Here is a 70,875-nt window from a genome sequence, read left to right as displayed (position 1 = left end):
ACCTTGCCCCACACACCCACACTCTTTCTACACCTCCTCCTCCCCTTCCTCCACTCACACACCCTTCCCAAGCTCTACTCTCCCCTGACCCACGCACACACTCACCTATCAACCTCCCACCTGATTCCCACTTCCTCACCTTGCCACACACACACACAACACGCACCCCTACTCAAACACCTCCTCTGCACCACCACCAACACACCCTTCCTCTCCCCTCCACATACAACCTCCCCCTGCAACACCCAACGCACCCACCACAACACCTAACACACTCTCCCCAGACCTCCCTAAACAAAACCTGCCACCACCCACCTGCGAGCTGCTGCCTGCGCTTGTCCACTCCATCGGCTGGGCTGTGCTGCCTGACGACACCCCAGCGCTCTTCGCCGCCTGCACAACACAACCACCCATTTCCACACAAAGCCATACACAAAGCCCATCCAACACACACTGCCTCTTCCCTCCCATCTCCTGCCACACCACAACGCCAACAAACACATTCCCACGCCTGCCCACAACAAACCCTCTCCTCCTCTCCTCCACTCCACACAACCAAAGGCACACAAGCCTGCACACACTACCTCCTTCCAAGCTCACTCTTCCAAGACCACCTCCCAGCGCCCCCTCTTTCCTCACCCTCACACACCCTGCACCAGCCACCCTTCCCCGTGTCCTGCCCAACACACAGGCCTCCTACCCCCTCCACCACGCCTGCCCACGGAGACCCCACCTCACTCCACCCACCTCTCACCCCTTTGCCCTTCATGCCTCCTACACTACCTAGCCTACACACACCTCCTCACCTCTCCTCTCCCTCCTCCTCCTCCTCCAACAACTAGGACGCAACCACCTTCCCGCATCCTCACCTGCCCTCCACCACCTCCGCACACAGACACTCCCCTTCCCACTCACCCTCCACACCCTCCAACACACTCCCCCTACAAACCCTCCGCCCCACACCCCTCACAACCAACCCCACACACCACCACAACACCCAACAACAACCCCCACAGCCACAACAACAAAACACACCCCACTACACACACAGCCCCACTCCACAACAACCCCTCCAGACCTCTCACCCTCCATTCACACCTTGCCCCACACACCCACACTCTTTCTACACCTCCTCCTCCCCTTCCTCCACTCACACACCCTTCCCAAGCTCTACTCTCCCCTGACCCACGCACACACTCACCTATCAACCTCCCACCTGATTCCCACTTCCTCACCTTGCCACACACACACACAACACGCACCCCTATTCCAACACCTCCTCTGCACCACCACCAACACACCCTTCCTCTCCCCTCCACATACAACCTCCCCCTGCAACACCCAACGCACCCACCACAACACCTAACACACTCTCCCCAGACCTCCCTAAACCAAACCTTGCCACCACCCACCTGCGAGCTGCTGCCTGCGCTTGTCCACTCCATGGGCTGGGCTGTGCTGCCTGACGACACCCCAGCGCTCTTCGCCGCCTGCACAACACAACCACCCATTTCCACACAAAGCCACACACAAAGCCCCTCCAACACACACTGCCTCTTCCCTCCCATCTCCTGCCACACCACAACGCCAACAAACACATTCCCACGCCTGCCCACAACAAACCCTCTCCTCCTCTCCTCCACTCCACACAACCAAAGGCACACAAGCCTGCACACACTACCTCCTTCCAAGCTCGCTCTTCCAAGACCACCTCCCAGCGCCCCCTCTTTCCTCACCCTCACACACCCTGCACCAGCCACCCTTCCCCGTGTCCTGCCCAACACACAGGCCTCCTCCCACCTCCACCACGCCTGCCCACGGGGACCCCGCCTCACTCCACCCACCTCTCACCCCTTTGCCCTTCATGCCTCCTACACTACCTAGCCTACACACACCTCCTCACCTCTCCTCTCCCTCCTCCTCCTCCTCCAACAACTAGGACGCAACCACCTTCCCGCATCCTCACCTGCCCTCCACCACCTCCGCACACAGACACTCCCCTTCCCACTCACCCTCCACACCCTCCAACACACTCCCCCCACAAACCCTCCGCCCCACACCCCTCACAACCAACCCCACACACCACCACAACACCCAACAACAACCCCCACAGCCACAACAACAAAACACACCCCACTACACACACAGCCCCACTCCACAACAACCCCTCCAGCCCTCTCACCCTCCATTCACACCTTGCCCCACACACCCACACTCTTTCTACACCTCCTCCTCCCCTTCCTCCACTCACACACCCTTCCCAAGCTCTACTCTCCCCTGACCCACGCACACACTCACCTATCAACCTCCCACCTGCTTCCCACCTCCTCACCTTGCCACACACACACACAACACGCACCCCTACTCAAACACCTCCTCTGCACCACCACCAACACACCCTTCCTCTCCCCTCCACATACAACCTCCCCCTGCAACACCCAACGCACCCACCCCAACACCTAACACACTCTCCCCAGACCTCCCTAAACAAAACCTTGCCACCACCCACCTGCGAGCTGCTGCCTGCGCTTGTCCACTCCATCGGCTGGGCTGTGCTGCCTGATGACACCCCAGCGCTCTTCGCCGCCTGCACAACACAACCACCCATTTCCACACAAAGCCACACACAAAGCCCCTCCAACACACACTGCCTCTTCCCTCCCATCTCCTGCCACACCACAACGCCAACAAACACATTCCCACGCCTGCCCGCAACAAACCCTCTCCTCCTCTCCTCCACTCCACACAACCAAAGGCACACAAGCCTGCACACACTACCTCCTTCCAAGCTCGCTCTTCCAAGACCACCTCCCAGCGCCCCCTCTTTCCTCACCCTCACACACCCTGCAACAGCCACCCTTCCCCGTGTCCTGCCCAACACACAGGCCTCCTCCCACCTCCACCACGCCTGCCCACGGAGACCCCACCTCACTCCACCCACCTCTCACCCCTTTGCCCTTCATGCCTCCTACACTACCTAGCCTACACACACCTCCTCACCTCTCTTCTCCCTCCTCCTCCTCCTCCAACAACCAGGACGCACCCACCTTCCCCCATCCTCACCTGCCCTCCACCACCTCCGCACACAGACACTCCCCTTCCCACTCACCCTCCACACCCTCCAACACACTCCCCCCACAAACCCTCCGCCCCACACCCCTCACAACCCACCCCACACACCACCACAACAACACCCAACAACCCCCACAGCCACAACAACAAAACACACCCCACTACACACACAGCCCCACTCCACAACAACCCCTCCAGACCTCTCACCCTCCATTCACACCTTGCCCCACACACCCACACTCTTTCTACACCTCCTCCTCCCCTTCCTCCACTCACACACCCTTCCCAAGCTCTACTCTCCCCTGACCCACGCACACACTCACCTATCAACCTCCCACCTGATTCCCACTTCCTCACCTTGCCACACACACACACAACACGCACCCCTACTCAAACACCTCCTCTGCACCACCACCAACACACCCTTCCTCTCCCCTCCACATACAACCTCCCCCTGCAACACCCAACGCACCCACCCCAACACCTAACACACTCTCCCCAGACCTCATAAACAAAACCTGCCGCCACCCACCTGCGAGCTGCTGCCTGCGCTTGTCCACTCCATCGGCTGGGCTGTGCTGCCTGATGACACCCCAGCGCTCTTCGCCGCCTGCACAACACAACCACCCATTTCCACACAAAGCCACACACAAAGCCCCTCCAACACACACTGCCTCTTCCCTCCCATCTCCTGCCACACCACAACGCCAACAAACACATTCCCACGCCTGCCCGCAACAAACCCTCTCCTCCTCTCCTCCACTCCACACAACCAAAGGCACACAAGCCTGCACACACTACCTCCTTCCAAGCTCGCTCTTCCAAGACCACCTCCCAGCGCCCCCTCTTTCCTCACCCTCACACACCCTGCACCAGCCACCCTTCCCCGTGTCCTGCCCAACACACAGGCCTCCTACCCCCTCCACCACGCCTGCCCACGGGGACCCCGCCTCACTCCACCCACCTCTCACCCCTTTGCCCTTCATGCCTCCTACACTACCTAGCCTACACACACCTCCTCACCTCTCCTCTCCCTCCTCCTCCTCCTCCAACAACTAGGACGCAACCACCTTCCCACATCCTCACCTGCCCTCCACCACCTCCGCACACAGACACTCCCCTTCCCACTTACCCTCCACACCCTCCAACACACTCCCCCCACAAACCCTCCGCCCCACACCCCTCACAACCAACCCCACACACCACCACAACACCCAACAACAACCCCCACAGCCACAACAACAAAACACACCCCACTACACACACAGCCCCACTCCACAACAACCCCTCCAGACCTCTCACCCTCCATTCACACCTTGCCCCACACACCCACACTCTTTCTACACCTCCTCCTCCCCTTCCTCCACTCACACACCCTTCCCAAGCTCTACTCTCCCCTGACCCATGCACACACTCACCTATCAACCTCCCACCTGATTCCCACTTCCTCACCTTGCCACACACACACACAACACGCACCCCTATTCCAACACCTCCTCTGCACCACCACCAACACACCCTTCCTCTCCCCTCCACATACAACCTCCCCCTGCAACACCCAACGCACCCACCACAACACCTAACACACTCTCCCCAGACCTCCCTAAACCAAACCTTGCCACCACCCACCTGCGAGCTGCTGCCTGCGCTTGTCCACTCCATGGGCTGGGCTGTGCTGCCTGACGACACCCCAGCGCTCTTCGCCGCCTGCACAACACAACCACCCATTTCCACACAAAGCCACACACAAAGCCCCTCCAACACACACTGCCTCTTCCCTCCCATCTCCTGCCACACCACAACGCCAACAAACACATTCCCACGCCTGCCCACAACAAACCCTCTCCTCCTCTCCTCCACTCCACACAACCAAAGGCACACAAGCCTGCACACACTACCTCCTTCCAAGCTCGCTCTTCCAAGACCACCTCCCAGCGCCCCCTCTTTCCTCACCCTCACACACCCTGCACCAGCCACCCTTCCCCGTGTCCTGCCCAACACACAGGCCTCCTCCCACCTCCACCACGCCTGCCCACGGGGACCCCGCCTCACTCCATCCACCTCTCACCCCTTTGCCCTTCATGCCTCCTACACTACCTAGCCTACACACACCTCCTCACCTCTCTTCTCCCTCCTCCTCCTCCTCCAACAACCAGGACGCACCCACCTTCCCCCATCCTCACCTGCCCTCCACCACCTCCGCACACAGACACTCCCCTTCCCACTCACCCTCCACACCCTCCAACACACTCCCCCCACAAACCCTCCGCCCCACACCCCTCACAACCCACCCCACACACCACCACAACAACACCCAACAACCCCCACAGCCACAACAACAAAACACACCCCACTACACACACAGCCCCACTCCACAACAACCCCTCCAGACCTCTCACCCTCCATTCACACCTTGCCCCACACACCCACACTCTTTCTACACCTCCTCCTCCCCTTCCTCCACTCACACACCCTTCCCAAGCTCTACTCTCCCCTGACCCACGCACACACTCACCTATCAACCTCCCACCTGATTCCCACTTCCTCACCTTGCCACACACACACACAACACGCACCCCTACTCAAACACCTCCTCTGCACCACCACCAACACACCCTTCCTCTCCCCTCCACATACAACCTCCCCCTGCAACACCCAACGCACCCACCACAACACCTAACACACTCTCCCCAGACCTCATAAACAAAACCTGCCACCACCCACCTGCGAGCTGCTGCCTGCGCTTGTCCACTCCATCGGCTGGGCTGTGCTGCCTGATGACACCCCAGCGCTCTTCGCCGCCTGCACAACACAACCACCCATTTCCACACAAAGCCACACACAAAGCCCCTCCAACACACACTGCCTCTTCCCTCCCATCTCCTGCCACACCACAACGCCAACAAACACATTCCCACGCCTGCCCGCAACAAACCCTCTCCTCCTCTCCTCCACTCCACACAACCAAAGGCACACAAGCCTGCACACACTACCTCCTTCCAAGCTCGCTCTTCCAAGACCACCTCCCAGCGCCCCCTCTTTCCTCACCCTCACACACCCTGCACCAGCCACCCTTCCCCGTGTCCTGCCCAACACACAGGCCTCCTACCCCCTCCACCACGCCTGCCCACGGGGACCCCGCCTCACTCCACCCACCTCTCACCCCTTTGCCCTTCATGCCTCCTACACTACCTAGCCTACACACACCTCCTCACCTCTCCTCTCCCTCCTCCTCCTCCTCCAACAACTAGGACGCAACCACCTTCCCACATCCTCACCTGCCCTCCACCACCTCCGCACACAGACACTCCCCTTCCCACTTACCCTCCACACCCTCCAACACACTCCCCCCACAAACCCTCCGCCCCACACCCCTCACAACCAACCCCACACACCACCACAACACCCAACAACAACCCCCACAGCCACAACAACAAAACACACCCCACTACACACACAGCCCCACTCCACAACAACCCCTCCAGACCTCTCACCCTCCATTCACACCTTGCCCCACACACCCACACTCTTTCTACACCTCCTCCTCCCCTTCCTCCACTCACACACCCTTCCCAAGCTCTACTCTCCCCTGACCCACGCACACACTCACCTATCAACCTCCCACCTGATTCCCACTTCCTCACCTTGCCACACACACACACAACACGCACCCCTATTCCAACACCTCCTCTGCACCACCACCAACACACCCTTCCTCTCCCCTCCACATACAACCTCCCCCTGCAACACCCAACGCACCCACCACAACACCTAACACACTCTCCCCAGACCTCCCTAAACCAAACCTTGCCACCACCCACCTGCGAGCTGCTGCCTGCGCTTGTCCACTCCATGGGCTGGGCTGTGCTGCCTGACGACACCCCAGCGCTCTTCGCCGCCTGCACAACACAACCACCCATTTCCACACAAAGCCACACACAAAGCCCCTCCAACACACACTGCCTCTTCCCTCCCATCTCCTGCCACACCACAACGCCAACAAACACATTCCCACGCCTGCCCACAACAAACCCTCTCCTCCTCTCCTCCACTCCACACAACCAAAGGCACACAAGCCTGCACACACTACCTCCTTCCAAGCTCGCTCTTCCAAGACCACCTCCCAGCGCCCCCTCTTTCCTCACCCTCACACACCCTGCACCAGCCACCCTTCCCCGTGTCCTGCCCAACACACAGGCCTCCTCCCACCTCCACCACGCCTGCCCACGGGGACCCCGCCTCACTCCATCCACCTCTCACCCCTTTGCCCTTCATGCCTCCTACACTACCTAGCCTACACACACCTCCTCACCTCTCTTCTCCCTCCTCCTCCTCCTCCAACAACCAGGACGCACCCACCTTCCCCCATCCTCACCTGCCCTCCACCACCTCCGCACACAGACACTCCCCTTCCCACTCACCCTCCACACCCTCCAACACACTCCCCCCACAAACCCTCCGCCCCACACCCCTCACAACCCACCCCACACACCACCACAACAACACCTAACAACCCCCACAGCCACAACAACAAAACACACCCCACTACACACACAGCCCCACTCCACAACAACCCCTCCAGCCCTCTCACCCTCCATTCACACCTTGCCCCACACACCCACACTCTTTCTACACCTCCTCCTCCCCTTCCTCCACTCACACACCCTTCCCAAGCTCTACTCTCCCCTGACCCACACACACACTCACCTATCAACCTCCCATCTGCTTCCCACCTCCTCACCTTGCCACACACACACAACACGCACCCCTACTCAAACACCTCCTCTGCACCACCACCAACACACCCTTCCTCTCCCCTCCACATACAACCTCCCCCTGCAACACCCAACGCACCCACCCCAACACCTAACACACTCTCCCCAGACCTCCCTAAACAAAACCTTGCCACCACCCACCTGCGAGCTGCTGCCTGCGCTTGTCCACTCCATGGGCTGGGCTGTGCTGCCTGATGACACCCCAGCGCTCTTCGCCGCCTGCACAACACAACCACCCATTTCCACACAAAGCCACACACAAAGCCCCTCCAACACACACTGCCTCTTCCCTCCCATCTCCTGCCACACCACAACGCCAACAAACACATTCCCACGCCTGCCCACAACAAACCCTCTCCTCCTCTCCTCCACTCCACACAACCAAAGGCACACAAGCCTGCACACACTACCTCCTTCCAAGCTCGCTCTTCCAAGACCACCTCCCAGCGCCCCCTCTTTCCTCACCCTCACACACCCTGCACCAGCCACCCTTCCCCGTGTCCTGCCCAACACACAGGCCTCCTCCCACCTCCACCACGCCTGCCCACGGGGACCCCGCCTCACTCCACCCACCTCTCACCCCTTTGCCCTTCATGCCTCCTACACTACCTAGCCTACACACACCTCCTCACCTCTCCTCTCCCTCCTCCTCCTCCTCCAACAACTAGGACGCAACCACCTTCCCGCATCCTCACCTGCCCTCCACCACCTCCGCACACAGACACTCCCCTTCCCACTCACCCTCCACACCCTCCAACACACTCCCCCCACAAACCCTCCGCCCCACACCCCTCACAACCAACCCCACACACCACCACAACACCCAACAACAACCCCCACAGCCACAACAACAAAACACACCCCACTACACACACAGCCCCACTCCACAACAACCCCTCCAGCCCTCTCACCCTCCATTCACACCTTGCCCCACACACCCACACTCTTTCTACACCTCCTCCTCCCCTTCCTCCACTCACACACCCTTCCCAAGCTCTACTCTCCCCTGACCCACGCACACACTCACCTATCAACCTCCCACCTGATTCCCACCTCCTCACCTTGCCACACACACACACAACACGCACCCCTACTCAAACACCTCCTCTGCACCACCACCAACACACCCTTCCTCTCCCCTCCACATACAACCTCCCCCTGCAACACCCAACGCACCCACCCCAACACCTAACACACTCTCCCCAGACCTCCCTAAACAAAACCTTGCCACCACCCACCTGCGAGCTGCTGCCTGCGCTTGTCCACTCCATCGGCTGGGCTGTGCTGCCTGATGACACCCCAGCGCTCTTCGCCGCCTGCACAACACAACCACCCATTTCCACACAAAGCCACACACAAAGCCCCTCCAACACACACTGCCTCTTCCCTCCCATCTCCTGCCACACCACAACGCCAACAAACATTCCCACTCTGATCCCGTCATGGACTCATCAACTCTCATCCCATTTTCTCTTACTGCCCACAGATAAGGATGGACACATGACACATAGTCCACCTTTCTCTTCCAAAGTTCACTCCTCCTCAGGACTACACACTTTTATCACATCCCTCTCGATACATCACCTCTCTGCCACCATCCCTTCTCTCTCCTTTGCAATCTACTCCAGCAGGTTGCAAGTCAGAAATTTTAGTAGCCACAGCCCACATCCCTCCTTTTCCCCACAAGCTCATTTTTAGTGCATAGCTGCAAGCTTCAATAGCCCAACAGAAAAGCAGTTATTGATTCTCACTTCTCGCAATGCCACTAGCTATTTCTCGTAGACACCAGCATTTCATCTAGCCCACAGCTTGCCCTCACACAGTGTAATGGCGTCCTCTGAAATACCTGCTCTTGGAATTGGTCTTTATGGGGAAATCTCCTCTGCAGAGTTGGCAGTGAAGGACAATGGAGAGAAGAGAGAGGTCACCAAGTTCCTCTCCCCACATGGTCACTTATGACCTGTGTCCTCAGGCAGTCCTTCCCCCTTCCCTCACTCCCCTCTTCCTTTGGCTGCATTGCAGTAACTTGTGTACTAGGAGCCTGAGCCCCTTCCCCAAAGCTCAGCCCAAGCTCTCTTGAAGGCCTGAGCCTAGCTGGTCTTACATGCTGCCCTGCTCTCCTCACCTTGACTAACTCGCCAGGACTCCCAGGACAGCCTTTCCCTGCTCTAGACTCTCTCCTTGCTTTGGTAGGGAACCAGACAGGGGGTTTACTGGGCCCCTTCATCTTTTCCTCTTGAGTGTAAGAAACAGGCTGCTTGTTCTGCTCATGCTCAGTTTTGCAGCCTGCACACTCCTGGCTCTGGGGGGTTCCTCCTAGGCAGTCCTCTCTAGGGTTTTACTAATTGACTCTTCTTTACAGCGCTCCCTGTCTTGAAATGAGCTAGGTACAGCCAAGCTCTGGTTGCTTCCCACTCTGCTAGTCTCATGTTAAGCCCAGCTGCGCTCACCACCCCAGAGTGACTCTCCCCACTACCTCTCCAACTAGAGCCTGTGCAACCATCCAGACCAAGGCCACCACTGTATTTTCTCACTGCTTCCCCGACCACCTGGTGGAGGAAGTAGCCCTTTACAAGCAGGACACACACCACCTCTGAAGGCATCGGCTCCTGACAGGGCCTCTCGCCTACTAGCCAAGCATCACAGGACGTCAGTGCTGCCTCCGGGCCTCCTCCCCTCCGGCCTGCACAAGCCCTTTGCATTAGGCGGCCCACCTGGGACCTCAGCCAGCCCTGCCAGGCCCTGGTCAGGCTCTCCCCCTCCTCCTCAGCCCAGGACGAAGGCCAGCGCACAAAAGCCTGCCGCCTGCCCTGTCTGCTGGCAAAGGGCAGAGAGGCACGCCTGCCTCTGCTTCACCCAGCACCTACAACTGCGTCACCACTGAGCAATGCGCCCATACGCCCCTGTGGCTCTCCCTTCACCTGCAGGTCAGGCATGGCTAGCAGCCCACAGGCTTTGTCTCCCTTGGCCAGGGCAGTTGCAAGCAGTTCAGGATCTAATGACAAGGTCTTTTTCCTCTGCATCTCCAAGAGCCCCTGCCCTAAGTACCTTCTCCCAAAACTCCCCCACACCAGCTGACCATCTGCAGTGCAGCCTCTCTCCAACACCCCCAGAACATCAGGCAACGGTTCACCTTCAGGATTTTAACCCACAAAAGACTCCAGGCTCTCACCCACACATTCCCCTCCAGGCTGCAGGCTCCCCGGGGGCCGGGACCAGCTCCCCAGCAGCCACAGCCCCTCCCTAGTCCCATCCCCCACGGTCCAGTGCAGACTGCCCAGGCCAGGCCAGCTCCTCCTTCGCCTCCACCACATCCACCCTGGGAGCTGCTCCCCAAGGCCGTGGGGAAAGTGGAAAGGTTCACAGGGAAACGAGCAGCCCAACCTCAGCTCTCCCCACCTCACCTCCATCATCCCCTGCCCCAACAGCCCCCTCTTGCAGGCCTGCCTCCCCTCCCACCCACCCTGCAGGCCTCCCCCACACCAGCCCCAGGCCTACCTGCCCGAGCTGGCCGGCCCTGCTGCGCACCCGGCCCCTTCTCCCCTGGCCAACGCCAGGGAGGCGATGGGCCTCCGCCTTCCCTCCTCCACGCCTGGGCATCCTGAGCAGCGCACACCGATAGCCACCGACCGTGGGGAGAACCGCTCTGGCACAGAGATCCAACGGCCGGAGCCCCGGGTGCATCTGTGTTCCCATGGCGATAACGGTCCCTCGGGATGGAAGCGGAAGGGGGAGCAGAAGGGGGCCGCCCCGGGGGCTGGGGGAGATGGCCCTGCTGGACTCACCCCAGCACTGCCCGCCCCGCCTGCAGGCACCAACCCTGGCGGCAGCCAGCACTTGCTGGGAGGGCGTTCACATCTCCCCCTTGTTTCCCCGCTGCTCTCCCAAACATGTTTTCTTTTGGGTGCAGCAGTTTGGCCCTGAGATTTGCAGGAGGACAGGGGTGCCCCCAGTGCTGCCCTCATGCTCAGACAGCAGGAGGCTGGGCTACAACGGGGCCCATCTTTCCCTTTCCCCACCAAAGCCCCCGGGCTGGGACCTTGCCTGGGCACGTGTTGGCACTCCCCAACCAGCCTGGGTTACTGATACTGTGCACTGGAGCCAGAGCTTTAGGGGCACCGTGCAAGGCAGCTGGACGCTTGGTGCTGCCCGTGCAGGCAGGCCCCTCTGCGCTGCTCCCACGGGGCCTCCTGGGCAGCAGCTCTGCGCTCAAGCCCAGAGGCGGCAAAACAAGGCAGAGCCCCAGCGCTGAGCCTGGCCACAGCTGGTCTCTGCTGGCCCCTCTCCTCAGCCCTGGCCCTCGGCTGTGCAGCAGCACAGTGCTGCCCCTCAGGCTCCTGCAGGGGCTGGGGACCCCCTGCCGCGGGCCAGGCCCCGGCTGCTGGAGCCAGCCCGCGGCCAGAGCTGGTCGGTGCCTCCCGGCCGGCAGGCAAGGCCCTGGGCCAGCGCGGCCACAGCCAAGGCCCGGCCCTGCCGGCCGCAGCGGGAGGGCTGCCGAGCCCCGGGACGGCCACGGGGCCGGGGCAGAGGGCGCGAGAGGACGCTGCCCTGCCCTGGGCGCAGCAGGACGCTGCCGCCGGCTCCGGCACCCCGGTCGTCCCCAGGGCCCCCAGGCCGGCGCCAGGGCCGGCGCCAGCACAGGCCCCGGGGCTGCTCCCCGGCACCCGGCCCGGCCCCCGGGCGCAGGGCACCCAGGAACCCCGGCCCCTGCGGCAGAGCCCAGCCCCTGCCGGCAGCCGCCCGGCCCCGCGGCCCCGCACTGCCCGGGCACTAGGGGCCCCCGGGCTGCCCCCAGGCCCCGCCACGACCCGCCCTCCCGCCACAACATGGCGCCCCAGCGGGGAACTGCCCAGGCCTCACATGGCCCAAGGGTTGCCACAGCAACGCCCCAGTGCTGCCCTCCTGGTGGCTGAGGAGAGCAGGAGGGCGGGGCTGGGTGTGATGGATGGCTCTGCCAGCCAATCCGAGTCCAGCACGGGGGAGGGGAGGGAGCGGTGGGGCCTGGTGTGGGGGAGAGAAGAGGGAGGAGAGAGAGGGAGCGAGGGGGGCGAGAGGGGAAAAGGGTGCAAGAGAGAAGGGGAAGAGGCGAGGGAGAGCAGCAGGAGAGAGGGAGCGGGAGGGAGAGCGGGTGCGAGCGGGTCGGGGGGGCGGCGGGTGCGTGGAAATGCCGGCGGGTGCCCTGGCGCTGGGGCGGGGGCAGCGGGGCTGGCGGCGGGGCTGCTTTGGCCCAGGAGCTGCCGACGGGGCTGGTGGGGCTGTGACCACGGGACAGAGCGGCCTGGGCCAGAGGGGAGCTGGCCACCAGTGCGACGGGCCACCCTGCCCCGGCCCCGTCCGCCGGGGCGGCTCACTGGGGTGTTGGGTGCAAGAAACTTTGCCCCTGTGGCAGCTCTGAGACCCATTGGAAAGCGTTTCCCTGAGCTGCTGCTGCCCCCGCAGCCCCCAGGTGCTGCCCAGAGCTGCATTTGGGAGCTCCTGGGCAAAGGCTGACCAGGTGGCTGGTGTGCTTGCGAGGTGCCCTTCCCCATGTTCTCTTTTGTTTGGAAAATTGCATTTTGGCATGGCTCTGAGAGAGGCTGTCCCCATACGTCACGCCGTGCCCCAGCCATTGTTCTTGCTCCATGCCTCTTGCTTTGCCCTGAGAGCTGGGACCCTGGAAGCAGCCTGCAGGGTGTTTCCAGAACAGCTCTGTAGGTGTAAGCAGTTTTGGTTTTGGTGGGACAGGGGGCCCTGCTGCCTTCAGTTTCATGATCACTGCTCCCACGCAGTCACAGAATCACTGAATCACAGAACTGTGGAGGTTGGAGGGGACCTCTGGAGATCATCTAGTCCAACCCCCCTGCTCAAGCAAGGCCATCTCGAGCCCGTTGCCCAGGATTGTGTCCAGATGGCTTTTGAGTATCTCCAGGGAAGGAGACTGCACAGCCTCTCTGGGCAACCTGTGCCAGTGCTCCGTCACCCTCCCAGTCCAGAAGTTTTTCCTCTTGTGCACATGGAACTTCCTGTGGTTCAGTTTGTGCCCGTTGCCTCTTGTCCTGTCGCTGGGCACCACTAAGAAGAGTCTGGCCCCATCCCCTCGACACCCTCCCTTCAGAGACTTGTACACATTGATGAGATCCCTTCTCAGTCTTCTCTTCTCCAGGCTCCACAGGCCCAACTCTCTCAGCCTTTCTTCAGAGGACAGATGCTCCGGGTGGCCCCTCATCATCTTTGTGGCCCTCCGCTGGACTCTCTCCAGTAGCGCCATGTCTCTCTTGTCCTGGGGAGCCCAGAATTGGACACAGAGCTCCAGGTGAGGCCTCCCCAGGGCTGAGGAGAGGGGGAGCAGCTTGGTCATGGTGAACCCTGTTACCAAGAGGCAAGGACACCATGTGTGCACTTCAGACTAGAGACATGCTGGCATAGATAGCAGGGGGCAGTGCAATGGTGAAATGGGGTTCCCACCCACAGAGCAAACCCTGCAGAGCCCAGGGCCAGCAGGAACCAGAGGTGGGCTGTGCAGGAATGGCAGGAGAGGGCTTTGCTGAGCAAATGACCTCTGCAGCACCTTGGTGCCTGTGACAGACTTGAAGTGGTCTCTGGGAAGGCCAAGGTGTGCCTGAGGAAGTCCCTGGGCCTGGACAGCCTGCAAGCCAGCTGCCCTGTGGATGTCCCTGATGATATCAGGGATGCCCTGCACAGTCCCTGATGATATCATCTGGGGCTGAGAAGAGGTTCAGGGGAAGGAAAGCTGGAAGATTTATTTACGAGTGCAGGGACATGAGTGGAGAGCTTGGTGTGCTGTGCTTCGCATTGATGAAGCACACTTGGCTGTAGATGGGGTGGACTTGGCCTAAAGGCAGAGGTGGGATTAAGTTGTTTGGGCCCAGGTAGGAAATCTGAGATGCCCTGGGCACTTCCCCAGCAGCCACTCCAAAAGGGCATGGTTTTTCTGTAGGTCCCACGCTGTATCTGCTCGAAACGTGTGGTTGTGCTGGACACCCTAGACATTCAACATGGCCCCTTCCAGCCTCTTTTCAGGTCATTAAGGCAAGAGTCTGCACTGAATTCCATTAGCTGTTTGCACTGTAGGGATCTGCATGTGCCTCAGCTTCATAGTAAGTGGCGAGAGCTCTCGTAGTAGTAGGCATTGAGGGTCATTTCAGATGAGCACCTGGCCCCCACTTGATGCTCTAGAAGGATGTGGTCTCACAGTTGCTCCATCAGAGCAAGCAGGCACTGGCACATGCCTTGGACCACCTCTGTCTCTTCTCACGTCACTAGGTGCTTGTGTGCGGGTGACTGAGACCCACTGCAGGTCCTGCCATGCAGCTTTGTCCGTGTCCCTGAGGTGCCCAAGTCCCTCTCTCTAACTTCTGGGGCTCTGGGCAATGCAGTGTCAGGGCTTGGAATGAGCCAAGCTGGGCTGCAAGCTGCTCTCCAGAAGGCCACAGGTCTCCCATTGCATCTCTGCATCATCTAGGAACGTCATGGAGAAGCCACCTAGGTATTAAGGCCATGAAAATGCTGCTGGGCAGCAGGTTGTGGGCAGCTGAAATGAGCCCGATGTCTTCCTGGCTAGAAGGGGAACGTTGAGACCCACCTCAGATGCTCGGAGAAAGGCTGGTGAGTGTGTTGATCTGCACTTTGGAAGGGGATTCCTCTGCTCTCAGCAGTGTCATTCCTCTTTAGGGCAACTTGGGTGCAATTGTCCTCCACCTCAGAGGTGTGAGCACAGGGCAGCTGGGAACAAGACAGATGGACAGGCCAGCTCTCCTCACCCTACACTAAAGCCAGAGTGAATCCTTTTGCCTCTCAGGAATCCCAGCTGTTCGCTCTGAGTGCAGGAGCAATGCTGAGGATGTCTATCTCCTCCTGGCAAACTCAGCTGGCACAAACTGGAGCTCAAGCCTTGCAGCTCAATGGCAGTCCTTCCGAGATGCGTGTGTTATAAAGGACCCCAGGCATTCACCACTGAGTCAGAGTCAGACTCTCATACGATCGTTTGTTTCAGCTCGAGCTGGGTGCCTCCAAAGAGGGACCCAGAACAAAGACATTCTGGGCTAATTATACTCCTTCCAGTCTTATTTCCCTGCCTGCCAGTGACAGTCTCTTCCAGTCTTCTTTCCTGAGTTGCTGGTCTCTTTCCTTGTGAATGGTTCGTGCCTACATCCCAGGACGGTTGCTGTGTTCCTGCTTCACAGTGCCGTATCTTATCTGGAGGTTAACCGTGACCTCTGTCCATTGTGTGCTGTATGTTGGAGGGCTGATTCTGGCTGGTTCTGCAGTTGTTGTGCCAACAGTAGCCCACAGGTTTGGTTAAAGTTCAAGCTTAGGCCTGCAGGCTTCGCTACTCCAAGCACTGAGGCTAACTTTAATCAAGGTTATGCCAAGGGAAAGAACAGGAGTTTTCTTACAAATCCCCCATTTGTTTTTCTGGCTGTTTCTTAGTAATGTATCCCTTTTTCAAGACGAGCAGCCAGCCTCCATAATTGTATCTTGTTATGGAAACAGTGTGACCCTAGGTTTCTGAGGAGCAGAGTCTCATGCAGGGAGAACAGGAAAAATAATGATTTATTTAAATGACTGTACAGCATAGTAACAGCTTGAGCTGGCTGCCTCTGGAGAAGGATGCCGAACAAAGAAATTCTGGGGTAATTAGACCCCTTACAGTTTTATTTTCCCACCTGCCAGTGAAGGTCTCCTCCAATCTTCTTTACTGAGATGGTGGTCTCTCCCCTTCTCATTGGTGTCTCTCTCCTTCTGACAGCTCCTGGCCTACAGCCCAGGCTGGATGCCATGTCCTTGTTTCTCCCAGGCCCTTATCTTCTCCAAGGTCAACCCCAACCCACGTGCATCTCATCTTGTCTCCTGCAGTTTACTTTGTAGCCTCATTAGCTAGTTTTGTATCTTTGTCAGCTAGTTGTAACTGGTTTTGCAGTTACAACATTGGCAATGTCACAGCCTTAGCAGTGATTCTGGAGTTCCTGGACAGTTCAGCCTTGAGGCCTGCAGGCTTCATCCTCAGGAGAGTTCAAATGGCTGTCCTGAGCGACATCTATTTATACTACGTCCATGATTTGTACCATTAGCCAAATCAGGTGTCATCTAGCCACAGTGTGTCATATTGGAAGTCACGTACCTTTTAAATTTTAGGAGGAAGTTTCTCGTTTGCTCCCCAGCGAGGACTTCTCACCCGGGCTTTTTGCTAGTGACTTTACCACTAGTCGTTTGTACGTGCCGAGGTCATGGTCGATCACTTGGGAAAGCGGAGGGTGAAGGTCCTGCCACCTTCCCCCCCACCTCCCCCCCAACTAGAGTCAAACCATCCACCTCACAAAGTGGCCGTACAGCTGCCTCTTGCCTTCGTGGTATAAATAGACCTCAGTGTCTACTGATCAGCATATATTAATTCAGTATGTAACAGCAGGGCTTGTGTCTTTCGCAATAACTACCACACACAGAGGTGTAAGAGGATTATGAGCAGTAAAGAGAACAATGTTGATGCTAGCAATATCACTACCGGGTGAAGCATAAGGTTAAAAATTCCTGTTGCTGTTAGTGACCATTCAGAAAGAGTTCCTCACTAATGATGTTCTTTTGATTTTTCTTTTGTACTGGTTTAGTGTAGAATTGGACTGCAGCTGCTGTAGAGATGTAATAGGAGCTGAGTAATTCCAGTTGCATCCCAGGATTCCAGGAAAGTTACGGATACAAATCTTTGGGTGATTGCTTGCATCTACAGCAATAGTATTTATGATTATAAAATGACAAAGGGTTCTCATACAAACACATCAGACAAGGCAATCGAGTTAAATTACAAATCAATGTTTCAGAAAACCAAACAGAGAGAAGCAAAAGCTTTATCATTATGCCACAAATCACAAGTCACTTGAAAAGGCGCCAAGGTGTTGCTGGGTTGTTAAGAAAGCCTTTCTGCACTGATTTGGTTTGGAGACTCAAGAACTGAGATGCAGCTGTGCTTTTGCAGCCAGGCACTAATTCATTAAGCGCAAAGTATAGGCATTCCTCTTTTTCGATTGTAATCCCGTTCCCAATAGTGCATTAAGACAAACAAGAAGTTATGTTAGCATTTTTAGTTATTGAAGGCAGAACCCTGAAGGAGATAAGCCAGCCTTAACTAGCATAATCCTTCTGTTAAGCAAACATGAAGATGGTACTGCTCTTTTGGAAGTTTGTCTGCACCTCTTGAAAAAGCAGGTATCTCCCTAAGAGACAGCATCTCGAAGATGTACACAATATGCTAAACATTTCTCTCTCCTCAGAGTTTTTGGATTCCCCTGTCTCTAGTCATTGTGAATACTGTCCACCCTCCCGAGCTGATCCGCTTCCCTGGGGGCTCCTTACTCCTGGGGACCTTCTTGGACAGAGGGGACCTTCTCTCTGCCTACGTCCTACATTTCCACAGAAATAACATTCCGGTCCCTCACTGTCTCCCCATCTTCTCCTGTCTCCTTCTTGTCCTTGCCCTTGGCATTGTCCTAGCCTTCCTCGGCCTCCTCTGTCTCTTCTTCTACCCCTTCCTCTAATTTGCAAGTTCCGTCCTGAAGCTGCTGCTAAGAGATTAGCCTCTTCTTGTTTTTCCTTTTTCCGTTCCTTTGCTTGCTTCACTTTCTGTTTCTCCTCTCTCCCGTCATAGACCAAGACTGCTACACTTGAAATCCTTTGTGAAGTTTGCCTTGCCACCCTGGCATGTGCTCCTTCAACTATTTCGGGCTCTCCGGAGTGGCCTGATGGACAAATACACTAATGGCTAGTGCATCATTCCAGTTCTGGAAAGTCATTCCCCCATAGTTCAACAAGGCTTGCCCTAGTCGTCCCCAAAAATCCCTGGCCTCTTTGTCCAAGCTCTGTCTACGCTCCTGCACTTTAGTCCAATCCACTCCTAATTTCCTACATGCTCTAATAGCTTCTACCAAGTTCCGGAGTCCTGTCTGGCAAGTGACTCTGTCCCCTGCGTTACTGTAATCCCAATTTGGATCGTTTGCTGGCTAACGATTTCTGTTTCCCCCAGTCTGTTGTACAAACTTTGCCTCTTTATTAACTATTTTATCTCGCTCGTTTGGTCAGAACAACTCTCTCAAGAGTACTTGGGTGTCCCGCCAGTTTGGATTATACCCAGTGCATATATATTAGAAAACAGCTGAGCGCTCCTTTCCGCATCCTCCCTCAACCTGGCCATTTTGCTTGCCCACAATGCTCAATCACTCGGACTCCAGGGCTGGCTAGTGAATACATGCAGTACCACGTGAGGGGGGTTAGCTCCCCCCGCAGCACTCGGTTGTAATGCTGCTGCAGTAGGTAAAACATTAGAAACCATAGGATGGAGTCCTGCCACGGGAGGAGGGGAAGTCTGAGTAAGGCAAGGAGAGGGACAGATAGACAGATCTTCAGGAGGCACCACCGGAGGAGTGTAAGGCGGAGCAGTAGCTCCTGGGGAGTTATTTGGGACACCTATATCTGCTGCAGCAAGAGTAGTTTTACACAGGGTGCCATTTGTCCTCCTTGGATATCGCCGGTCCCGTGCTCAGTTATTCCACACATACCAATAATCCATTCAGTGAGGATTTTCATCTTCCAATATACGTCATAGCATAGCTAATTTCGTAGAGTCGAAGGCTCCTTCTTTGGGTTAACCCCCACATTAATTGTCAGATGGACAATCATCCTGACATCAAGTGACAGCTAGCTTTTTGCATAACTTTACTGTACTGCCTTTTGTCTTCTTTTTTCCTTTTCCTTTTCTAATTTTGGACGTTTGGAGCCAAGAGGGTCCAATGGTGATTGGCTACACTCCCATCTGGGGTGCCAAAGTGCTGTGGAAACACTTTGACCCTAGGTGTCCGAGGAGCAGAGCCTCACGCACATCTAGCAGCAAAATTTGATTTATGTAACTGATGCTGCAGCATAGTAACTGCTGGAGCTGGGTGCCTCCAGGGAGGGACCCTGAACAAAGAAATCCTGGCGTAATTAGACCCCTTACAGTTTTATTTCCCACCTGCCAGGGAAGGTCTCCCCCAATCCTCTTTACTGAGTCTTCTTTACTCTCCTTCTGGTTGGTGTCGCTCTCGTTCTGCTTGGTCTTGGCCTTCAGCCCAGGCTCGTTGCCATGTCCTTGTTCCCCACAGTCCCTTATCTCCTCAGAGGTCAACCCCAACCCACGTGCATCCCATCTTGTCTCCTGCAGTCTACTTCGTAGCCTCATGAGCTAGGTGTGTATCTTTATTAGCTGCTTTTAATGGGTTTGGCAGTTACATCCTCAGCAATGATTCTGGAGTTCATGGACGGTTCGGCCTTGAGGCCAGCATGCGCAGGGTAGGCAGTGGTGATAGAAACAGAGCTGCATGTCATACCCCAGCTCTCCCCTTCCACCTGAGATGCAAACCCTGAAGACAGCAGGGGCCTGCTCTTGCCCTGGGGTGACTGGAGAGGGCAGGGGAGGCCAAAGCTTTTCTCCCACTTTCCCTTGGCTATTGTAGGCCAGTAGAGCAGTTGACGCTTTGCAGCAAAACCAAAGTGTGTCAGGCTGCTCTATGCTGGCCTGGGATATTGGAACGAGTGGACACCCCGTCCCACCCAGGACAAGCCAGATTCTTGCAGGCAGCAACTTTTGCCCCTTGCCTTTGGCTCCCTAAAAAAAGAACACTCACTCTGGCTGAGGAAACGGGGCTGTATCTTTGCGGGAAGTACAACAAAGCCATGAAGTGGTAGCACAACAGGGGCTGTGCTTGAGGAGTCGAGCTGTCCTGTGGTGGCGGGAGATGCCAGCAATGAGCCAGACCTTCCAGCACACTTGCGTGTGTCCGTGGTGTGCAGCACCATGGCATTGGCACAGCTGCGTCAGCTCTGCTCAAACGGAGTCACCTCCTGGCGGGAGGGTGCCACCTCACCCATGCTCTCTGGAGCCAGGGACACAGTGCTCCGAGGTGGAATCTTGATACTCTCCTTGGCACCCTCAGGTTTATGATGGTCTGTGACACCAGGCAACGGACTAAAGGTTCAGCATCATTTTCCAGGGGCTGGAGGGCTGCGAGAGAAAGGCACCGAGCTGAGAACAGACTCCCACCTTTGCAGAGATCCCAGGAATCCCCCGCCAGGCAGGGCCAGCCCCACTCAGCTCTTCCCATGGGGAGGAGGCAGCAGGTAGGACAAATGGATCAGCTGGCACTTGCCGGTTGGCCAAGCCCCAGATGCCCCCCAAATACCCCCTGCTCTCCCCCACATACGGACACAGAGCCTTCCTCGCCTGGGGCAGGCCAGTGAACTGGAGCTCACTTCCCAGCCTCCTCCCTCCTCCCTGCCAGGGCTGCCTGACACAGCGCTGCTCTCACTCACCAGTGCACATCTCCTGCACCTTCTCCTTTCTCCGCTTCTTCACTTGCTGCCCGATGAGCCCTAGGCAAACACCTCCGCTCACCCCTCATACTCCTCACCAAGCCCCGAGCAGCACAGCTCCCATCTGGCCTTGCCAGCTTGGCCATGAAGCCTCCTCCCCTTGAGCAAGGCTGGCCCCAGCCCCGTCCCCAGGGTCCCCAGGGTGCAGGACCCAGGGACGGTGGGAGGGACTGAAGACCCTCCTGTGTGCCCGTCTGGGTGGGCAGGCATGGCCCTGGGCTTGTGGCTCACCAATGAACCTCACAGCTGCCTCCCGCAAGGATGTGTCCGGGTTCTCCAGGTATGGCAGGCTCAGGCACAGGTGTTGCTCTGCTCTGCTCCTGTCCCTCAGCAGCTGCAGACAGCACAAGGACAGGGGGTTGGCACCGAGCCTCCCCAGAAGGCCAGGCCTGTCCCTCCTCCCTGCTCCGGCCTCCTCTTCCTTCCTGTTCACGCCTCCCAGCTAGAAGCTGGCTGGTAGCCAGGTTCAGAGGGAGCAGAGGGCAGAGCGGGGCCTGTGGGTGCTGAGATCCCCGCCATGCTTCTGCCAAGGCCCAGCCAGGCCAGGGGCCCCTTCAGCACCCCAGCGGGCACTTAGAGCAGAGGGCCCTGCAGCACAGCCCAGCACAGCGGGGGCTCTGGGCTGCAGCAGTGCGTGAGGGGCACAGTTGTGCACCCTGCACACTGGCCATGGTGGCAGGCCTCGTCCCGCCGGGGCCCTGGGGGCTTTGGCCACGTCCTTACCACGTACTCCCCGATCTTCCACGTCTCCGCTCTTCTGGCCAGCTGCTTGAGCTCCTCCCACTTCAGGAACTGTGCAGCACTGACCAGGGCTTCCTGAGAGGCCTGCAGAGCAACAGAGACCAAGAGATGCCACCGCAGCCACAGCAGGACACCCTGGGTCCCCCTCGTCTTGGCAAGGCTCCCAGCCTTTCCCAGCCCCAAATGGCAAGACGCAGCGTGCCACTAGGTCTGGCCCTCCCTGAAGGCAGAGGCAGCTCTGCCTTGTCCTTCGGCACACAGGAAGCTGCACCTCATGCTGCCATGCGTTCCAAGGCACACTTGGCAGCAGCCCTTGCCTTGCTGCTCACCTCCACCCACGGCATGTCAGCATTGCTTCCCCAAAACACTGCTCCCTACCTGGGCCACTCTCTGCACCTTGTCACTCACGTGGAGGAAGAGCGGCACCAGGCTCCTCTGTGCATGCTGCTTCAGGTTCCGTTTGTTCTTCCCCACCACAATCTCCAGCAGGTCTTTGAAGAGGAGCATGGAGAGCTCTCGCACTCTGCTGTCTTCCTGCGGGCAGGGAGGAGAGCAGGGGAGGCCTCAGCAACGACTCCAGGAACGGGGCCCGACAAGAGCGTTTGCCGTTGTAAGGCCTCGTCCTCTCTGGGCACAACTGTCCCCCAGCCCGGCCAGAGGTCGGAGCTGAGGACAAGCCTCTGCTGAGGCAGCCTGGACAATGAGGGTTGTCGGCGGCAGCAGCACGACAAGCTTCCCTGGGCTCTGTCTCCCTCTCCCTCTGGAGGGAGCTTCTTGGATTTCCCGAGGGCTCCATCAGGGCCCCCGCACAGAAAAGGACAGAAAGGGACAGCCCCGGGGCACAGCCTCTCCCTCACTCTCTAGCCTGCTCCTGCTTCTCTGCTCATCACTGCCCCAGGCCACGGCTGAGAGCAGACAGGGGGCTGGTTTGCTCTACTCCCACAGCCCAGGACACCAAGGCCAGCACAGGCCATGGGCTGAGAACCACAGGGCAAAAGGTTTCCTGACACACAGCAGGGCCTGTGCGGGGACGCGCCAACAGGCACATATGCAGAGGGGCACACAGCACCCAGACCACGCATACGGACCCCCGGACACACCAGCAGAGCCCCGGCTCTCCCACCAGCCTTACGTCATCAAAGCGTGGCAGAAGCTTCTCGGCCAGCTGCAGAACAATCAGGTTGGAGCCCTTCTGTTCCAGGTAGCTGAGGATGTTTCTCAGCAGCATCAGGCTTCCCACACACACTTCCCTGCAAGCATGCTGCAGCCACTCCATGCTGTCTGGGAGCAGGCTCTGCATTTTCCTTTTCTGTGGGAAACACACAACTTTCTTTGTGGGAAGCAAGGACAGACCCCCCCCCCCACCCAAAAGTGCTCTGTGTGCTCTTTTCCCATCAGGGCTCAGTGGCCAGGGCCAGGGCTCTGCACACACACAGGCCTTGGGCACAGAGGCTGCAGTGCAGGGCACAGATCTCCAAGGGGGCCCTCAGCAGGCACTGGCCTCTGTAAGGACAAAAGCTGCTGCCTCAAGGCCCAGGAGCACCTGGCTGCGTTTGCCCGGCCCTGTGCTCCAGCTCATTGTCCCTCTCCTGGATCTTCCCAGTGGGCATTGGTGCCTTTCTCCTTGTGCAGCACGGCCAAGGGCCTGGCATGACACTTGGGGCAGATGAATGGGGCAGCGGAGACTTGGGAGCAGCTACCGCACCTCCGGATTGCCAGCAAAGTCCAAGCCACTCTCTGACCCAGTGTCTCCTGTCAAGCCCCAGGCTGCCAGCACGGCTTCACCCGCCTGCCCCCCTCCTCACCATCTTGGGTCTCTTCAACAGAGTCACGAGGCCTCTGAACGCCAGTCTGCACATCTCCAGGCTCTCACTCTGCACATAACTCTGGACGAGTGGCAGGACCTCCTCATCCATGTCAGCAAGGTCAGGGCATTCCAGCAGCTGAAATGCACTCAGCACTGAAAGACTGGCAGAGCCGGCAGGACTGCCTGCAGCATGCAGCTCTCCATCCCACCCACCATCCAGGGCAAGGGCACCAGGCCCTCACAAAGCTCAGCCCAAACACAGCAGGCATTGTGCAGACACCCCTGGGCCCTGCTCCCAGCCCTGCACCTCATGGCACGCTGCACACACCGCTCGCCTCCTCCTCCCGTCCCCTGAACCCTCTGCAGCCTCTTGTTCTCATCCCTTGGAGGAGCAATTGAACACACAGAGAACTGCCACAAAGGAGGCACAAAATACAAGTGCTTACGAGTGGTCGCCCAGCAGAAACGAGCCAAGGCTGGGGCTACTAAAGGGAGCGTATGCATTGCCCCAGCTCCATTCACCAGCATCACCCCACACGCATGTGCACAAGCGAGCTACAGCATTTAGAGGCCCCTCCAGAGAGGCACCGCTTGCCATGAGGCCCACCTCGACAAAGAAAGCCATGACGGGCAGCTGATGAAACTGGTCCTCCCTCCTCAGAAGCCTTGCCAGCTGGTGGAAGATCCAGCAACGCAGGTGACTGGGAGCCCCCCTCATCGCTCTGTCAGAGGCAAGAAGGCAGTGCTGGGCCTCAGGTGAGCAGGCAAACCTCCTCTGGCATCTCTCTGCCCTCTCGAGCCATGTCCCTCCAGCACAGGGCAAGGCAGGCCAAGGCAGTGCTTGGCACGCAGCTCCTGCAGCCAGCGGCATTTCATCATGGAGCACTGCTCTTGCCCTACCACACCTTGCCATTAGAAAGCCAGCGTCAGTCATCATTACGTTCCTTTTGGTGGGAGACCGGAGAAACAGCCTTCCTGCCCAGGCGGCATGGCCTGCCCACACATCCCCGCTCCTGCCCGCTTTGGATTCCTGTGCCCCTGGGCCCTCCCCATGTTCTCCTGTGCCTCTTGCACCTTTCCTGGGGCTCTGCCCTCGGGGGCACTGCAGGCACACCGTCCCCAGTGCTCTCGGTCATGTGAGCCCAGGCCCCACAGGACGGCACTCCAGGCCTTTGGGAGGGGACCACTCCTGCACGCGACCCTCTCCCACAGCTCCTAACACCACCTGCTCCCCCAGCAGCTCTCCAAGCTGGGCAGCATGGCAGCTCCCAGGGCCCTTCTGCTGGGCGAGCCCTTGCCACAAGGGCTGAGGCTGCAGCCCCTTTCTTGGAGAACTGGCGCTCCCCCTCCCCCAACAAGAAGCACAAGGGGTGGCACACCCCACATCCAGGGAAGAGGTGCTGGGCCACAGCAGGCCGGAAAGGGCTCTACCTGGCCAGCACCACCACTCCCTTCTGGGAGGTGTCCGCATGCAGAAATAGGTCCCAGCCACCCTTCCTCTCAACAGCCACGGCTATGGTCTCATAGTGAGCACAGCGCAGCAGACTTTTCATGGCCTGCACGGCGCACCTGCATGCACAGCAAAGCCCAGGTCATACTGGCAGCCTGGCCCTGCCTCCAGGTGCAGCGCAGAGACAGGGCCACCGGGATCGAGCACCTGACGTGGCTGGTGGGACGGGACTCATCCCCTTGGCATTCCCTCAAAAACATATTTGCTTCCTGGTGGCTGAACTCTGCTGTGAAGACCATCTGCAAGAGCAGCGCCAGGAAGAGCTGGGGGAAAAACGCCTTCACCGCCTCTGGGCAGACGGGCTCCCGGACGATCTCACACAGTGCCCTCGTTGCCTGCAGAAAACACCCAGACACACCTCGCACTCCCGAGCAGCCCCTGGCATGCTTCCACAGCCCTCGAGGTGGGAGGCTCGGGCACAGCCTTGGAGCATGGGAAATGCAGATGGAGGCCTCAGCCTGGCTGCCTGACCAGGGCCAGCACCCGCAGGCTCTTTGGCCTCAGCTCCTGGTTGTACACAGTGAGCCTTCCTGCCTCAGCATGACCATCACCTCGGCAGGCTTCGTGTAGCGTGCACGCTCTGCCAGGCTCCCTGTCCCAGGCCGTGCTGCCTGCCCAGGTTTTGCAGGAGCCCTACTCCTGCCCCTCACCTTGCCCCGAACCTTACCCTGGCTTTCCAGCCTGCTGAGCGAGGTCGGCGGATGCAGGGACAGGGTATGCAGGATGGACATTTCCTGGGCATGGCCAGCCTGGCTGTTTGTGTGCAGAGAGGCCAGGCAGCACTTGGCAGCCCTGTGCGCTGGCGCAGTCGGAGGCCTGGCACTGGGCATGTTGTATCCATGGGCCCAGGAGAGGTCCCTGCTTGGGGACACTCCGGCAGGGGAGAGGGCGAGAGGGGGCCTAGAGAGGCAGGCACCAGCCTGGGGGCACGGGAGGCCTCGTCCCCTGACTCATGGCCAGCGGAAGGATGCAGTTGTTGTCCCTGTTGGAGCTGGACTGCTTGTGCAGTGGCCACTCCTCCAGCAAGCTCAGCAGCTCCCGCAGCATGTCCAGCGCAAGCATCGGCTTATCCATCAGCACCTTCCACATGCTCACGGCAGTGCTGCAGGCCAAGAGCGCTCTGTCAGTGGTGCCTCCTTGGCCGCAGCACCGTAGCCTGGGCCAGCCCTGGAGGTCCCCAGCTGTGTGCCAGCCCTGCCCCTGCCCACCCCCTCCTCGCTGAGAGCCCCAAGAGGGTCCTGCCCAGGCAGGCACGACGTGACCAAGCTGAAGCCCCTTGCACCATGGCCCAGGAGAGCCAGGAGCAGGTGCTGTGCTGGGTAGCAGCACCATGGGGCATGTGGCCAGAGGGCCACCAGGGCAAGGCAGGATGCTTGGGAGCAGGCTCACAGTGCACTGGCTCTGCAGGCAACCCTAGCTTGCTGGTGGCCAGCAGGCTGCAGCTGCTGCTGGGACTCTTGGAGCCAAGCCTCTGGCTAGTCCCCGCTCAGCGACAGTGGGAGGCACAGCAGTGAGAGCGGGGCTGCTACCAGGCAGCAACCAGTACTCTAGGTGCCACTCAGAGCTGCTTCCTTCTCCACCACCACCTCCGTACCAACCCCAAGGCCCCCTCAGCCCCACTCATTAGGCATCCCTTTGCTCATCCACGTCTCCTCAGGACCCCATGGCCAACAGTCCCAGCAAGGGAAGTGCTCCTCACCCTCACGATCACGCTGATGTTGCTCGTCCACAAAAGGCAGAGCTCATTGTCGGCTTCCCTCTCCTTCTGGGGCTCCACATACTCTGGATCATCCTGCAACATCGCCCGGCCTGAACAGCAGCAGAAAGACACAGTGGTCAGGAGGAGTCATGGAGAGCTGCAGGTGGCAGACTCATGGCGTCAGAGAGCAACCAGCCTGGCAGAGACAAAGGGCATGCCAGGAATGTATGGGGAGCAAGATTCCCAGGGAGGGTCGGGGCCTATTCCAGGGCAGAGAAGGGCAGTTGCTTCAAAGGGTACTAAAAGCCCCACGGATTTGATTGGACTTTCCAGTGGGAAGCCCGACACAAGCCGTAGCCTCTGAGCAGGGGCTGCTGAGCATTTTCCAGGCCAGTGGTATCCAGGACAGGTACTAACAGCCTGCTCCCCTGCTCCTACATCAGCCGTGCCTCCTGCTCCTTTGCCTCACTGAGCAGAGGGGCCAAGGCAGTGCGATGCCTTCCCCGGCCTTGCCAGCATGGCCGCGTGCAGAAGCACACAGCCCAGCACTGCTTCTCTTACGTCTTCGCTGCACAATGAATCTGAAGAGGCAATGGAGAGCATCCAAGGCCCCACACTTGGTCTCCGCGTCCTCGTACGCACAGCAAAGGATGAGGCAGCCCACCAGCTGTCCCAGCATTGGCATGGGACAGCAGTGCCTTCCCATAGCAGGCAGGGCTCTCATCCACTCCTCCAAAGGGGTGCCACATCGGCGGAAGGCGGGTGGGACAGGTAGAAGGGCTGACGGGAGGCAGTCACCACCAAAGCCCTGAAGCCAAGACTCTGCCCAGGCATGGATCCCAGGGGAGCCAAAGCTCTCGACGGCCCTGCAGGCCTTGCCTGCCAAAGCAGCAGCCCAGCACAGGCAGCACTGCCAGGCTGCGGCTCACATCATGCTCCGTGCGCACTGCTCCCCTGCACAGGGCTGGGGGCACAGCTGGCTCCTGCGACAAAGGGACTGCAGAGAAAAGCCCATGGAGAGAGCGCCAAAGAGCTTTGCTTCAGGGCAGAGCCTTGCTCACTGCCTTAACCTGTGCCCACGCTTCCCTCCGAGGGACCCCTGAGCTGCACGGTGCTCTGGGCTGCTGCAAAGGGGCAAAGTGGGGGCTGCACGGTGCTTGGCTCCTTACCTCCAGCGAGGAAGAGTTGGCCAGCAACTTGCTCAGCCTCCCAATCCTCCCCACGGCCCTCTCACGCACAGCTGCTCTCTCCGTCTTGCTGAAGGGCAGCAGCATCTGCAAGGAGAAAGGCTACTGCTCTGCCCGGGGAGCTGACGTCCACTCCAGCAGAAGCAGCTCTGCTAAGCGCCTGCCTGCAGTGATACAGTGCACCAAGGCTTCCTCGGAGCTACAGCCAAGCCTGGAATGGCCTTCCTGCCCCTACAGGCCCCAGCCTGCAAGGCCCACCTTGCCCTCAGGCAGCCAGCCACACCTAAACCCCCTCCCAGCCTCTGCTCCTGTGCCTGCACATGGCCCCGGGTGCCCTCTTCAGGATGGCAGGGCTTTCAGGCCACACCTTCCCTAGGGGTCTGCAGTGGGCTGCCTGGCCTCCGACCTCTTGGCATGGCAGAAGAACCAAGCTTCCAGGCTCGACTCCCCTTGCAGGACACGCAGCTCCCAGTGGGTCTCTGCCCCATTCCGATCTGGCAAGGAAAGCACAAGGCACGGGGAGGCAGGGGGGCAGCAGCACCAGCTGCCATCTGTGCGGTGCCTAGAGAAGTAGGGTGACAGTCCTCGCACTGCTCTGGTGCAAGGAGAGCTTTGGGGGCAGAGGTGGCCCAGGAGTGTTCATGGAGGAAAGAGCCTGCAGCGTGCTGCCTGTACATGGCACTCGGGTGGGGAATGTCCACTCGAGGGTGTCACTTCCCTCTGCTGAGGAACAGGCCCAATGCAGCCCACTCTTTGCAAATGCCACACCTGCAAGATCTTCTGCAGCTCCAGGAGGCTGGAAGTGGCCGACTTGAGCACCAGCACCTCCAACATGCTATCCATGGCATCGAGGGTCCATGGCAAGGAGGACAGGGGGTTGTGGCATTCCTTCCCCACTGCCTCTGACCCACAGCAGACTCAGTTGGACCCCTGCTGCCCAGGGACGACACCCGCTGCCCTGCACGGGCCAAGCAGAGGCCTCAGGGCAGGAGACCTGCTGTGCACGGACCAGCCCCTGGGCACTGGAAGGGCATGAAGGCAGGAGGGTGGGAAAACAAGTCTGAGATCCTGCCCAGCCTTGGATCTATCTGGCAGTTGCCTCTCAGCACAGCGGAGCCAGGGGCAAGCCCAGAGGGGCTGGCGGGCTCCCTGTAGCTCACCCAGCGCCTACCTTGGAGTAGAGGGACATGTCCACGGTCTCCATGTCTTCTCTTGGAGGAAGCAAGAAGACACTCTTGAAGCAGGCATGGAGGAGGCTGCTCTTTTTGCCCTCCCCAACCGGCTCCACTGCACTGCAAAGAGAAAGAGAGAGAGACAGCAATGCCTCTTGGACACTGGTGCTGGGAGCGGTGCCTGGATTACCTGGGGCCCTCTGCCCTGCTGACAAGCCTGGGCCAGGGGAGAGCAGAAGTGCAGCAGACGGCACCGCCAGCCTCCTCCCACCATGGTGCACACCTCCCGGCCAGGGACGGTGCCATCAGGCACATGCTGTGCGCAGGTCCTGGCCAAACCAGGGGCTCTGCTAGGTACCTCATTGCCGTGATAGCAAGCCTGGCTTGCTGACGCACGGCTGTGCCCAGGCGCTCCAAGGGCTCCTCTTCCAGCAGCACCTGCAGAGCACAACCCGCATTCAGCGCGGCAACTGCCACCACCCAGCACCAGCAGACCCAGGGCCCAGCTGGCCTCGCCCCTGTCCTCACACCCGCTGCCTCTCCCCTCACCTCGATTTGCTCGGCCAGCTCGTGTCGGCAGCAGAACACCTCCAGGCCCAGGACAAGGTCTTGGCGCTGCTGCCTCCGCAGAGGCTGCCGATGGACGCTAGAAACTTCAGCTTCTGCGCCTCTTGCTGACAGACGGGGAAGAGAGACGTGGGGGGTGCGAGAGGGGACAGGGAAGGCCAGCAGGACCATTTCCTGCGCTCAGGGGGAATTTCCTGCCTCGCCATTTTGGGCCAGGGCAGCACCAAACTCCTGGGCCGGGGCCGGGGGCGGAGGGGCGGGGCCATGGCAGGGACGGGGCGCCAGCCGGGCCCCCCGCGGCGGGACAGGCAGCGCAGCAGGCTGCTGGGGCGCGGCCGTGGCGCAGGGACAGCCCGCCGGGCGGCCATTGGGCGGCCTGCGTGTCGCTCAGGGCTCACCCCGCCCCTCCCGGGCACCCATTCGCTCGCTGCCTCCCCTCGCTCCCCGATTGGCCGGGCAGGGGGCGGGCTCTCCAGCCGGCCGCCCGCGGCAGCTGCTGGCGCCAAGCAGAAGCTGCAGCTCGGCTCTGTGGAGAAAAGGAGGCTGCAGAGAGCCGCTCGCTCTGCCCGCAGCCCCACCGCCTCCGCGCAGCGTCATCCCGCCCGGCACCTGGCCCCTTCTCTGCACGGCACAGATTATTGGCCTTGCCCGTTCTGCTGGCACCCGGGGCCATGGCAGGGCTCCCAAGTGGGCGGAAAACCACAGGGACGTCGGTCAAAGAGCTGGTGAGCAGCCTGCACTGGTTCAGGCTGGAGCACGTCATACAGCGTAGAAATTACGCCCTCCACTCCTACAAGTAGGAGGATGTTGGCCCGTTCAGCTGGCACAGTTGGAGCTGGAGAATGATGCCTGCCCGTTGCCTAAAAGAAATTGTTGTAAAACCTAAAACCTTTTCCCTGTGTTTCACGAAAGCCAGACAGCTAACCTCGTGTGAACTCAAGGAGCAATTTCTCTGGGATGACTGCATGAAAACTGAGGGTTTTTTTCTTTTTTAGGAGAAAAAGCACTCTTTCTTTTCCAAACCCTTGAGTCTGTGTTCTTTGACCTTCATATGTGAGTCTATTTCAGCCTAGCAGGCTCTTTTCACACCTGTAGGTGTTGATGTTGACAAAGGCACCGATGTGCTTTCTAGTGTGGCATGCTAGCACCTATCCCAAGAAGTGGAACTCTCTCTGCTTATTGTGTTGTGGCCAAGCAATACATCCGCACAATGGAAGAAGGTGGAGGGCAGAAGCCTGGCTGTGACTGACCACAGGTGTTGCCAAGAAAGCTGGATGAATCTCAGCACAAAGGGAGCCACAGGCTGGCCTTTGTTTTAAGGCATCCTCTGGACTCCTGCAAACCCCTGAAGGCTGGAAATCCATCCTTCCAGGAGCAGAAACGATGAGCAGTAGAGGGAATGTGCTGCGCAGGTGAGCTGCAGCTGGTGCAGCAAGCACTGCTGGTTTGAAGCGGTGGCTTGCTCCTTTGCCCTTTCCCACAGAAATGCAATCTGATAATGGATGACATTTGTAAGAACAAAGAACTGCAAAGGTGGAGTTCTTCCCATGGAGTCCAGTGGCCTTTCCACCTACCGTGTCGAGCTCAATGCAATGGGGGAGGAGAAAGATGGAATGGATGAGAGAAAGAACAGCAATGCAAGAGTGACTCTTCTCTCTTCGAGTACTTCAAAGTGGGGATTGCATTGGTGGGAAGTCTGAAGTTGGCTAAATAAGGACAGGCAACCTTCTTGGCTCATTGGGAAGTGTTAGAGAAGGACATTGTATCTGACTGAGCTTCAGCTTAGTCTCAGTGCCTAAAGTAGATGAAGGCTGCGGGCCTCAAGGCCGACCTCTATGAACTCGAGAAACATTGCTGGCAATGTCACTGCAAAACCAGTTAAGCCCAGCTACTAAGGCTGCAAACCCAGCTAATGAGGATATAAAATAGGATGCAGGAGACAAGAAGGGATGCACGTGGGTTGTGGTTGACCTTGGAGGCAATAAGGGACTATGCAAGACAAGGACATGGCAACCAGCGTGGGATGTAGGCCAGGAGCTGTCAGGAGGAGAGAGCCACCAATCAGAAGGGGAGTGACCACCGACTCAGTAAAGACGACTGGAGGAGACCTTCAGTGGCAGGCAGGGAAATAAGACTGTAAAGGGTCGAATTACCCCAGAATGTCTTTGTCCAGGGTCTCTCTGTGGAGGCAGCCAGCTGGAGCTGTTGTTTTGCTGTACTGCCATTCAAAGAAATAATTAATTTTGCTGCTTTATGTACGTGAGACTCTGCCCCTCAGAAACCTCGGGTGGGGCCATTACTACAAGAGGAAGTCCCCTAGATGAGGGGTTTGTGTCAGTAGCTGCACGAATTCCTTTGAAAACCCTGTCAAAGTCCTGGAGAACCACAGAATCACAGGACGGTTGAGGTTGGAATGGACCTCGGGAGATCATCCAGTGCAACCCCCCTGCTCAAGCAGGGTCCTCTAGAGCCCATTGCCCAGGATCACGTCCAGACGGCTTTTGAAAATCTCCAGGGAAGGAGACTCCACTGCCTCTCTGGGCAAGCTGTGCCAGTGCTCAGTCCAGAAGTTTTTCCTCCTGTGCAGATGGAACTGCCTGTGGTTCAGTTTGTGCCCGTTGCCTCTTGTCCTGTCGCTGGGCACCACTAAGAAGAGTCTGGCCCCATCCCCTCGACACCCTCCCTTCAGAGACTTGAACACACTGATGAGATCCCCTCTCAGTCTTCTCTTCTCCAGGCTCTACAGGCCCAGCTCTCTCAGCCTTTCTTCACAGGAGAGATGCTCCAGGTGGCCCCTCAACCTCTTTGTAGCCCTCCGCTGGACTCTCTCCAGTAGGGCCATGTCTCTCTTGTACTCTCTTTCCAGCAGGTCAACCCCCAGCCTGTCCTGGTGCATGGAGTTCTTCCTCCCTAGGTGCAGGACCCCGCACTTGCCTTTGTTGAACCTCAGGAGGTTCCTCTCTGCCCATGAAGTTGTGATTGAACAAGGTTGTGGCTCTTTTTCTGGATGGTGGATGGGTGGGATGGCAGCAGGATGAGGAGTCATGAAGGGAGGAAGGGGAATTCCGTTAACTTCTGCACCTGGGTTAGGTTCTCGGGAGTGTTATTATTGTGGGAAGTGAGGACATCTGCAGCGTGAGTGCCCAAGCTGTGCACGAATTCAGCCACAGTCGGGGGTGAATCCTCCTTCGGGAGAAAATCAAGATGTCGGCCGAACTGATCAATGACTCGTTGAGGAGGAGTACAATTGTATTAAATGTGTATGTATGTTTTTGGATGCAATCCCTTTGGCTAGTCAGGGCTGCATAACCAGGAAAGTTGCTGGAAAGCAAGTAACCTTTCTAGTGGCTGCAGGGGCTACTTTGTCTCTTTTGAATTATACAGATAAAAGGTCCCCCTCCAGCTGTAAAACAATATGCTGTCCTGCATGAGGTAGAGTAAAATATTCCAAAACAGAGGGATACCTATTTAGAACAGGGGATTTTGAAGCCCTGCATTTCTCCTTTTAATACACCCATTTTACCAGTACACGTAAACATCGCCTGGACAGTGAGGGAGATCCTGAGTATCGATTTGTACAGGCTGTACGTGCTATTAATCACTATGTTGTCAGTTTTAACTCCAATTCCTGTATGGGCTAAGGGGTTTACAGTAATAGATTTAAGTTCCGCTTTCTTTAGTATACCTGCAGGAGAAGAGAGTCAACTTTTGTTTGCATTTCCCTGGAAAGGACAACAACCGACCTGGACGCGACTTGCACAAGGATCCACTGGCTCACCAACTAGTTTTGCTCGGTTGCTGCAGAAAGGCTTACGTACCGTTGTTTTATGCTCTGATGTGGGGATTGAAGACACGAACCTTGTGTGTAGTGAAGCAAGATTGTTTATTTTATAGTCCATCCTCTCTTATATACCTTAATGGGTGAGAACATACACCTTATCATGTGAGAATACCGTTGTGTTTCCAGATTAAAGTTACTTGTTATTTTGCTGCATTGCTACAAGCGGCGCTCTGCATCGAGAGTCTCTTCTCTCTCTGCCGTCCTTGCCCAGCTCAGGTGCCCCCGTCCGTCTTGGCACTGCCTCAAGTCTTCGGTGCACTTTCCCAGGGCTTGTGGCACTGAGAAAATACTTTGCTGCTGCTCCCAGTCGTCTTCTGGTACACATCGCCCCCGACACTCGGATTCCATGCTAATACAGGATGTAGACGATTTATTGCTTGCTAGGAGAACAAAAACTGCTTGTACCTCACATGCAATAATTTTGTGTACAGCCTTAGCTGAAAAGGGACATCGTGCATCCCCACCTACGCGCCAGTTCTGTCAAGAAAGAGGAAAATATTTAGGATTCATTCTAACGGAAGGAAAAAGATCTATTGATCCTGAACACATGAAAGCAATTGAAGATTTACCTCGACCTCTGATGAAAAAGCAGATTAGGGGTTTTTTAGGGGCAGTAGGCTTCTGTAGGCCATGGATTGCTGGCTTGGGGACTTAGTTAACCCATTAGTGGAAGCAGCTGAAGAGGAAGCAGTAGAAGCTATAAAGTGGACAGCCAGAGAGATTTGGCATTTAACAAAATTAAGGAGGCATTTGGTGAATCCCTGGCTTTAGGGCTCCCCCATTATAAAAAACCTTCCCAGCTGTACATTCATGAACAACAAGGGCTTGCCAGTGGAGTGCTGGCTCAAATGCTAGGTCCTCAACCCAGACCAGTCACGTATTCTTCAGTACAGTTGTATGCTGTCCTTCTGGGGACTCCTGGATGTATGCGTGCGGTGGCTGCTGCAGGAATCATTGTTGGGAAATGCCGAACCATAGTTCTGGGACTATAGCAGATAAATTGGGTGCATCCACAGCAGATTTGTATAAGTTGCAACATCCGTTGCGGTCCTCTGTGACGGCATTAGGGAAAAGACAATGGCTAATATCAGACGTGTTTCCTCGGTGGGAGGAGATGAATGAGCAAGACCACCGATTAATAGTAGACCCTTTAGGGGTATGTGAAGGAATACATGCCCTTAGTTGCATTCAAGCCCAACTTTGGCTACAAACAGTAGCTGCATCCCTCACAAGGGAAGGAGAGAATGGTATGCTTCCTGCAGAAATCTGAAACTTGATATGGGAAAAGAGTACTGTATTTGAAGGGAAATATCCAGCTTGGTGGCAAATGCTTAATTTTCCCATTCAATAAGGAGCAAAAAGTGATAACTGCTCTCGTTCTCACTATTCAAGAAGCACAGGTCTCTACAATCTCTCCTAGTGTGCCTCTAGGCCAGGTCCATGGGGATGTTACATTACGTCCTTTGGAACACAGGGGATGGGCACAGCACATTCGTGATAAGTGGAACACTATAGATTTAGCCACCTGGATGGGTTGGGGTCAATTAGGATTTGTACGTGAAGGTAATGGCCTACAAACTCAAGACATTTGTTTAGCCACGGAACACAGTGTTTGTCATGTTGGGGTGCAGACCCAAAGTGCAAATGAGAAGGCAACTTTGGTCTCTCCTGGAAAGGGTTGTCTATGTTTGCGCAGTCAGGGCAGCACTGTTGTAATTGATGGTGCAATGTTGTATCACAATAATAGTTTAAATTTGTGCATGTGTAACTGTACAATGATGAAGGGATGTGGCTACAATTTTACAAGCCCCGTAACAACTCACCAGGTTACTCCAGGGGGATTGTTCATGGATTCAAGAATTATCACCAGTACCTACTGGAATGCATCTCAGGTCAGTGAAGGAATGATTACACCATGAGCCGTTGCGGACATTACTCCAGAAGGTCAAAGAATGACTGCAGAGCATGATACACAACAGAGTCAAGCGATACTTGAAAGAACCAAAAAGAGACGCGGAGCATAAATGGTGGGAAACTTTGTTTGGGTGGTCTCCCACCACTTCTGGCTTGTATGATTGTTTGCTGCATGCTGTAGGGATTCTGTTCTGTGTGATCATTGTGTGCTTTGCGCTCTCCTTGGGATTGTGTATAAAATTGTGGAGGCTGGCTGCTTGTCTTGAAAAATGGCATGTGATGGGATAGCTCACAGCACCGGAACCCTGCAATAATGGGATATAGGCTCTTCAGGAATGCTCAGCACGACCTACAAGAGCACAGGACATGTCGTTCAGCCTTCTCCCTGCTGGTCAGCCCTGATGTTCCAAAACAAAACCAAAAGTCAAGAGGAACGTGCCGTAGTTCAATTTGTTTTGTCAAAAGTTGAAACTACAAACTGACAACAGCAAGATGGTGGTGAGGTGGCCAAGAGGATTCAGTGCTAATCTATTCTGCCTCCAACCCCATCCTCCTCAAAGACACTCCTGTTTCTGGCTCAAGACCCACCTGGAAGGAGTGTGTTGGGGCAGTGAGAGTCCTGCAGTTCCTGTCCCTACAGGCAAGCCTTTTCAAGCTCCTTCTCAAAGCTGGCAGCAGCTTCCTCTCCGAGTCAGTCACAACAAAAGCCCAACTTCCCTGGAGGCACATCTCTGGGGAGTGAGCTCTGGCACAGCAGATCTGCTGGTGGCTGGGACATGTATGTCGCTGTGGGATGTCCTTTCTGGAGCATGTGGGATGGCGACAGAAGCTGGAGACCAGCATGGGGGATGCGCGCGTGTCCTGTTGCCACTGAGCTGAGCTGAGTTGTGCCATCTCCTTCCCTGATGGGAAGGACAGAAGAGGGAAGAGTGTGTGTCAGCGCTGGGTGGGCGTGTCCGTACATCTCGTTACTGAACGGGGAGAAGGGAGGGTGCAGTGGCATGGGGCAGTGAAAGAGGCTGGCTGAGCCCCCTGCTCCAGCACCTGGGTGGCGACATGAGAGCTATTCAGACATCTGCCTGATGCTCAGACAGCTCTGCCAGAGACCCCCCCGCCATGGTAAGGTCAGTCCTTCATCCACCCTGAGCGCAACCTCGGGGGAGAGGACAGTGCTCTCAGTCCAGGCTGTGCTCGAGCCTTGGCCTGATTTGTTGGCTGGAGACAGGCTGAGACTAGAGACAGAGTGGGATGTCCTGGGTCACAGTCGCAGCTGAGCTGCTGACGGGAGAGCAGGGTTCGGCAGCAGCAAGAGCTGGCAAGAGGGGCAAGAGGGCCGAAACCACTTGTGGGGTTGCAGGAGCAGGCCTTCCCCTTCTGTGCAGGGGCGGAGGGCTGCAAGGTGCTGCAGCTGGGCTGGCCGGGACAGTCTGGTGAGCGAGTAGGTTTGGTAAGGGAAGTGGGGAGGACTGAGACATTTGTGCTGTGAGCTGGTACCGAGGGACTAGGGAACACAAAAGCAAAGTCTGTTTGCAGTCTTCAGCATGATGTTCAGCACACACTGAGACACAGGAAGTTCCATCTGAAGAGAAGGCAAAAGTTCTGGACTGTGAGGGTGACCGAGCACTGGCAGAGGTTGCCCAGAGAGGCTGTGGAGTCTCCCCCCTTGGAGAGATTCAAAAGCCGTCTGGGTGGGGTGCTGGGCTGCAAGCTTTAGGGGACGCTACTAGAGGAGGCCCCAGGTGGGGCTGGCCAGGGACATAAAGGCCTGTTAGTGCCCTCAGGGCCCTGACAAACTCGGCGGTCATCTGGATCACAGCAACTCCATAGGTCATCAGCAACCAGGCAGCTGGGCAGGCATTGTGATGTCCTCAAGGGCATCAGAACATTGCCCCAGCCAAGGTGACAGATTTGGGGCAGAGGAGAGGGAGGACAGGAGAGAGGACATGGCTGGTGCCTTGACGGTGAGGTCACTCCTGTCTCAGCCATGTGATAAGGCAGCAGCAGGCAGGCAGCAGGGCAGCTGTTGGGAGGTCACCCAAGGCATCCGAGAGCTGGCCTGGTTGGATCAAAGAGCCCTGACCCCATCCTCCATCACTGCTGCCGGTTCTTCTCCTCCTTGAACCCTTTCCCTAAGCACAGAGGCCCAGAGACCTTTTGGGGAAGACTGAGGCAAAGGTGGCACACAGTAGCTCCGCCTCATTGCTTTGCTCTCCTTAATTCAGCCACCCTATTCAGCAAGGTACCAGTATTTTCCAGTTCAGCCTGCACATTTAGCAGAGGAAGCTCTTGTCCTCGACGTCCCTCGCAAGCCTCAACTCCAGCTGAGCTTTGGCCTTCTTGACACCATCCCTACACACGCGGGGCTTATTTCTGTATTCCTCTGCTCCTTGCTTCCACCTCCTCTCTGCTCCCTTTTTTGCACTGCAGTTCCATCATGAGTTCCCGGCTCAGCCAAGTCAGTCGCCTGATACCTCTGTTTGTTTGCCTGCCTATCAAGGTGCAGCCTTCTTGTGCTTGGAGGGTGCCGCCCTTACACACCTGCCAGGTTTCTTAAGCTCCTTTGCCCCTCAGGCCTGCTTCTATGGGACACCCCAATCAGTTCCCTGACAAGGGTGAAGTCTGCTCGCATCAAGCCCACGCTCTGCACTCTGCTGCTCTCCTTCCTTGCTCCCCTCAGGCTCTTGAACTCCATTATTTCATGGGGGCTACAACCAAGGCAGCCACGCACTGTCATGGCCACTCCCTACTGGTCTTCAGCTTCCATTGCTAGTCCTTGCGATCCACAGTATTCCCTTCACACCCCCAAAAGCCAAGTACTCAGTGCAACAAACCTGCACACGAGAGTTGAGGTCCCTTCTTGCAGCCAGGCCTGGCAGCAGGAGAGGGAGGCCCTGGCTCCACCCCCTTCTGCCTCAGGAGGGCTACACCAGCTCTTCCCACCTCCCTGGAGTGTCCCCTTGTCACCAGGGGGTGTGCTGCCAGGCAGGGGCTGACTCCACTCCTCTGACTGGCTCCTGCAAAGAGTAGGAGGTCCCTGAGCCATCGGGACCACAGCTGCCGACAAATAGTTATGGCATGACCTTGGGAGAGAGCTGCCCTGGCAGCAGGCACTGACACTCAACCCCTGACTGCTGAGCTCTTGTTTTGGGGCCCCTCTGGACATTCACATGCTGCAAATGGCAGAGTTCACACCAGGCCAAGGAAATAGCCACAGCCCCTTGGAGCTCTGGTTTAATGCACAGGAAGACAATTCTGTGAGGGCCGGGATGGCTGGCACTCACTGGTACCTCTGCTGTTGGCTCGGCAGGTGGCTCTTCTCTCCAGAGCTAAGGAGCAAGAAAGGAAGAGGCTCAGTGGGATGCACAGGCAGAAAGGCAGAGAAACACTGCAGGCGGTTTCAGGCCATATATTTGTGGGTGTGCGTCTGATGGCATTTCCATACTCACTGGGCTGTGATACAGGCCCCTGGCTCTACCCAAAGTCCTTGGAGCAGTTGGTCAGGCTGAGGCTGAGCCTGGTGGGGCCAAGACTGGGCGGGAAACCCATTCCTTGGCTTGAGCATTCAGCATTCAGCATTCCGGGGGAGGTTTGAAAAGGGGCAGACAAACATGCCTTTGTGTTCAGTTGCTCAAGACTTCCATGTCCCACATTGTAATCCTATTTGGAGTGCCCAACAGCTGCCCCTTGGAGGGAAGGCATGTCTGAGGCATCCACCTCCAAGGCAGTGCTGGGCATTTGCTTGGGGCTGCAGAGAGGGGCATGGGATCAAGGTCTAAGCCAGGTCAATCCCAAGTCACAACAACTCCTATTCAAACCAGTGGCTCTGGGATTGGGATTCTGACACCTCGGTGGGTCACTACCCCTGCACGCTCCCAGGCTTTGCCTGGAGCTGGCACACACTTACTCCGTCTGCTGTGCCCCCAGCCTCTCGGCTGCTCTTTTCTGCTCCTCGTCTATGCGGGAGAATAAAACATTGATGGTCACATCCTCATCTGGTGCCAGGCGGTACTGGAGGACATCCTGAGAAGGCGGCTTTTCTTCACGCAGCTTCCCAGCACTCTCCTCCTCTTTCCCAGCTGGGGCTAGGGATGAGCCCGACTGGACCCTTGACTGGGTTTCACTTCTCTGCTGAACCTGCAAGACAAGTCAAGGAAGGTTTTAGCCCCACTTCCGAGCACACTCAGAGGCTCTCTACAGGCACCAAGAGAGCAGCCAGTGCCTGCAGGATCTCTGCTGTCACCAGACCCCTTGCTCTGGCCTGGCCTCAGGCACCCCATGAAGGCACGCTGCCACTGTAGCTACAGAACTGGCAGGGTCACTGCAACATACCCTAGCTATGTCACAGCCTGACCAGGTGTCACTGCTGCTTCCCACGGGCACTTCTCTCTCAAGCTGGGATCTCCCGAGGCAACACAAACGAGGGAAGGGAATTGTGACTTGCAGAGCAGGACACCTGCCCTGCCTTCATCGCAGGCAAAGAGTGGGGATGGGGGTTTAGCAGGGCTCGTTCTTCCTACAGGGCACAATTGTCTCACAACTGTCTCCTCTGCCGCTTGACTTGAGCCATCCAGTCAGCAATCTTAAGCTAATATTTGCAATACTAAGCCTCAACTCCCTTAAGCAAACACAGCCCACAACTTTGCACAGGGGCTCTTTTCTACCTAGAAAGCAACCTCAACATGCTCTCAAGGGGAAACTGATGCATCACCAGGGCATCACTACAGTTCCCCATTGGCCCCCCCTCTCCCACCAGGAGCTCACTCCTCACATCATGGATGAGTGGAAGGCATTGCCAGTGCTAGAGCAGAACTCCAAAATGAAATCCTCCCACCGGGCTCAGTGGCTCAGAGCACACAGTCGTCACAAAGGAGGGGAAGGAATTGCTGTTGGCTGAGCAGGAGCTGGGAAGGCAGCCCTGCTGTGGCGTTCAGCACGCCACACCAAACAACCCTGAGTGCCCCTGCTGACCTCAGGTTGCACCATCAGCATCAGTGCTCATGGCCTCGCCTGCTGCTTCCCTAACCCCCAACAGCCCAGCAATGGGCCTTTCATACCACTGGCACTTCTCTTGGACCACGGAGCCCATTCCTGGGCGTCCTTGGCCTCTTATGGATGCTTCTGCAAAAGAGCTCCAGAGGGAATACGGCGGTCTTCTTCAAACATGCTCCTCTGTCTTCAGTTGCCTTGCTTGCCTTTTCAGCCAAACCCACAGGAAAGGAAAATCTTCCTGGGCGTTCAGATTTTAGGAAAGACAGGACTCCCCTGCCTCGCTCTTTGGCAGCAACAAGGCACCTCCAACCTGGCTCCCTGAGGAACCTGCAAGGCTCCGCTGCCCTGGAGCAGAGGAAAGGCTTTTTCTGTCGGAAGGTTTACAAAGTACCTGGCTCCTCTCTGGCTCTTCCTTTTCTCCCTTGCCTTTCAGGCCTGCCCTTTCTTTCTTCTCTTTTGGCTTAGCTGAGGAGTCCCAAAGATCTCTTTGCCCCTGCACAACAGACAGAAAGGCTGCGTGCTGCAGGGCCACAGAAAAGACACAGCAAGGAGCACTACTGGCATCTGTTTCTTTCCAGGGCCAGAAGGTAATTTCTCTCTCTCTGCAGCCCTTTGTCTTGAGCCTTTCTCTGGGCGCTCTTAGGCCCTAAAGCTAGTTCTGGCCAGACAGAAAATCCCTGCTTTCTTCTGACCAGGGAGCTAAATAACCACTCAGAGAAACAGAAGGTGCCCTCCTTCCATCCCTGAAAGGCCCAGCAGGTACACTTCCACGAGGAACAGGGCCAAAGAGGGGCTTTTGATGTGATTCCGGAGAAGGCAGTAGTGACCAACGCCTAGAGAAAATAGAGCCTAGCCTGCGCCTTTTAAAGCAAGCCCCTGAAGAGGCCAATCCAAGGTCTAATGAACACTTAGGAAGGAGGCTTCCATACCCGCGGCCCATAGAACTGCACTTTTCTACAAGCCCATGTGGCACAAGGAGGACCTCAGTCACTATCACCTACCTGTCCTGCCCTCTCCCCGCTTTTACTGAGAGGGCTCACAGCGGGGAGTCTGGCTTCAGCACTTGGCTTCCTCCTGCCTTTCTCCACCTTCCTTGAGGAGCTCCCTCGGATGGCTGGCAGCACGCTGAAAACACACATCACGGGGAGGTGGTGTGAGCACAGGGGCAGTTTGCTCCCCAGCCCGCACTCACGAGCTGGCCACCTGCCTCTGCAGCACAAGACAGTTGTGCAGGGGAATGACGTGCGTTCCAATACATGTGTTCTCTGTGCCACAGAGACAGAGATCACCCCTGGCTGAAACACCCCGGGCTGCACAACATGCCCACAGAAATGCTCCGGATGCCCCCACATCCAGGCTCTCTCTTGATGCAGCCAGGACTTGTGGCGCCACGTCATGTGCAAGGACAGGCTCCGAGAGACACCAGTACGCCCCTTCCTGGCAGTTACGTTTATCACTGCTCGGTGGTCCAAAATACTCTGTGGTTGGGGATGGGAAATGTTTTTTCACTGGGGACTCAGTGTCAAGAATGGAGCAAGTGATCAGGGGAGGAAAGCACACTTGCCATTTACCCATCCCTGCCACTCTCTCGTGCCAGGCATAAAAGCAGGCTGTAATACAAAAGAAGAGCTTTCCCAGGAACTGAGTCAACCTAAAACACTAGCAACGCAGCCTGCTCTCTCCCTTTGTCTCTGCAGTCCTCCATCACTCCTGTCCCACATGGAAAGCCTCCTGTGAGTGTCCAAAAACTGCCTGGTGGGTGGAAGGGCTATCTGAGCCGATCCAAGGGCACAGACGTGCAAGCCTGCTGCTCTCTGTCCCGTGACAGCTCTCCGGAAAAGACCCTCTTTCCCTCATGCTGCTGGGGGCAGAAGGAAGGGCACTGCCCAAGGGGAAGCAACACTTGTTTTTGGAGATATTCACCTGAGGCACTCCCCTTCTTCAGCAGCGTTCCTTGCTCCCATCTCTTCCACCTGACTCTTCTCTGCCTCCTTGTCGAGACTGCTCGCTGCTGCTCGAAGCGCCTGCAGCCTTTGTTTGGAAACCATCCTGCGAGAGCAGGGACAGAGTCTCTCTCACGCTCTGGAAGGAGCGGAGCCCTCCTGTCTCTCAAAGGCCCTGTACACACACACTCCCAATTGGACTGAGAGCCCCCAGCGCCGGACAAGTTGTTGCTACTTGGTTGAGGATGCTGAGAGGCACTTGCCAGCAGGCTCTACCCCAGGCATTTCTCATCTGCTCAGAGAAATCCGAGGCTCCTGGGGCACTTCAGCCCCACCACCCAGCAATGTGGCTTCCTCACCCTGCAGGGGGATCACTGCCATCCAAATGCCACAAGGCTTTGCTGCAGCTGGGGTACACGTACCTTTGCAGAGAGCTGCCGCTGGCCTTGTCCTCTGGAGATGACTCGCCTTTATACTCCTCCCACTCCTCCATCACCCAGCAAGTGAAGGAATCCTGCACATGCGCAGAGACTCTCATACAACCTTGAGACTGCGCAGTGCTGCTGCCCAGCCCACAGATCCACAGGCAACTTCCCCTAGGAGCGCTCCGCAGCAGCGCTACAGCCCATGAAGTGACCTCCACACGCTCTCAGGGGCATGCTAGAGCATGACCAGGGCATCACTGCAATTTCCCCATTGGCCCCCACTATCCCTCCAGGGTCGCACTCCTCACCTCAGCAACAAGCAGAGAACATTGCCACTGCCAGAGCACAACTCCAAAATGAAACCCTCCTTCCGGGCTCAGCGGCTCACAGCCCACAGTCCTCACAAGCCCTACTGAGCTCAGCCTTCACCCTCAGAATCACACACACTCACGTCATATCCCATCTCTTCCGATGGCTGCTGCTTTTTCTTCTCCTCCTCATCTATGTGGGAGAAGTAGAGGAACACTGTCATCTCTTCTTCTGGCCCCAGGTGGTAGATGTACACTTCCTTAATGGTGGGCTTTCTCTCTGCAGGACGATCACCAGCCCTCTCGGGTAGGCGGAGGTCAGGCCGCAGGTTTGTCAGTGTTTGCGACATCCGCCGAACCTGCATTGGCATCAGAGCAGGCTTTGTATGCTGGGTCTCCCCTCACTTGGATGCTCTGAACATGCCACACTAGAGCAGCCGGCACCTGCAGGAGCCCCCCTGGTGGGGCCGCAGGTACCCCAAGGCAGGAGAAAGCCCTTGCTCAGGCAGGGACGCTCCAGCCGTAGCTGGACAGCCAGAAGCTGGACAACCAACTCCACACAGCCCTCAGGGCACGGCCCAGCCTCACCAAGGCTCCACAGTGATGCCAGACAAGCTTTCTAGCTCAGTCACACATCTCTCATGGCCCAGCTAAGGAGGGGAGGAAACTGCTGTAGGCTGAGCAGGAACTATGAATGCAGCCCTGCTGTGGCGTTCTGCACATCAAGAGTGACCCCTGGTTGTACCATCAGCATCAGTGCTCATGGCCTCGCCTGCTGCTTCCCCAACACCCAACAGCCCAGCAATGGGCCTTTCATACCACTGGCACTTCTCTTGGACCACGGAGCCCATTCCTGGGGCTCCTTGGCCTCTTACAGATGCATCACCAGGCACCTGTGACAGGTTCCTGAGCTATCTTCCGGGTTCAGCTTCCCTGGAGTAGAGGAAAGGCTTTTTCTGCCTGAAGGTTTACAAAGGCTTCCGGTACCTGGCTTCTCTCTGGCTCTTCCATTTCTCTCTCTGCCTTCAGTGCCGCCTTTGCTTTCTTTTCCTTTTGCTTTCCCGATGATTCTGGGAGTCTGGCTTCAGCACTTTGCTTCCTCCTGCCTTTCTCCACCTTCCTTGAGGAGCTCCCTCGGATGGCTGGCAGCACGCTGAAAACACACATCACGGGGAGGTGGTGTGAGCACAGGGGCAGTTTGCTCCCCAGCCCGCACTCACGAGCTGGCCACCTGCCTCTGCAGCACAAGACAGTTGTGCAGGGGAATGACGTGCGTTCCAATACATGTGTTCTCTGTGCCACAGAGACAGAGATCACCCCTGGCTGAAACACCCCGGGCTGCACAACATGCCCACAGAAATGCTCCGGACGCCCACATCCAGGCCCCTTCCTGGCAGTTATGTTTATCACTGCTCGGTGGTCCAAAATACTCTGTGGTTGGGGATGGGAAATGTTTTTTCACTGGGGACTCAGTGTCAAGAATGGAGCAAGTGATCCGGGGAGGAAAGCACGCCTGCCATTTACCCATCCCTGGCACTCTCTCGTGCCAGGCACAAGACAGCTCTTCAGATGAATGAAAAGGCTTAAAGGGAACCAAATCATTAGCAGACCCTCCTGCTCTGTATCCTGGCTGGCAGGAGAACTGCAACTTCACTTTGCCTTGCAAAGCAATGTCCTTTCCATTCAAAGAAAGAGCTCCTCCCTGTTTAATCCTTTCTGACTTAGTACTCAGTGGCCATTGCAAAGAGCCCAGAGAGTGGCACAGAGCTCAGACAAACACCTGCTCTGTCTGAAAGCCATTCCAAGAGCATTCAGTCTTTCCGTCATCCTTGGAAAATGGCTGTGCATCCCCAACCTTCTTGTCACCAAGAAAGAAAGGCTGCTGCTTACTTACCTCTAGAGGGCATGAGAAAAGGGTCCTGGTCTCCCAGAAGCTACGTTTGCACTGACTTGCCAAAAAGCCTGTACTCTGGAGGCAGAGTCAGGAGAACCATGAAGCGAACCCGGGGGTCTCCCAAGAACTTGCTGTGTGCTGGCCATCCAGCAAGGGAGCAGAGGTCATTGTGGCGTGTGGTCAAAGGCCTTCAGAGTTACCATCAACACTGTCTCCAAAGGAGACACTGTCTCACTCAAACAACAAGAGTACAGGGTCACCCTCAGCCCTTTCTCCAAGTGCCTCACCTGCCAGGAGGAGCTTTGCCCTTGCCTGTGTCTCCCTTTCCTTTGTCCACGTGGAGAGCAGGCATTCTGGGTGGAGGAGGCTGCTCTCTGAAGAGCAGGTGGTTGGCAGGGAGATTTCCTGCAAGCAGGAGACAAGAAAACACTTCAGGACAGCACTGTGGACTCCTTCTGAGCAGGAATGAGATGCAAATCTGCTCAAGCAAGCCTGTGGTAAAACTGTGAGGCCTCAAGCTGATTCCTTTGAAGCTTTGTTTTCTGGGGGGGTCTTAGGCCCTTCTGGGCACTGCCGCCTGTCCAACTTTCCGCTTGTACTGTGCCACAGCATTTCTTGGGCTATTCATTTTCTCATGCTCTGTCCCAGTCACATGATGCAAAAGGGGACTTGCTGGGATGTGCCAGTGACCAGAGTCCCTTGAGAGGTAATCATTGCACACGAGGGAACAGAACTTTGCATCTGCCCACTCGTCTCATAGTGCCTACAAGTCCTCTGTTGACAGAGTCAACCCAAAGGCGTTGTTTTGGGGATGATGATGAGAAATGAAGAAAGAAAGGTTACTCCTTGCTTTGAAAATGAAAGGAAGCCTTGGCACAGGCTCCTAGACTTGTTACCATCTACTCGGGGTGACTTTTCCCATCAGATGAAAACACATTGGTTCCCTGAGATGGGCCAGCTGTTCTCAGGACCCCCATGGAAATGGGGGCAAGTTTAACTCGGAGGTAGCCACTGCAGGTAGGGGTGCTGGGCTGCCCCAAGGTCTTGTTCCCTCCGGAGATTGCCCATATTGCGGAAGCAGTGTCACCTCTAGTGCCTCATGCTACCTGAGGCCACCTGGGCACTGCCACCTGGGCTCCTATGCCCTACCAAGGAGCACAGGAGGAGGAGAAGGCACAAAGCCCTGCCACGAATCAGCTCTTCCACTACCTTGCTTGCCCCTGGAGTCAGCTTTTCTCCTCTCCTCTTCCCATGTGGGCTTCACAGGTGCCGCAGGCTTCACGCGGGGTTTTCTAACTACCCTCTCAAGCTTGTACCTGGACACAGGAAAAACACAGCAGTGTGAAGGGAGGGCAGCCCGCTTCCTTTGCACCTTGGGCAAAGAATGGGGACGCAGTGGCACTGCGGAGCCACTGTGAAGTCCACCCTTTTCCAAAGCAGAAGATGCAGAATATGCCACATCCTGGAGGACTCCATTAGCAAGCTGAGTAACATCAGGAAGTCCTCCAGTGCCTGCAGGGGCATCAGCTTCCCCATCCTCCCTGGCAGAAAGCTCATTTTCACCTCCCTCCCCTGTGCTGCCATGGCAGACCATCTGCCATCTCCTGTGGCAGCCAGGGGCTCACAGGCAAACATACTCACTCTGGAAAGACTATGACACGGCCACAAAGGGTGAGAGAAGCAGCAGTTTTGGTGCCCGACAGGACTGAATCCCTCATCTCTGGCATCTGCAAGGTGAGAGACACAGGGGAGATGATGCCAAGAAAACGAGGTCCGTGCTCACAAGGGCAGCACACTTTCCCATGGCTCAGAGAAGAACCTGCCTCTCAGAAATGCTGAAACAAAGCACTCGCTTCCTTACAGCAGCCTCTCAGTGCTACAGCAAAGCAACTGGAGGGAAATAAACGAGAAAGGGCAAGCACACTGTCAGGCTTTTTGCAAGGCTGACAATCCAGAGACTCAGCCCAGGGACCAGGTCTTGCCTCATGCCGAAGGCCACGGAGGCAAGCACAGCGGAAGGCATTTCACTAGCCAGGCTTCCTGGCTGCTGTGGTTTCCCTGCTGGCTTCAGCTGACGCCTCCTGAGCTGAGAACAAAGGCGTCACACGTGCCCTTAACCCCACAGTCTCTCCTAGCATTCAAATGGCTGCCTCTGCACCCTGGAGGAATAGAGGCACTCAGCCCTTCCTTCCCCTTTGCACAGCGGGTGACAACTGTGAGGGCCAAGCCTCTGGTGGGTGTTCAAGGAGCAGCTGAGGGCCCTGCTCTGGGACCCACTGGAACAAAGGCTGGAGAACAGCCTTGGCCCAGAGAACAGCCTCAAAAGACACCACGGACTAAGACAGAAGGAAGAGACAGAGCTGGGAAGCAGGGCACGGCTCGGCTGCAGCACGAAACCATGGCTTTCTGGGAGGAGACAAATCTAAGGGGAAAACACACCACAGACCTGCCCTTTTCTTTGAATTTGTCCCTCACCACACTGGAATGGGATCCTGGGCAGGAGGGAGCTTTGCTTTGACCCAGGACAGAAATCCCCAAGGTCTTCTATGTCACCAAGTCCTCTGAATGCCAGAGAAGAGCAGTGCAGGGAGCTGGTATTACTCGAGGCCACGACTAACCACGCGCCCAGAAAGGTCATGGCAGGCCAACCGAAATCCACTCACTCGCCCTTTGCTAGGATTCCCAAAAGATTAGAAGCAGCAGTGGAGAAAGGGAAACCTTACCCGGAGAAGAGCTGCTGTCAGCTGCCCAGTCCCATTTAGCCTTTGCAGAAAGTCTCTGTAAAACCTCATTTTCACGTCTTTTCCTTGAATGACAAGCAGGCCAATGTCCTTCCACACAAAGGCAACATTCTTCCCGCTCTTGAGGCAGCGAGAGAAAAGACACGTGCTCTCTTCTATGCAAGACTCCACTGTTTTCCGAGGAACAGAGATGTGCGAGGCTATGCGAGCATACTTCAGGGGCTCGGCTTGCTTATGACCTAGGAAGCAACACAGCAAGAACACAGTGCCTAACAAAGCAGTTCAGCAGGCTACAACGGAGCATTGGCAGCTTTGAGGTCTTCCCGCAAGACACTGCTACAGAGCTGTCGTCTTTAACCCTGCTGGTAAAGCTCACGTGGGAAGCTGATGCCATGCCTCCCGAGGAGAAGGTCAAAGCACTCTGCAACCGGATGTGCCAAGAGCACAGCAATGCTTCCTTCCCTACACAGGGAGAAAGAAAGGGCCCTAGCCATCTCCTACGAACAAGAGACACGATGGCAGAAGAAGGAGAGGAGAAAGGAGGCCACTTCCCATGATGGGGGAGTGGGTGCCACCACGGCACTTGTGCCCGCACTCAGTGCCTTCCAGGTTGGGAGAGATTTGGCTGTGCCATGTCACAGGGATTCAAGGAAGAAGGAAAACCCAAGCACTGCCTCGCTCCTCTTTAGATCCTTCCAGTCACCCGCAGCACCCTCAGCAGTGCACAGCAAACATCCCTGCTTTTGGGGTCAGAGGGCTCCTGCTGCCCCACAGGCATCCCCAATGTGCACTACAGCGGCAGTGCTGCTACCACTGACCAGCAATCACAGAGCAGCTGCCCTCTCATGGCTTTGCATACACACTACTGTTCCCATCTCTGCTTCAGGGCTCTCTACAGCTGCCTGTGACCTAATTCTAAGGAGCAGGAGAATGGATGCCAGCATTTGCCTTTACAAGCTCCAGCGTGGCACAAACACGAACCAACGGTGTTAACTAAATCTGATGAGAAGCAGCAGCCCCAATACATGTGGCATGTAGCCAGCTGTGAAAGCAAGTCATGCAGAGAGCGAGTGTAATTGTACTGTGCATTAGGATGTCCGGAGTAGTCAAAAAACAATCTGAAGCTGTTCTCAGGGCCTGGTGAAGGAATTCCAGATTTCTAACAGTCACTGCTGAACAGCACTTATGCACACCCCAAAGATGCCCCAAGGGGAAGCCAAAGTTTCAGCCTGTCTTCTTACCAGGAGCATAGGCGTTATCATCGGAGAGGCCCTGGACCTCCGCGATATTCTTTGACAGGCGGAACAGGGGTCTGCGCACAGTCAGAAGACCACGCTTCCCACCACCAACAATCTGTTCCGTAACAACATCGAAGGTCCCAAGGCGAATAATTCGGACTCCCTGAAAACAAGAAGGAAGAGAAGAATGAGGAGGCTCTTCGGTGGACAGGCTGGTGACTTGTCAGGGCATGGGGATGGTGCTCGGTGCCTTTCCCTACTCCTGGAAAGCTTTGGAGAAGCCTTGCAGAAGGTCTTGTGAAGACCTTTCCCGAGGTTTTCACCCCTCTCCTCTTCACCCTCTCAAAAATACAAGTAAAAGCAGAGAAGCCGTCCCTTTGATACATAAGAGCCAGAAGAAGGGCTTCCTGGCGAGGCCCAGGAGGGCAGACCCACCTGGTTCAGCATCAGCTGCCGTACAATGTAGTCACACACACCTTCCCAGACAGCAAGGGTCTCTGGAAAAGAAGGGAAAGACACACCATGCTCTGGGTGAGCCGGCTCACAACCATTCAGCACGTGCCTAACCAAGGAGAGGCGGAGGGCAGGCATCATCAAACAGCACCCCCTCCCCAAACTAACCCCATTCCTCACAGGGGCCGTCAGGCTAGAACCTGTCAACTGACCCCAGCCGAGGTCGGGACCTGAAACAGAGCCATTAGGCATGGAGATCATGCTACCGGACATCCACAGTGTGTCTCCTAGGTCAAAGCCTGCTCTGCCAGGCTGGAGGTACAAGGAGAGCCAGTGGGAAGGACTCGAGGCAGTGGCTGGGCTCCTGGACAGAAAGCCCCACTGAGCTGAGGAAAAGTGCAAGGGTTCATTTCTAGCACAGCAGTTTCCTGCAGCCTCTCCAGAGCCCAGCAGGAGCTGCAGGACCCCTCAGCCTTCTTCACACAGCTCTCCTTTCCTGACAAATGCAGCTCTCACACGGTGAGCCCCTCCCTAGGGATATTGGCAATGGATTTCCACCCCAGCGAGAGGATGCTGCTGTGCCCGTGGGAGTCCGGGGGCTCAGGGCATCCCCTGGAGGCTCCCCTGTGGGGCCAGCTTCCCCATACGGCATCCCTGCACACGCAGGCTCTGCGTGGCCACCCAAGCAGCTCCACCTCCTTCCCACACCAGGATCTCAGGTGGGTGATCCCCACTGTGAGGCCAGCAGTGACCCTCGGGGCAGGGACTTCTGCCTGGGGTGCCCCAGGACAGCAGGGGCAGCATCAGGGCCAGGAGCCAGGAGTCCTGTGGCCACACTGGCATCTGAGCCAAAAGGCACCATCAGTCAGACCATCAGACCATCCAGCCTCTCCCCGGCCCCCGGGTTTCCACAGCCATGTTCAGAGTTAAGGATCTCTGCGACAGCTCCTGGGAACGAGCTCCTGAAGTCTTTACCCTGGGCGGGGAGTGTTGGCACCCTCTGCCCACGCCGTGTCCCGTGGCCAGCCTCCCAGAGCTCCATCTTGGTCCTCCTCGCCCTGGGTCAACCCCACAGTAGGAGGTGACGAGGAAACAGCTCCTCTCCTCCTCCTCCTCCTCCACACTTCACCACAGCCCCACGCTGCCTTGGCCTCCCCGCCACTGAGGCTCCGTGGCTCCTGGCAGCAGAGTGGTGCCGAGAGCAGTCCCAGCGTCTGGGCTCCCTCGGGCTCACCGGGACGTGTGGGGAGAGGCCAGGGTGGCACGGGAGAGGGGAGCTGTCACTGTGACCCGGGATGTCCCCTGTGACCACTGCTCGTGTCACAGAGGGGGCACACCCGCCTCCCCCCTGGCGCCAGGGCCCCTGGGGGGCCAGGGCTGGCCCTGCAGCAGGCAGGGGCTGCACAGGGTGGTTGCAGGGCTGCCCCTGCCCCCACCCAGGGGCAGGGATAACCCAGACGGGGGTCCTGGCCGGGCTGGGCACTGCGGCTGCGCTCACCCCAGCCATGGCTCGCACACAGGAAACCTGGCTGGGAGGGAGGGCAGTGGGCACTGCCCCATGCTCGCCCCACCAGGACACAGTGGAGGTGGCTGCTGCCACCGGGGCAAGGAAGCGCTGACAACTGACTGCAGGGAAATGTCCAGCAATTACTTGGCAGGGAGCAACAGCTCCTTCTTGGCACTTGAACAAACGGTCCCTCCCCTGGCCCGTCAGCTTGTTCCGAAAAGTTGCAGGGAAGCACTGTTCAGCGCTGTTAACCTGGAGACGTGCTTGAGACCTAGTGCCTGCAGTGCATGGGCGGGCTGCGATGGGGGCTGGGAGCCAACGCTCCCCTCGGGAGACGTCACCTGGAGACACTCGACTGTCTCTGTGGAGGGGTCCTGAGGGGCTGTGAGCACCCTCCAGCCAGGCACAGCCCTCACCATGGGGATGGTGCTGAGGAAGGGCCACTGCTGTGGGAGGGGCTGCCAGGAGAAGGGGCGCAAATGCTGGGGGCTCCCGCGGGCCAGAGATGGCCCAGGCTGGGCCAAGCCTTCCTCAGAAGCTGCTGGCATCCCAGAGGAGAGTCTGGTCTCATCCTCTTGACACCCTCCCTTCACACACTTGTACACATTGAGGAGATCCCCTCTCAGTCTTCTCTTCTCCAGACTCTACAGGCCAGCTCTCTCAGCCTTTCTTCAGAGGAGAGATGCTCCAGGCAGCCCCTCATCATCTTTGTAGCCCTCCGCTGGACTCTCTCCAGCAGCGCCATGGCTCTCTTGTCCTGCGGAGCCCAGAATTGGACACAGTGCCCCAGGTGAGGCCTCACCAGGGCTGAGGAGAGGGCGAGGATCACCTCCCTCCACCTGCTGGCAACACTCAATGCACCCACCCCAGGATCCCACTGGCCTCTTGGCCACAAGGGCACACTGCTGCCTCATGCTTCACTTGGTGTCCACCAGCACTCCCAGCTCCTTCTCTCCAGACATCCTTTCCAGCAGGTCAACCCCCAGCCTGTCCTGGCCCATTAGAGTTCTTCCTCCCTAGGTGCAGCACCCTGCACTTGCCCTTGTTAAACTTCAGGAGGTTCCTCTCCAGCCAGCTCTCCAGCCTGTCTACATCCAGCTGAATGGCAGCACAGCCTTCTGCTGTGTCAGCCACTCCTCCCACTTTAGTCTCATCAGCAAACTGGCTGAGAGTGCACTCTGTCCCTTCCTCCAGGTCATTGAGGAATACATTGAACCAGACTGGACCCAGGACTGTCCCCTGGGGGACACCGCTAACTACAGGCCTCCAACTAGACTCTGCTCCACTGACCACAACCCTCGGAGCTCGGCCATCCAGCCAGTTCTCAAGCCACCTCACTGGCCACTCCGCCAAACCACACTTCCTGAGTTTACCTGGGAGGATGGGATGCGAGGCAGTGTCCAAGGCCTTGCTGAAGTCCAGGCAGACAACACCCACTGCTCTGCCCTCATCTCCCCAGCCACTCATCCCCTCCGAGAAGGCCATCAGGTTGGTCCAGCATGAGGTCCCTTTGGTGAGTCCACGCTGACTACTCCTGACCACCTTCTTGTCCCCCTCCACCTCAGCGCCCCTGCTCTGCCATGGCCCCGCCCCTCCCCGCCCCTCCCCGCCCCCCCCACACTACGCACGCGCACTGCCGCCCCCCGCCTGTCCCTCCTGCAGGTCCCACCCCAGAGGCCCCGCCCCCTCCGGAGCGAATGGGGGAGCGCGGGGTGGGCGGGGCGGGGCGCTGGAGGCGTCACTTCCGGTGCAGGGGGCGGGGCTGTGTGGGCGTGGCCGCCGGCCCTGGTGCCGCTGTGGAGGCCGGGGAGAAGCAGCGGAGCCAAAATGGTTGTGGGGTCCCGGGGGCTGGGGCGGAGCGGGGAGCGCGGGGGCCCCGCTCTGGCCGGCGGCCCCGGGGCGGTGGGAGTTGTCCTCCGGGGGAGCCTGCGTGGGAGAGGGAGACGCTGCTGCCGGGAGCTGCTGCCGGCTGCCGTGGCCAGGGACGGGCAGAAAAGAGGGCTGTGCAAAGGGCAGGGCCTGAGCGCCTGCCTGCCTGTGCAGGGCGCTAGCGCCTGTTGGACAGCTTCCTTGTTGCGCTGCCCTTGCTAAGGAGGAAAGTCAAAGGTGGGGCACAAACGGGCTCTGCCCTGCTAGACCGAGGAGAGGGATGCGAGCACCCCCTGGCGTGGAGAGCCTTTTCAGAAGGTTCTCCGGCTGGAGCCCGGGTTTCCTCTTGGTTTCCAATATTCCTCAGCACCAGTGTCCTTGTTCCTTTCTCCCAGGCCCTTGGTTAAACCTCCGGTGTCAAGACCGAGCGTAACCCTCTCAGGGAGGTGTGCATTGCTGTGGGGGGTAGCTAAGCATAGATGGATTTTTTCCTTGCTTCTGCCTTGTGTCCATCCATGTTTGCGGGCTCTGGCTGCTGTAGAAAGTCCAGTTTTCCCCTTTCCTTCCCCAAATTGTGAAGAGAAAATGGATCCTCCTGTGTCATCAAGGTATTTCTCATCCCCCAAGCGTTTGACAAAGGGCCGAATGACGTTCTCACGGACGTTGAGTGCTCTCCTAAAACTGGAGCAGGGTGTGCTTGCGGGTGTTGTTCCCACAGCCAGGTACTGAGACTCTATTTCTCCCTGCAGGCCACCTGGAGACGGTGGAATTGTACTTAGCCTCTGCTGGAAGGCTGATGCTGGCAGGCAGTGCCTGGAGGCAGCTCGACTGAAACTTGTGTTGTGCTAAAGGTTCAACTGGAGGACACAGCAATGTGTTGCCTGCTTGAGTTTGGCCTTCTGAAAAAAACAGAGTACGTGGAATGAGAAGGTGTTTTTATAGGAATAGATTTGCCTTTACCATCTACCCCCCGATAGATTCTGTCTGCCTTTAGTAGTATATTGATGGCAACTCTTCCCTGGGTAGGGTGAAAGGTGCAGTTAAGCATATCAGTTCTGTTGTAGGAAGTTTTTGTGTAGCTGCCGCAGGAGGGAGATAGTCCAGGGGTGATGGTACAGGCTGCCTTTGGGAGCAAAAGCGTGGAGAAGAAGGGATTTTGTTGAAGAAAGCCTGAAGAAGCCTCCGAGGGTTTCCTTGTTGTTTTGAAAGCAGCTAGAAGAGACCTGAGAAAGCGCTTTCAGTCTGTGTTGCTGTAGCAGAACTCTTTGCAAGACTCCAGCTTTGTTTCAGCTGGCAAAATGTTTCAGCTGACCGTTGCCTTCTGCCTAGTGCGGAAGTGTGCAGCTGACTGAGACTTGTGGAAAGACCTGGTTCCTGAGCCCTGCTTTAGCAGCAGGTGATTTAAATGGGTGCCTGTGAGTTGCTTTTCTGTCTTTTATTGCAAATGAACAATTTAATTTATTGTAAACAAACAATTTCTGTAATTCAGAGCAGTGTCCCTGCACGCCAGGGTGCTGTGTGCATCAGGACCATGCCTTGCAGGTGGGCAAGGAGCCCTCAGGCTCTTGCCACCCTGTGGGAGAGGTACTAGCCTCTCAGAGGACTGGGAGGAGGAGGCACAGGTCCCTTGCAAAGTGAGGGTGCTGACCCGTGCCTGGGGCCAGGGCCGTGCAACCTGCTAGGTTTTTCCCAGGGGAAAAACCTTCCGCGTGTTCCTGGGAGTTAATGGAAGTGTCGCTTCTGTTTGAGAACATGAGAGGGCAGCAGCAGGGAGGTGGCTGGGGTTTGTGCTTGTGAGAGGACTTCTGCCTGAGTACCGGATAGGTCAGCAGCAGGAGCAGCATCAGCTAAGCCACTGTGAGGTCCCGTCAGTCTGAGCAGCTGATCAGCAGGAAGAGGGCTGGGAAATTGCTTGTGGGGACACTTCTGTCTCTGCAGATGAGAGGCCAGAAATGCGCTGGCCTTGCAGGGCTGTTCCCTGCTGGGCTGGGGCACTCTGGGGAGGCCTGAGCCGCCCCGAGGCGGCGCTGGGCAGGGGGCTTGTGTGGGCTCCCACTGCCATGGATCCAGCAGGCTGCCTGGAGTCCACTGAGTAGACTCAGCACTGAGTTCACGCAAGCAGGGGTTTGGTTGGTTTGGTTGGGATTGTCTTTCCACACTGAAATAGACTGCTGTTACACTTAAAAACAAGATTTATCAGCTCGTTCCAATGAACCGCACACCACACGCAGCCGTGACAACACAGCTCATGCAGTTGGGTGGTGACTCTGTTCACTTGTGTGGGGACAAGTGCTCTGTCATGAAATATATGTATGTGTGTATATATATATGTATATACACACACATACACACATATTATATATGTTTGCATAGAGACCCCATATGTATGGTGTCTAGGAACTACAGAAGGCATTCCTGATGGTCAGCTGTTTTTATTCTTGGGAGAATAGGGCTTTTCACCACTGCAGAAATAGCCTCAGGCAAATCAGGGGATTCAGGGGTGCCTTGTGGAGACTGTTTGTAGAGTCTCCTTGGCTGGGCGGTAGGATGGAGTTTTAAGCAAATAGCGTGTTGCCATTAAATCAAAAAATGCAAGATAAGGCATTCCAGCCCTAATTTAGAAGCTGTACTAGTGCAAGTGAGGCATGTGGACTATTCAGGGGAGTGAACTAATCTCTCTTGTCTTTCCGACAGGATAAATCATATCGTAACAGAGGATGCACTGCATAGTGGTGAAGAATCAGCTTCAGGGTTTGAAGATGAGTTCTGTCATCAGATGCCCAGTAGACGAAACAGGTAACTGTCTGGGTCCTTTGGATTCCAACTCTTCAGAGTGCTGGGTCTTTGTAAGCAGTCCTTGCTGTTGTCAGCGTGAGGGGATGTAGAGGAGGGAGTAAAGACAAGTTTGTCAGGGAGGGAGGGTTATCTCAATACATGCAAGAAGTAAGCACAAAGATAAATCTAGGTACGAAAGTTCCAGGAAAGTACATTGCTATTGTGGATCAAATGGAAGGACCCAGCTGCCTTTTCTTGCACATAAAAGATCCACAGACTATTGGGACCCGTTGATTTAATCCAGGGTATTGCTTCAGTAACTCAAGCCCAAAGAAATGTGCTGTCTCTCCTTTTAGATAAAAAACCTATACAGATTTGTGTAGCCCTCTTTGCCCTTCCCACTTCCAGCATTGTTAAAACAGCAGTGAATTATGTAGTGGGAATAACATTGCACAACTGCATGTGTTTCGATCCCCCCTTTTTTTCCCCTAAAAAGGCTACTCTGCTCCCGGCATCACGAAAACGAGTGTCTGGGTGGTGAAGAAATCCCGGCGGGTGCGTGCTGAGGGAGAAAGTTGTACTTCTCCCCCAGATCAGTCACCTGAGCCCTTGTCCCTGCGTGCATTTGGCTGGCCAGTGGCCGTGTGTTATGTGAGAACCATCACTTGCCTAGACAGCATAGTGGGGAACCAGCAGACGTGGTGGGGCTCGGCAGGATTGCTTAGGGGAGGTGTGGTATGAGTCAGCCAGAAAATGGGCTGTGGTAGTCTTCCTGATCCCAGAAGAGCTTGTTACCTGCTGGAGGATGGAGACTATTAACAACAACAAAAGTGGCGGGGAGGGGGAAAGAGAAGAAAAAACCAGTAACATCTCTGCCTTCCTTGCTAACTTTATTTTTATATCTCTTTCTTTGCAATTGCTGTTGTTGAAATGCTGGTTGCCAGCCAGCATGGTCCAGGGCAGGGCTCTAAAGAGCTGGAGAGCCAGGCTACAGGCCAAGGTCTCCTTTGGAGCCTGCAGCAAGACGTGCTTGGGAAAAGTTGGCAGTTCATACCCTGGGCCTGTCAGGTCTGCTTGTTAACACCACATCCCCACCACCTGTCGGGGCTCTGCTTGGGCCTTTGGAGGAGCTTGTTGGAAGTTGTGGAGGCTTTGCGGGGACCCCCGAGGAACTAGACGGTGCTTGCTGCTAGCAGGAAAGGAGAGCTAGGCAAGGACAACTGCGGGAGGCCTTGACTTCTCCTGGGAAGTTGTAGCTAGGTGTGGCTGCTGCTAAGGAGCAGCACCTGGGTTGCCCCTGAGGAGAGGGAGTTGGGGCTTTTGATCCAGGTGGCACCACCTTGATTGGGTGGGTCAAGCACCCTGTGAGTCACTGCTAGGCAGAGGCCTCTAGAAGAGCCAGGCCTAGAGCACAGTGAACAGAGGCAGCAGTTTGTGCAGGAGGCACCTTCCATTTCTGGTAGTGGTGTGTGCTTCCTCAGGTGTGGTCATGACATGCTGCAGAGCACCTTCCCCAGTGGCTGCTGGAGTTGCTGCATCACCTGTGTCTGAAGCTTCAACCCAGACAGACCCTCTGACAGCAGATGCAGCTGTAGAGGTGTCAGGCTGCAGGGAGTGCCTGGGGCCTCTCTGTGAGGCCTGGGCTGACAGTCAGCTCTCCTGCAGAAGGTGTGCTCTGGTTGATCAGTTGTATTGGCAGGTAAAGGAGTCAGGCAGGGAGGAAGCCAGTAGGCTGTGCAGCATCCAAGAAGATGAGTAAGAGATGGGCGGGGTATTCTCGGAGACTGTGCAGCTCCAGGAGTCCCCACCCCGCACTGCAATGGAGTTGCTGGAGGGCTCTGTACCGTGTGAAACAGTACATCATAACACTGTTGAAGAAGGCTGGAAAGTGGTCACTTCTTGTAGCAGGAGAAAGGCTCTTGCTCCCCCTCAAGACTTGCCCTTGAGGAACAAGTTTAGTGCCCTGCAGGCTGAGGAGGAGCTGGGCATGACTTCAAGGGAAGCTACTGGCCTGACAGACCTGACAGACTGGCCATGCGGGAACACCCGGAAGAAGTGGCGAGTAATTGTTGTGGGTGACTCCCTGCTGCAGGGGACAGAGGCACCTATCTGCTGACCGACCCTCTTGTCTAGAGAGGTTTGCTGCCTGCCAGGGGCTCGAATAAGAGATGTCATGGAAAGACTGCCAAAGATCTTCTTATACCTCTCCTGAGAGGCTGCATGCTCGATTGGCTCTCTGAAATGCCTGTACACCAATGCACACAGCCAGGGGAATAAGCAGGAAGAATTAGAGATCTGTGTGGGGTTGCAGGGCCGTGATCTCACTGCAGTTACAGAAACATGGTGGGATAGCTCACATGACTGGAATGCTGTCATGGATGGCTCTGTGCTTTTTAGGAAAGACAGGCCAGGAAGGTGAGGTGGTGGAGTTGCTCCTCATGTGAGGGAGCAACTAGAATGTGTGGAGCTCTGCCTGGAGGTGGCTGAAGAGCAAGTTGAGAGCTTATGGGTCAGGCTTAAAGGGCAGGCTAGCATGGGTGACACGGTGGTGGGGGTTTACTGCAGGCCACCTGATCAGGAAGAGGAAGTTGATGAGGCCTTCTACAGACAGCTGGAAGTAGCCTCACGATCACAGGCCTTGGTTCTCCTGGGAGATTTCAACCACCCTGACATCTGCTGGGAAGAGAGCACAGCTAGGCACAAACAGTCAAGGAGGTTCCTGCAGAGCACTGAGGATAACTTCTTGACCCAGGTGGTGGAGACGCTAACAAGGAGAGGTGTGCTGCTAGACCTTGTCCTAACAAACAAAGAAGGTCTGGTTGGAAATGTGAAGGTTGGGGGCAGCCTTGGCTGCAGTGCCCAGGAGATGGTGGAGTTCAGGATGCTGTGAGGAGGGAGCAGGGCAATAAGTAAGACCACAACCCTGGACTTGAGGAGAGCTAACTTTGGCCTCTTGAGGGACCTACTTGGAGGAATCTCATGGGGTAGGGTCCTAGAAGGAAGGCAGGTCCAGGAGAGCTGGTTAATAGTCAAGTATCACTTCCTCCAGGCTATCACTTCCTCCAGGCTCAAGAGCAGTGCATGCCTCTGAGTAAGAAGTCCAGCAAAGGGGGCAGGAGAGCTGCCTGGCTGAGCAAGGAACTCCTGGCAAAACTCCAACAGAAGAAGGCAGTCTACAGAATGTGGCAAAGGGGACAGGCCACTTGGGAGCAATATAGGGATACAGAGAAGGCAGAGTTGCTGAATGCCTTCTTTGCTTCAGTCTTTACTGCTAAGGCCAGCCCTGGGGAATTCCAGAGCCTGGGGACAAGAGGGAAAGTCTGGAGAAAGGAAGACTCTCCCTTGGTCGAGGAGGATCGAGTTAGAGATCATTTGGGCAAACCTGACATCCACAGGCCCTGATGGGATGCACCCATGAGGCAGAGGGAGCTGGCGGATGTTATTGCTAGGCAACTCTCCATCATCTTGGAAAGGTCCTGGAGATCAAGAGAGGTGCCTGAGGCCTGGAAGAAAGCCAGTGTCACCCCAGTCTTCCAAAAGAGCAAGAAGGAGGAGGCAGGAAACTACAAGCCTGTCAGCCTCCCCTCCATCCCTGGAAAGGTGATGGAACAGCTCTTCCTGGAGGTCTTCACTAAGCATGTGGAGGACAAGAAGGTGATCAGGAGTAGTCAGCATGGACTCACCAAAGGGACACCATGCTGGACCAACCTGATAGCCTTCTCGGAGGGGATGAGTGGCTGGGGAGATGAGGGCAGAGCAGTGGGTGTTGTCTGCCTGGACTTCAGCAAGGCTTTGGACACTGCCTCTCATCCCATCCTCCCAGGTAAACTCAGGAAGTGTGGTTTGGCGGAGTGGCCAGTGAGGTGGCTTGAGAACTGGCTGGATGGCCGAGCTCCGAGGGTTGTGGTCAGTGGAGCAGAGTCTAGTTGGAGGCCTGTAGTTAGCGGTGTCCCCCAGGGGACAGTCCTGGGTCCAGTCTGGTTCAATGTATTCCTCAATGACCTGGAGGAAGGGACAGAGTGCACCCTCAGCAAGTTTGCTGATGAGACTAAAGTGGGAGGAGTGGCTGACACAGCAGAAGGCTGTGCTGCCATTCAGCTGGATGTAGACAGGCTGGAGAGCTGGGCAGAGAGGAACCTCCTGAAGTTTAACAAGGGCAAGTGCAGGGTGCTGCACCTAGGGAGGAAGAACTCTAATGGGCCAGGACAGGCTGGGGGTTGACCTGCTGGAAAGGATGTCTGGAGAGAAGGAGCTGGGAGTGCTGGTGGACACCAAGTGAAGCATGAGGCAGCAGTGTGCCCTTGTGGCCAAGAGGCCAATGGGATCCTGGGGTGGGTGCATTGAGTGTTGCCAGCAGGTGGAGGGAGGTGATCCTCGCCCTCTCCTCAGCCCTGGTGAGGCCTCACCTGGGGCACTGTGTCCAATTCTGGGCTCCGCAGGACAAGAGAGCCATGGCGCTGCTGGAGAGAGTCCAGCGGAGGGCTACCAAGATGATGAGGGGCTGCCTGGAGCATGTCTCCTCTGAAGAAAGGCTGAGAGAGCTGGCCTGTAGAGTCTGGAGAAGAGAAGACTGAGAGGGGATCTCCTCAATGTGTACAAGTATGTGAAGGGAGGGTGTTGAGAGGACGGGGCCAGACTCTTCACCGTGGTGCCCAGCAACAGGACAAGAGGCAACAGGCACAAGCTGAACCACAGGAAGTTCCATCTGAACAGGAGGAAAAAATTCTGGACTGGGAAGGGTGACAGTGCACTGGCACAGGTTGCCCAGAGATGTTGTGCAGTCTCCTTCCCTGGAGATATTCAAAACCCACCTGGACGCGATCCTGGGCCATGTGCTCTAGAGGACCCTGCTTGAGCAGGGGGGTTGCACTGGATGATCTCCTGAGGTCCCTTCCAACCTTGGCCATTCGGTGATTCTTTACTCTCATAGGATTAATTGACTCAGGTGAGGAAGGTGGGATTGGTGGTTAAGGAGGTGGCCTGGTTTTAATGTGCTGCCTGTTATTTCTGCCTTAATACCCACGTTTTCTTTTGGATTGAATGACCTCAACTAAGGATGTTGCGCATGACCATGTTTTCCGCTCCAAATTGAAAGTTGCTGGATGAAAGATGCTGAAAGGATGTTGCTGGCAGTTCAGGGAGCTGGAAGATGCTGCTGCCATGCTCTGTGCATGGCAAGAACTCCTGCTGACCTCAGTGGGATTCAGACCGTGGGTTTCATCGCCTCAGAAGACTCTGTAGCTCCCAGGAGATGGCCCTGCATCAGCCTGACTGTAGGTCGTGCACTTTTTCTGGCCTCCTTTTGTTATAATGGGGTAATGCAACCAAAGTTTCTTTGCGGCAAGAAAGGCGTTTCTTTTCTTTCATTTAACTTGAGAGGAACAGTTATAGTACACTTGTCGATTAATATGAACATTTCCTTTAGCTGGGTACATTTTCCAAACATAACCAGTCCGACAGCCTGTCATGCTGCATTGCAGGTGCTATAAAGCATTTCAACTCTCAGAACCCTTCTCTGTCTACAGCCGTCTCTTTGTCTTAAGGAGACGGATAAAGCACCAATAGGCTTAGTGATGTTTTGTTCCTTTTTACTTTTAGGCAGGCAGTCTATGCTGTTGTTTGGCAGCATCTGGACCTTTAGGAGAAGCAGCTGAGAGCTGTGAAAGTGCGGACAGACCTGTAACGTGGCTGGATGCTCCTCTGTCACATAAGAGGATTATCTCTAGTTGCCTGATGTGAGGGCTGCCTCTGTGGTCATCTCCCAAGAATGTCTAGCTACTGCTAGCACTTTCCACCTGGGGACCAGGACTGTGTGAGTCTTGAGGATGTGATCAGATGCAGAGAGAAATGCATCCCGTGAAAGAGTGCTTGCTGCTTTGTTCATGAGGTAGAGGCTGGTCTGCTTAGGTGCTTGAGGTATCATGTGGAGGCAATGGCTTGTGGTCTGCCTGAGCAAGGAACGTGGTCCAAAGGAGCCTCTGGAAAGGAGAGAGCAGGCTGTGAGCTGGGGAGCTCTTCAGAGAGCTTGAAGGCTGGTCACCTCCTCTAGAATTAACTTTGAAACTGCGATTCATAGCCAGGCTGCTTTGACAGTGCCTGCCCTCACCTTGTCTGAGTGCGTTGTGCTGCTTGTGCTCCAGGCTGACTTGGGCACAAGCCCACCCTGAACTGAAAACTCGGCAGTCCCGGGGGTGTAGCAGTGCACCCAGGCTCATCCCCCTTGCTGAAGGGCTCGGCTTCTTTTCTCAAGCACACCCCGAGCCGAATCGAGCTGTGAGGCTCCTGAGGAGTGACCTTGCATCTCAGGAGCTCTGAAGTCAGGCAGAGGTTAAGGTCTGTTTCTCTTTGTGCAGCTAGGTCTTGAATGTAATCAAAGCAGAAATTATACTTTCGTGTTAAGCAACGGGTTTGTCTTGGTAGGTGTGTTCTGACACTTAGTGCTGTGTGGTTGCTGCACAGTTTTCAGCTGACATCCTGTTTACATGTGCTCCCATGTGTTAGTTTGCAGAGATCCATAGTTATGAGCTCCACAGCAGCCTATTCTACATGCCTCCAGGTTCTCATACCAACTTCCTTGTCACCAGCATCTGGGAAGCCCAGAGGAAGGCACCAACTGTCCTTTATACTCCCCATGCCCATGTATGCTGGGAGGATATGGGAGTCTCATTGAAAGCTCCACTTACAACATTGTTGCAGAGCAGTGCAGCACATGCACCAGTTGTGTTGCTTGCAACTCCAGGCGTATGGCTACGTAGATAAAATATTGAGTTTCATGTCATTTGCCTTTCCCACTTTCATTTTCATTTCTGTGCCCTTGAAGCACCTGAGTGCTGTGCTGTCCCAAGGAACCGGATGCTGTTGTCACTAGGGCACCCTACCGGAATCTCGTATGGTTTGCTTAGGCAGAAAACAATCCTGACAACTTGTGTCTAAACTGTTTTCTGAGTCAAGAGATTGCCTTGGAGCCAGCCTTGCCCACGTTCCCCCACACAGAGGCTTATTAGGCAGATCTACAAATTTCCCTAGGAGAATCACTCCAGGGACTTTGAGATGGCTATTTATAGCCTGACTTAAGCGTATGCAGGCGTGTCACGTACAAGGCAGTCAGGATGTGTGCACTAAAAGCCTACCTCCCAACAGTTTGCCACTGCCAAGTGTAGTGGTTACAGTTTTCAGAAGAGAAATCGATTGAGCGTTTCCATGCCTTGACTACAGTGTCAGCTCTTTCTTCATATAGGCCAAAGCTTTACAAATTAGGAAGCTAAATTCCGTCTTGTGTTTCAGTGACTTTAGGAAGACAACTACCTTGATTTCCATCAGCACGCTTCCGTCGACATACAGCCTTCACTTTCTAGCCTGCTGAGAGTTGGCATTAAAGGAAGGGGTTTACAAGATGAAACAAGTTACTCTGCAGCTGATGATGTTTTCCTGACTATGGAAACAAAATTCCTAACTGGATACTGTTTCCATCAAATGCTTTGAAAGTGCATAACTTGGATACTGCTGGTAAACTCCTTCTAAGGCTGAATACTGAAATTCCAGTGTGTCAACAGTTCCTGGCAGGTCCATCTTCTCACAGACGGCTCGAGTAGTTCAAGGCTATGCCCCAGGTCAGGGGTCAGTGCTGGCCCTGGAAACAGTCCTCCCTTTCGTCAGGATCGGAGAAGCCACGTCGCTCTCTGATGTCCAGGAGCCAGGGTGCCAAGTTCCTGCCTTATTTTTTCAGAGAGGATGAGAAAGAAACGGATTTGGGATATAAGAGGTAACATTGGCCTCCTCAAAGAGTTCAAAGCCCTCCAGCCCAAGTAGCACTGCCTCAAACCCTGACACCTTTGAGCCTCTACCTGAAGCCTTTCTTGCAGCTCCTTCAAATAGTGTGACTAATGCTGTCCTGCTATCTGAAACCTTGCCGCTTCTCCCCAAACTAGTGCTGCTTCCACGCAGTCCATCTGCCTCCTCCCATTTCCACTTCATGTCTTCAGCAGCTCACTAAACGCAGCCCACTAGTCAGTCCTCACCCATGTATCTAATCTGTCTCCAGATGGACAGGCAGGAGGACTTGACAGGAAAGCCTGCCATTCCTTCCTAAAAGGATGTCAGTTCCTGGATTTGGTCTCCCCACATTTTTCACAATAGCTGAAGAGAAAGTCTACAGCTGGCAGCAAGAAAAAGGTTTTCTGCATGTCCAGATAACCACTTAAATCTCAACTAGAAAAGCTAGCCTGCTGTTTTCTAGAAGAGAATTTCAAAGCAGCAAATCCTGTGAAGGTTTTTGTTTCATTGCTTTCAGCAATGTTTACGTTGTTGAAACCAAAGAACTTAAAGTCGTAGTTCAGCCTACTGTGGGTTGAGTTTTGCTGACCCAGGATGCATACAGCTAATCGTTAAATCTACAGATAGCACTCCCATAAAGGTCTTTCAAGCAACAAAGTACAAGCGACTCCCACTAGATATACCTGGCCTGCTTAGAAACCACTCAGGCTGGCATGTACAGAGAACACACAGACAACAACCTCCCCAAGCCCACCTTTTTAAACCAGAAGACTGGTTTTAGGGAGTATGCTCCCCTTTTTTATTACAGCAGACACTAAGCCTTCAACCCTGACAAGGCATTGTTTGTATTTGGAATCCACATACGTTTGGCATTTTATCCATTCTTAAGAAACTAGTTTTTTCTACTCCTATAACAGCTCAGTCCTGACAGAAGTTTTGCAAGCACACAAATGTATTGATTCCTCAGGTCTCTTCTCCTGCAAACAGCTGAGTCAGCATTTGTAGTTCTAACACAGCCTCCATTGCCTTGGATGTCACACTTTGAATCTGTCACAGGACTTCTGGATAAGGCAATGGAAGAATGACCATTTCTCTTCTAAAAGCTGAAATTTGGTCAAAGAGACCACCCACATCATCAAAGTGTTCCTCAAGATGAATTCCACACAAGCCACGTGTCAAAGAAAGGTAAAGAAACTCCCATCATTGTCTCTATATGTTTTCTGTTATTCTTTCTGAATAACCTACTGTAGAGCAGAGGCACCGTGGGATTTTACATTAGACTCTTTAGAGTTTGCTCCTAACCCCTCCAAAGAAATCTAACTGCGCTTGAAGAATCCGTTCTAAAAGAGAGCCCACTTAAAGCCATCAGTGCCAACAGATTAAATCTTATGCCAGGGGATTAAACACTGCCCCCATTTAGATTCCATAGGAGAGCAGGGAGGGGAACACTTCACAGTCAGGCAGCTGCTCCTCGTCTTCAGTAATTTCCTCCCTCCCCTGTTCTCTAGTGACACTCACCTTCTGGAAGCTCTGTTAGGGCTCTGCTTCCTATGCCTCTGAAAATGTTCCTCATCATTAGAGGAGGAGGATGGGGAAGTACTGTTGTAGAGTTCATCTTTCCATCTGAAAGCATTGGAAAGGCAACAACAAAAACAAGGTTAAGAACACACTAAGTCCTGCCAAGACTCAAGGGAGCTCTCTCTCAGAATGTCCTGTGAGAGCTATGAACTTTCCAGTCCGTTTTATTCCTCAGGCACGTGATTTCAAAAAGCATTACCTGTTTTCCCTTGTGAGAGCAAAATTCAGTCTTCCTTGGGAAGGGGAAATGTTGAACTATGACTCCTCTGTGTCTCTGCCTTGGTTTTCCTCACAGTGTGCCTCTTTGCCACAGGTAGAGCAGGCAGTGGTGCATGGAGCTTGGAAAGCAGATGCAGATCTATTCAAAGGCAGCACCAGCTGGGTCTAGCAGCCTGCCAGTGGAAAGGCGTGCCTGGACATAAGTTCTCAGTCTTCTTTAACATCCTGGCAGGCTACAAAATAGATGGCGTAAAAAACCAAGTGACAATAGAGATTATCTGATGCCCTACATAACGCGGAAGTACTGACCGAGCTGCATACCCAGTTCTGCCTGTAAGCTAACAGTTGGTTCCAGCTTCTTTATTGACCCTAAGGACAGATGAGCTGCTCTGAATTTGGCATAGAAACAAGAACTGAGTTCCACCTCTGAGTCGAATGAAAAAGTTTTCATGAACCCTTTCTGAATCGTGGAACAGAAGAGACTAAGAATACTGGAAAGCTTCTAAACAGACTCTTCTGCTAAGTCTAACTAAATTACCTACCCGGTTTCCAAAATCCTTGGCTATCCTTGACGATTAAATAGTCTGATGAAGATTTTGAGAAGCGGCTTGTGGCTTCAAGTGCAGAACAAAAGGATTTCAGGTACAGAATCTCAGCCAATACTTCCTGAATCCTGTCATCCCTGACCTCAGGCGTTGCAGTTTTTGAAATCACTAGCTCTTGAAAGGTATTCTGTCTCCCAAGGAAAAGATCTGGCTTCCTTTGTACCTTCAGACTGTCACAGTTACCATACTACAAGGATTCTGTAATTACCACCCATCTGAAAATCCTTTAAAGCATTTTGGGGAGTTGAGACTGACACTACGACTGATAAAGAAGAACGATCATTGGCCATACACTTACCGATTAGGTCTTTTGCAGCAAAGGCTTCATGACTGGGCACTTCTAAACATGCACGTTTGTGTGACTGCAGAAGACCAGCGTGCACACAATATCTTACTTTGTCTGAAAGCAAAGAATTCAGAAGAGTGTTACCAGCGCCTTTAAGATAAATCAGGTTAGCCGTGAGGCAGAACATGCGAGGTGTTTCACCCATCTCTTTTTGGACCACAGGGACGTTTCAAGTGTCTTTTATCAATGCCCAAGTCAAGTGGACTACACACACGCCTGCTTTTTCAGGAGGACTAAAAGTCACCCCAGAGAGAGCGAGGAAGCTGGTTTGGGTACTGTTCTTTGAGGGATACCCAGGCCATTGTTTTAACTCTGTGTGGAGAGCTTTAACTGAAAGCCGGGAAGTTTGATATGGAAACAGTAAAACTCAGTCGGTAACTCTTTGGTAAAAGTAGTGCAGTGAAATGGAAATGGTATTACCCAGCGCAGACTCCGAGTAGGAAACGAAGCTGAATTAGAGAGAGTAGACCTGTGGAAGTCACACTCTGCAAATGTTAGCATTACATCTGCAGTAGACCTCTGATACCCTTTAGACACAGACCAGTGTATCTAAAAAAAGGAAAACAGCAAGGAGTAGGCCAAGTGACAAAGAAATACAGCGTGTGCAGAGACCTGCATCTAGCAAAACCAGGGAACTTGACTTGCAGAATGACAGCAAGAAATTTAAAGAAAAGTAGCGTGGGTGTTTATATGCTTTTCCTTCCTGAAATTATATCCTGCTTGTACACAAGAAATCAGCCCTTCCCAGGAATTGCGCATATAACCTACTTTCCAACGGAGCTTGACAGCATTCAACAGTTTTCCTTGGTCTAAGCTCTTAGGGCATTCAAGAATCTTTGCCATTTTCCGCTTCTCAGTCTTAGCTTTCTTCTGACGACACGATAATTACACTACGCAGACCAACATGCAACTGTTCAAATACTATTGGAAAGTATATCAAATCCAAAATGCACCATACAGGCACCTATGGGTTTTACTCTTGTCATCATGCCAAGGACACGCTAGCCCTGACAACCTGCAAAACCTCAAGAACAATATGGGCAAGACACATTCCAGCAATCAGAAATCAGCACGGAGGAGCACGCATACCGATTTGTCACTAGCCTCAGTGATAACAATGGACAAAACACCCTCCCCTTGCTTAGACAAGAGTCAGCTGCTGGGAAAGCAGTTATTTCTTAAAGTTATTCCTTGTTATTCTGAGAAAATGGGTCAAGGAATTTTTTTCTTACTCTAGCGTGGTAGTAAGTCTTGTAATCTAGTTACAAGGCTGAGCTCTGCCCCAGATGACATGAGCAACAACAGGCAAGTTCCCAACTGGAACATTCCCCAATGAGAAAAAACATACCCAAATGCATGCAGGACAAGTTTATGCCAGTAGCTTCTGTAAAGTACCTGGAAAGTCTTCCACCGAGATGTTTACATTCAGATTACCTCCTGACAATTCTTGCTGGGCTCCTCAAAACCCATGTCAGGCTACTGCTATAGTGAGAGCAGGGCTTATCATTCAGAGTAGGACTATCCATTGCCTTGTATGCCCACCTGCCAACAGCCAGCTGTTGCCTTTTCTGTTCTGCTAGGTTGTAAGCATTTGGGAAAGGCACTGATTTCTTCTGCTGACTCTCTGTCCTGAGCTTACGAGCAGGGCCCTGGAGTCCATGACTGTGGTCTGTAAGCTCTGTGGCGATAGACAAATGTGAAGAGATAAAAATATCCAGCAGTTCAGCTCGTTTCCACTGTTTAAGGTAAGGCTTTGGGTCAGAAGCCAGTAAAGAAAACTGAAAGCCAGAACTAACCTCCACTGCCCTCTTCACTGTCCACAATTTCACAGTTTCACCCCCAGATTTTTCAGTTTCTTTCTCGTTCTTTCCTCCTCGGCTTTTCCTAATTAAAAGAGACAAGAAGGATCAGGCACAAGCATGCAGAAAATCTGACAGGTGCACACTCGGTGCCTACAGAGGAACTTCATCAAGGCTCTGCGTATGCACAAAAGATTAGCCTACAGTTCTACTCTGCAGAAAGCAAGTCCGGATCCCTGGAATCCAGCCATCTAGTTTTACTGATTTTCACAAGTTTGTATCTTTCAGTCTCATGAAGATGAGGAAATCAGTGCAGGATTTAATAGAAGAAGGAAACCTAGACTTGTAAATGTAGGTCATGGCCTACTTTGCTCTCTGTTAACATGCTTACTCCTGGCCCAGGAAATGTTAAAAAAAAAAAAAAAAAGAAGATGAGCAAAGCAAAAAGCAGGACATTCACCGAGATTCCTGGAGTACAGGACTCTATTTTTGCTCTTTATCCTAGAGTTCTCAAAGAACAGGGCAGTAGTAGCTGCAGGGAGCACCCAGGAGGAGAGAACAGGAACATCATGTTGGCAGCCAAGATTAACCCCCAGAATTTCTGCTCTTAACCGCGGTTCAGTAAATGTGGAAGTTGCTGCAAATTTCTCATCCAGATTCAAAACTGAGTGTATCAGCTAATCACCGACTACTAATGCACCAGTAGAATCCTGAAAAAAGCAATAGTCTCTCCGCAGCCACCAAAGTGTTCTTAGTGGCACTTGAGGGATATCATAGGAAATACCGTGGCTGATTGTTACAGATAACAGAGGTTGCTCTAGGGACAGAGAACCAGTTACACTCCCAGGCAATGCTGGCACCAGAACAAACACCCCGAAAGTTGCCATGGGGAAGTGCACTTTGGATCTGAGAAGGCTTCAAATCCCTGGAAAGGAAATTCTGGAAGTAGCTCTCGAGCAAGGGAATGCTTCACATGGGAGCTTAAGTCAAGTCATGAAAATGATTTGAGGATACCTTTGCCTGTAACAGGTGACTAAAGTGGAGGACACAGGAGACTCTTAGTGAGGTGATGAAATGTCAGCAAAACAGGTACACAGAAATACAAACCGGAGTCTGGGTTATCACCAGACTCTTAAATCTGCAATGCAGCTTTAATGGCTAATCTCCACAAACACAGAGGAGCAGAGGAACAATGACAGGCTGAGGAACCCCCTGTAACTTCATCAGGTCCGAGAGAGCGCCTGAACCTGGCTCCTCAACCCACTGTCCTGGTGTGACACCCACCACATGGTCTCCCTGGACCACCTTGCAGACCCTCTTGCTGGGGGTAACTGCCTGCAGGTGTAGGGGATGCATTATGGGATTCCAGGAAGAACATCCTGAAACTGAATGAGCCTTAATGTGGGATGTTTCGGAGGAGGCCCAAAGGCTGTGAAAGGGAGGGATCAAGCTGGTTTGGGGAGGACCAATGCGGAGAAGCAGAGGGGGAAAAGGGATGCAAGGGGCAGAGAGCTTCTGACCAGGTGCCTGGTCAGCAAGCTTCTCTAGCCATGCCCTGGGCCTGATAACTGCAGCCGGTCCTGTCTTCTTCTTAAATCCCTTTTCCAGCTGTTGTCCAGGCTGAGGAAACTCTCTACACTGTGTGCCTGTGTGTCTAAGGAGGTCCAAGTGCCAGCCACTGGTGAAGGGGCCAGCGGTCACTGGGGCATGTGAGCTGAGGGTGCTCGCAGCTGGAGAGAGCGAGTGTGCACATTGTGCTGGACCTGTTAGCAGAGAGACCCTTTTGCATGGGTGTGTCTTGGGGAATCAGTGCCTAACAGGCCTTAATGGCCCTGACCAGCCTCACCCGCAGCCTCCACCCATACCCTCTGCCCATGGTGCCAGGGCATCACTGAAGACCAGCCCTGGACCTTCAGTCCCTGCCTGAGCGACAGTGTAGGAGGACTGGTCTCCAGCACAGCCGCAGCCATGTCCGTGCCTGGCCATGGACCCTGAGAATCTGCACTCTGACCTGCAGAGTGATTTCCAAGCCAGGCCTTGGACCTGCCTCGTCACAATAGATTTGCCCCACGATCACTGGACTGTGTCTGACACTGATCACCCTCAACACACCTGAGGATTGACTTCTCGGCTTGACTGTGGACATGCCACATCACCACACACTTTCCTGATGGTCTGGATCCTTGCTTGAACCTGCACAGCATCCCCGCGCCTGCCCGTATTTGCCTCGCTCGGGTACTGGGGGGTGGGCGCTGGCTGGTGAGGCCCCTGCCCTGCCAGCTGGGTTACTGCCTTTGGCTCTCCATTCCTGTGGGAGCAGCTGACCCTCACCGCTCCCCGACAGTGAGACTGCTGGGAGACCAGGGCTCGAGGGGCCATTACTGCATAGTCTGAGTGTCTAAGGCCACTTCCTGGTGTGATTGAGTGCGTAGGTGCGAGGGGACCTCCAGGACCACAGCTGGAGTGGGGCTGTGGGTCTCTGGGGTTCACATGCCCAGAAACCAGAGACTGGGGAGACCAGGGGATCCAGGGCTGAGTGACTCAGTGGACCTGCCTGTCTAAGGCCAGACCTGGGCGGATCCATGTTGTAGGTATGGATATCAATAGCTGTTTTTTCCACTCATGGGCTTTTGTCCTGATCAGTCGGAGAGAGGAACAGGATCTGGCCTGTGCTTTGTGGGAGTGCTGTGTTTTCTGTGTTGATCTGTGTGGTCAGTGATACCTGTATGGAGG

At 55.4% G+C, this 70,875-nt stretch overlaps 3 long non-coding RNA genes across 3 annotated transcripts; all 3 read right to left on the bottom strand.

The window, feature by feature from the left end:
- Positions 1-23,165: 23,165 nt before the first annotated feature.
- On the bottom strand, positions 23,166-25,127 carry LOC138062621 (uncharacterized). Its single transcript, XR_011136557.1, has 3 exons — positions 24,398-25,127; positions 23,789-23,926; positions 23,166-23,292 (listed from the first exon to the last, which is right to left on the bottom strand). It is a non-coding gene; the product is annotated as an uncharacterized lncRNA (long non-coding RNA).
- Positions 25,128-25,261: 134 nt separating this feature from the next.
- On the bottom strand, positions 25,262-28,278 carry LOC138062612 (uncharacterized). Its single transcript, XR_011136553.1, has 3 exons — positions 28,169-28,278; positions 27,000-27,109; positions 25,262-26,402 (listed from the first exon to the last, which is right to left on the bottom strand). It is a non-coding gene; the product is annotated as an uncharacterized lncRNA (long non-coding RNA).
- Positions 28,279-63,195: 34,917 nt separating this feature from the next.
- On the bottom strand, positions 63,196-65,500 carry LOC138062591 (uncharacterized). The gene is made up of 3 exons (XR_011136536.1): positions 65,373-65,500; positions 65,114-65,218; positions 63,196-63,535 (listed from the first exon to the last, which is right to left on the bottom strand). It is a non-coding gene; the product is annotated as an uncharacterized lncRNA (long non-coding RNA).
- Between the last annotated feature and the right edge of the window lie 5,375 nt (positions 65,501-70,875).

Source organism: Struthio camelus, chromosome 28 (assembly GCF_040807025.1).
Source record: "Struthio camelus isolate bStrCam1 chromosome 28, bStrCam1.hap1, whole genome shotgun sequence".
NCBI lineage: Eukaryota > Metazoa > Chordata > Aves > Struthioniformes > Struthionidae > Struthio > Struthio camelus.
Note: the sequence above shows the minus strand (reverse complement) of the source record. Positions and strands in the feature narration are given on the sequence as shown.